The sequence below is a fragment of the Amblyraja radiata genome, chromosome 27 (genome assembly GCF_010909765.2).
Source record: "Amblyraja radiata isolate CabotCenter1 chromosome 27, sAmbRad1.1.pri, whole genome shotgun sequence".
In the NCBI taxonomy this organism is placed as follows: domain Eukaryota; kingdom Metazoa; phylum Chordata; class Chondrichthyes; order Rajiformes; family Rajidae; genus Amblyraja; species Amblyraja radiata.
Genome location: NC_045982.1, coordinates 16226822 through 16281557, shown reverse-complemented (window position 1 = coordinate 16281557; position 54736 = coordinate 16226822). Strand labels below are relative to the sequence as shown.

The window sequence follows — 54736 nt, the reverse complement described above, 5'->3', positions numbered from 1 at the left end:
TGGAGCTGCTGTGAAGCAGATGAAGTTCAGTTTGAATTTTATGGAACTCGTAAAACAAACTAAACAGCCAAATTGCAAACATCCAAAACTTAAACACGGCATAAAAACTCTGGGAAATTGACTATCTAAATGAAAAATGAGCACAAACAAAGTAAATAAATGAAAGAGTTAAGCCCGTTTTAAATGACGGGCTGCATTGGAGCAGTAGCTTGTGCACTGTGTAACCTCAAGATTCGGAATATGCTGTGATTAGTCTATATATAGATGGCAAGGCTCAAGTCTGGAGTATGCGGATACTGTGGTGTTTGAATGGCCTAGGGTTGTACCTATCATCCCACAACAGCCAAACCAGTCAGATAGTAATGTACCCTGGGGAATCAGCTGAGTCATTTCAACAGCTTCAGACTCGATAAATACAGGCTCTGCAGGCTCAGCAGCCGAATGTGGAAGTCTGCAATTGTAGGCAACTTATTTGCTGAAGAAATGACAACTCATGGATCCATTTAAGCTTTGACTGGTAGCCATAACTATCAAAGAGCGGCACTAAACTTCTAGCACGTTTTATTTTCAACATCTCTGCAACTCTTTTCACTTGTGAGATTTTTATTTTCATTGCAGCGGACATTTGGCATCTTCAGAAACTTTATTCATATTTACGTGCTTGTGAAGAATTCTCGAGGAATTTTTCGATATTTTCAATACGGAGATTTCTATCAGCTCTCTGATAAAATAAAAAGAAAAAAAAGGTTATTGATGATGGCTGGGATGCAGAGATGTGACAAGATGGTTTTTCTTCTGATGTCTTTGCTGGCACTGTTTGTGGAGTTGGTGACTGAGAGCTTGGTGAAGCAGCATTCCCATTCGAGCTTTATCCATCGGAGACTGAACAACAGGGAGAAGCGTGAGATGCAAAAAGAGATCTTGTCTATTCTGGGCCTACCTCGCCGACCCAAACCTCTGCTCTCCATCAAACAATTGGCTTCTGCCCCAGTCTTCATGCTGGATCTTTATCGTACTGTGGCCACTGAAGAGTCAGACCAGTGGCAGGGGGCTTTGTTGCCTTTCCAGGTGTTCCAGACCACACACAGAGCCCTGGAACAGACATTCCTCCGTCAAGCAGATACTGTTATGAGCTTTGTTAATGTAGGTAAGTGTGTGCAAAAACAAATGCACTTTTAGACTTGTCACACAACATATTTGGTTTCTTGTTGATGTACAGCCTGTGGTATAATTTGACCAAATAGTTACCATTTTAGCAAATAATGGAAGATGAAATCATATTTTGGTTTCTCAGTAGTTCTGGTGTAACTTCTAATTGAACAGATTACACAAAGACGTTGCCTTAGTGAGATTATGTGAAATTGAATCAATGTCGATTTATTTGAATTGCTTGATGTTCACGGTAGATGGATATTGATGTGCAGCTGACCCATTTCATTCAGTGCTAAAATCATCTAAAATCTCAGGTGCACCTTAATGACGAGCTGTGGATTCTCATGTATGAGTTTGCTGCTATATTGGGAAATATCTTAAACAAAAGTCAAGGTTAGCTCCTTTAACAAGATGTTTATCTTCTGAGTTTGCAGAGATTAATTAATTGAGTACCAAGCCGTTTAATAACTAATGACTTTATTAGACCTGTTTCCAATATGGATAGATATTGATATTGATACAAAAGATTGGTACTTTGTTTAATTTCCTCTTGATTCTATAAATACATGTTATGAGAATGGCATTGTTTGCTGAATTACTAACAATATGTAGTTTTCAAAGTTTTGCAGTGTCCCAAAATTGGAAACATAAAATCAAGTTTCATCTGTTGAATGGTTATGAGATTTAGTTGCACCTTGTTCTTGAATCTAATGCTGCTTAACACTAAATTGAGAAACCTCTGCTGGAATTACAGAATTACAGAATAATTAACTCGACTGAGCAGCTGTTTGCTGAGCTGTTTTTTAAAAATCCAGTCACTACCATAGCAATTTCCTAACCATGGACGACAACTGAATGATAAATGGAAAATTCTCTATTGTAGCTTCTATGTGATACTATCATCCTCATTGAATAAATGTACCCACCTGAGTCCATAATTTAGTGTTGCTGTATAGTTTTAAAAAGTCCCAGAAAATTTGGAAGTTCGCTATAAATTGCTTTGGTTCCAAAGAGTCTCCCATCCTAAAGAAACGTATTACTTTTGTATTTTTCCGTCTGCATGACAAGAAGCTGAGTTTCACGCCATGCATACAACAATGATGGTAACACATAATCTCACGCCGGTAGAACATCTGGAGGTAACTGCCTTTAGTTAGAATTCCCTCTGCATTTTTAGACTTTAACATTTTTTGTGTGGCACGCTGCTGAAATGATAGGTAGGTAAACAGGCCATCTGGAGTTTACTATTTCATTCACAGAATTTGGCTAATGCAGGCAAGTCCTTTATTTCTTCTCTATGCTTAATTGCCTTTGACTGGGCCATTTCAGAAGGCAGGTAAGAATCAACCACTTTGTTAGCAGTTCAAACTCCAATGTTATCCAGGCATATTGTCCAGGATAATTGAAGCAGATTTTGTAAGGATTTTGGTGATAATACGTGTTTCTGCCTCCCCAGCTCATTATTGTCAACTCCAGATTTATTTCATTACCTGAGTTTAACTTCCCCAGATGAGAGTAAGATTTAAACTCCTGTCATTGTAAACCTCTTTAATCCAGGCCTCTGGATTGTCAGTCCAGAAACACTACCCTGAACTATACCACATTATTCTAGGCTACCAGGGCTGGTATTTGTTCTTTAATCATTCATAATGAAGGATTGTAAAATAGTGGAAGGATTGAGATCTAAATGTAAACCAGAGTTGGCGAATTTAAAATAAAATCAGATATAGCCATGGAAAATAAAGAGAGGGAAATTGAGTTTGAATTAAGAAAGAGAAAAAATAAAATTCTCATTGCACAACTCGCAGGTCAGAAACTTTTGGATATTTTGATTTGAACTGAACCAGTGCTTCTGTTTATATTTACCGTGACATTTGATAACAAGTATTGCCTTATTCTCCTGAGGCCCACAGTTCATATAGTCCCAAAAATAGTATAGATCAAAAGACTTTAATTGGAAAAAATTACAGTGTAATCAATTTTACGAGAAGGTGACTGTGGGTAGCTGAAGATAATTGGTTAAAATGGTTCTTTCAGAGTTTAGGGCTTGGGTAACCGGAGGCACGGCTCCAAATGTTGAGGCAAAGATGATTGACTCTTTCAACAATGCTTGCTTTCACTTTGGTTCGCTCTGGTTGGGCTATTCCTTCCTTACAATCTTTCTTCCTTACCTGCATACATATTTGTTTTGTGAGTTTATTCAAATACCATAAACAGTGCCTTCACAAATGCACAGGATAAACAAACCAAACCAACATCCTCTTCCATCTCCAATATTGAGGCTCATGCTCAATCAGCTCCCGCTGAGGAATCGCATCGTTCACTTGGCTGAAACCAGATCCACAAAATAACTAAGGAAAGACACAAAATGTCAGAGTAACTCAGTGGCTCAGGCAGCATCCTTGGAAAACATGGATAGGTGATTATTCAGGTTGGGATCTCATCTTCCATCATCTTTTAGTCTTAATACTGGATCTCATATTTGCATTGGAAAAGGGCCTGTTCTCCTGTGGGCCATTCATCTGTAATATAGGTTCTGGGTTTTTCCCCCCTCTCCATTTGCACAGCCCGACCTGTGAACTGTTCCTAAAACCACATTTTACAGGTTTTAATTCCTTTCTTTGTGTTCTTTCTCTCTAACTGCACTCATTTCTGAGCTAATATGCTCCCTGATTTCTCTCTTACTTCCCTCATTAACCTGGCAAGGGGATGATTTCATCTGTGGATGGGCCCCATGGCAACGCTGGCCTCATTCTATCAGGGATATTCTCTTTGTCCTATCCATCCCTCCCCCACCCTCTCGGCAACGTAAAACTATCTCTCTCAATACCAGTTCTCTCAAAGGGTCTTTGACTTGAAACATTAACCGTGTTTTGTGTTCCATTGATTTTTCCTGATATGCTTGAGTGTTTCCAGCATTTTCTGCTTTTATTACGTGAACTATGCATTTTAGGCCAAACTGAAAAAAGCATTTGTCGTATAATATATATTTCATTAGGAGAAAAATAAATGACTAACAGTGCATCCACAAAAAATGGTGGATATATTCCTCAACTCGGGCATCATTGGAGAAAGTGAATACTTCAACTTTTAACACCACAAGTCTCCACACAAGCTGAACCAGGCACAGTAGTCCTGAAAGTTGTACTTAAGTTTGTGACTTCAACCACACAGCAGGAACACATAAAAATGGTTCAGCCACAGAAATGTTCCTTGGAGTTGGCATTGAAAATAAATAAAAGCCAACCACTGCCTTGTGTTCCAATCCCACCCTCCTATTTCAAATCCACATCCTTGGCTTTCCCCATGTTCAATTACTTGACATGTTTCTGAAGCCGAACATAGTATCCTAGCATTCATCACGCATTAGGAAAGACACAGCTGGAATACTTTTTTTTTTGTACAGCACGCCGGCACCTCTAAACAGTTTAGAAACGTCATCAATGTACAGCACCCTACAGTGTCGCATGAACTGTTATAGGCGTATCGGCATCTTTCTGTTCAAAAAAGTACTGTCTCAGACTATAGCTGGAGACCAGCTTTGATCCTCATCAGCTCTTAGTCTGCTTTAGTTAAGGAGTGGTAGTGGAGCAATGGCTTACATGTTCCACTACTCATAAAGCTGAAAGCATTTGATACAAAGTTATTGTTTTCTTTCCGTCTGTGATCACGTTCCCTTGCGAGGGTTGAAGAGGGATTGCGGTGAAAGGAGATGTTGGAGGTGAGAGAGAGGGGTGACAGGATAGAACCAGTGCTCTTTTTTGAAGCCATATTGGCTCCTCTAAAACGTTCAACAGCATTTTTCTTGTATTCTGGCGACATGACATGAATATTTATTAGTCATATGCACCGGCAGATTTTGTGTACAAAAAAATACCACTGGACAGAACCGTAGTTGAGAGTTGGAAACATGGGAGTGGGAAGAGAAGCAGATGTCATCCCTTTGTCTGGAACTGGGAGTTAGCAGTACGCTAACAGTACAATTCAGTCCAACTCCGCTCCGCAGGAGGTGTCAGAGCAAGATTATACCATCAATCACTACGGCTGCAGGCAGATGAAGATGATTAAGGAGGGTTGATGCACAAAATCACAGACACAAAGGATGATGTTGATGACTGTTAGGGCTGATTCAGAGAGAAGTTCAAACATTCAAGCTGCTGGACATAGATGTGACAACATTACAACTCGGGGAGTAAAGGAAGATGAGGTCGGTGTTTGCAATGATGTGCACATTTCAAAGCAGAGTTGAATAGAAGCATGAGAATAGCGCTTATGATATCACCCAGTGTATATTCAAGATAAATGACAGGGAGATCAGAGGTTAATGGGAAAATATATTTTTCACCCAGAGCTTGGTAGGAGTCTGGAATTTACAGTTGAATAGGGTGGTCGAGGTAGAAACCCTTACCCTGTTTAGAAATATGCCCAAATGTGTATTTCAAGAGTTATAACCTATAGCTCTACTGATTAAAAGCTCCTTCTTTGACTTATAACATCATGTTCCACAGCAATTCCTCACCAGGTTATGAGGTTAATCTTCTTCCTGTACTCTGTCTCATCATTATTTGATATCCGGACCACTGCGATGATGTCTGCAAACTTGTAAATTGAATTGGATTGGTATTTGGTTGCATAGTCATGAGTGTATAGGAGTATAGTAGGGGGCTGAGAACGCATCCTTGCTGGGCACCAGTGTTGAGCATTATTTTAGAGGATGATTTGTCATCTATCCTCACTGTTTGTGGTCTGTTGGTCGGTAAGTCGAGGATCCAGTAACAGAGGGGAGTGCTGACGCCAAGTTCCATGAGTTTGGAGATGAGCTTGGTTGGATAGAGTCATAGAGCGTAGAAACATTGGCCCAACATGCCCACACCAAACAACATGTCCCATAAACACTATTCCACCTGCCTGCGATTGGCCCTATCCCTCTCAACCTCTCCTATCCATGTACCTGTCTAAATGCTTCTTAAACATTGCGATAGTACCTGCCTCAACTAATGCTCCAGCAGCTTGTTCCATACACCCACCATCCTTTGTGTGAAAAGTTAAGGGCCTGTCCCCATTTCACGAGTTATTCACAAATTCTCCCGAGTTTTCCCCTTGATTCAAACTCGCAGAATGTTCGTAACGAGTCCGTAGGAGGTCGTAGATATATCGTAGCATTTCGTTATGCCAGCCGTAGGTACTTGTGGCATCAGGTAAGTCGGGACGTTTTTTCCAGCCCGATAAAAAATGTCCACGAGTAAAAAAATGGTTGGGAATTCGTAGACATACTCGTAGGAGTTCGTGAACATAGTTGGGGACACCATGACCTTGATTTTTTTTTAGGTCCTTTAAACTCGGCAGAGGTTCTGAATTAAGTCGTGAAAGGCCCTTTTCCCTTCAGGTTCCTATTAAATCTTTCCAAACTCGCTCATCTTGAACCTATGTCATCTGGTTCACGATTCCCCTATTCTGGTCAAGAGACTCTGTGCGCCTGTCTACCTGATCTATTCCTCTCATGATTTTGCACACCTCTAATGGTATTGATGGCTTCGGAGTCACACAAATGAAATATTAAAAGGCAGGTTGGAATGCTTTCTGCCGTGTTTCATTAATTGCAGCCAGAGGGCTGGGCAGGATGGGGTCGAACAAAGACAGCTCATTAAGGCTGGGGAAAGCAGTTCCCAATGAGAGCTGCCATGCTGTCATCCACCTGCTATGCTGTTATTGTATCCAAGCATCCAATCTACATACAGCTGCAATGGATTGAATCAGACAAGTGTTACAGTTTCATATGCAAAACAGCTCAAGTCATTGAGACTCAAACTCCTAACTACAGTTGATGCACAACTCCAACCAATAACAATCTTGCAATCTGTTAAGCATTCTCCCAGCAATCTTGGTGTTAATGTACGGAATAAAATTAAGTGGCCCATCCCCTACAAAAAAAGTATTCCTGTGAGACAGATAACCTTCTGTTTACCATATTACTGAGAGAAGGGAGACCATTCACTGCTCAGTTTGGGCCACACACAGATTGTAAGCTGTTTAATGGGGTGGCGCCATCTGTATTAATGGACATGAAAATCACCCTCAGATTTTAACGGCAACAGTTAACCCGTGTTTCAGTGTTCATAATTAGGCTTCCTATTTCCATGGGAAAGGCTGGCTGATTAATTCAGTCTCTCTCAGACAACGAGAATCATCAGATCTCTAGTGGCAAATCCTCCTTCATTTCTCCGCCTGCCCATTTCAAGATGAGTGCAAAATCTGATGACAATAGAATTGGTGACTTACCAGAGCATCTAATTTAATCATGTGCAGCACGGAACTGTAGATTGTTTAAGAAGGAACTGCAGATGCTGGAAAATCGAAGGTACACAAAAAAGCTGGAGAAATTCAGCGGGTGCAGCAGCATCTATGGAGCGAAGGAAATAGGCAGCGTTTCGGGCCGAAACCCTTCTGAAGATTTCCTTCGCTCCATAGATGCTGCTGCACCCGCTGCGTTTCTCCAGCTTTTTTGTGTACGGACCTGCAGATGCTGGTTTACACCGAAGATAGACACAAAATGGTAGAGTAACTCAGTGGGACAGGCAGCATCTCTGGAGAGAAGATGCTGCCTGTCCCACGGAGTTACTCCAGCATTTTGTATCAATCTAATTTAATCAATTGATTTACAGACAACCCAGAGTGACACAAGGATGATCATGTTGATTGAAAGTTTTGGAGCTGCAGATCTAGTCATCTGTTCCTCACTATAAAGGGAACAAAAATGATTCACTCTGCTGAAACTCACTAGGTAATGCACAGCTAAAGAATAAGGTTTCTTTTATTTCAGGGGCGGTACGGTGGCACAGCAGTAGAGCTGCTGCATCACAGTGCCACGGACCCGGGTTTGATCTTGACCACGGGTGCTGTGCTGAGTTTGTATGTTGTTTCCGTGACCCTGTGAGTTTTCTCCCGGTACTCTGGTCTCCTCCCACACTCCAAAGACGTGCAGGTTTGTAGCCTAATGTGCTTCTGTAAATTTCCCCCAGTGTGTAGGATGCGGAAGTGGGATAACATAGAACTAGTGTGCAGGTGACAGATAGTCGACGTGGACTCGGTGGGCCGAAGGACCTGTTTCTGTAAAACTTAACTCGTATCAGGGTCAAAGTTGCAAATTAAATTAATTTTGCAGCGAGCACTTGTTAACCATTCATTGCAGCCTGAGCATGACGCTGGGGACTCGCAAATCTTGACCTGATTACATAAAATGCTGCACATTCAGTTTGGCAACCTGCCATCCCCCTCATGAACCTGCAGTCTGGTCAAGTTCCTTTTCTTAAAAGACCGCATTAGACCATTAGTTCACGCGGACATTTTCAGCTTCTAATCCACCCAAATGTTTTTTATCTTAACTTTTTAAACTATTGCTAGAACTTTCAGGAAGTGAAGACTGAATCAAATATCTTTCTAGACACTGCCAATTGACAAGACATTGTATTTTGGCAGCCTGCCATAAATGGAACTGAGATGCTGTTCAAGAAAAATAAAAGACCAAGTTCTTTTGTTAAAAATAAAGGCAAAGTATTGGAGTAACTCAGTGGGTCAGGCATCTCTGGAGGACATGGATAGGTGACATTTCCGGTCGAGACCTTTCTTCAGACTTGTTAAACCTTTACGTGGTGTTTCTTAGTTTTACAATAGACTCCCAGTAGTTATTATACAATATGTGATCCCCTCACAAGCTGCATCTTCCAATCAGTGCCACAACACATGATATGTTAATTTCAGATGTAGAATCTGGAGAAAGTGGTGAGCAGACAAAAGGTTCCTCTCCACAAAGAAACAAGTATTGGTGCCAGACACTTTCCTCGCCTCTTCGTCATAGCATGAAGCAGAGGGGTTAAGATGAAGGAGATTAGTTTAAAATATTTTAACATTGGCTAATGTGCCTTCATAAATGTATTTTTGCTCCCTTAATTGGTTTCAAGCGTCTTGCTGCAACAAACATCATTGGAGTGGCCTGACTCTGAGTGTTATGAAGCCAGTTGCTGAGAAACTGCTCTTGCTAACTTGGTCTTTTCTCTCTAGGTCACTCACTTTTCTCAGTTTTCGCTCCTTGCTTTGGGGAATGACTTTGTCTCCACTGAAAGACTATTCTATACCGACATTGCAATTCAATGAGTAGTAGCCTCAGATACCAGACCATGTCACACCACTCAGTTATGCTGGGTGTCCCAGTTAGCTGAAAGAACATGCAAAATGTTTGTAGACACAAAGTGCTGGAGTAACTCAGCGGTACAGGCAGCATCTCTGGAGAGAAGGAATGATTACATTTCGAGTCGAGTCTCTTCTCCAAAGTGTTGTGCTCTTCCCATGTTAGTTTTGTTTTGTCAGATTTTGCTGCTGTAACAAACACACATTTTAAACATCATATAATATAATTTATAGTTTAAAATTAATATTTTACTTTGTACATTGACTGAGCACTTTCGCTGATCAGGCTTCTACTTTTTATAGTGGGAGTCTATTGTAAAACTAAGAAACACCAAAAAAGTTTAACATCAATCTGAAGAAGGGTCCAGACTCGAAACGTCGCCTATCCATGTTCTCTAGAGATGTTACCTGACCCGCTGAGTTACTCCGGCACTTTGTGTCTATCTTTGGTATAAACCAGCATCTGTAGTTAAAGAACAATAGGTTTCAACCTATTCCCTGTCAAGCTTTGTCCTGCCTTACCTCTCTTCCAGCTTCCTTTCATCCCCCCCCCACAATCAGTCTGAAAAAGGGTCCTGACCCAAAACATCATCTATCCATGTTCTCCAGAGATGCTTCCTGACCCATTGCGTTATTTGAGCACTTTGCGTGCTTTTCAAACTGAACACCTTCTGAATTTCCAGGATGTTATTGTGGATTTTGTCAAGGAATATTATTGTGGAAAGGATGCAGGTTAGTAGACGACCTGTATCTGGCAGATGTTTATTCTGAGCATCATTGCAGCTTTACCAGGTTACGATGATTCAGGGAGAGTATCAAAGCCTCTTTGGACAAAGCATAACACCACCACGATTCACCGTTTTATTCAAAATGGAGAAGGAGCATTTGGGAGGCTTGTTCAGAGTGTGCAAAAGCTGAGAGTGAATAGCAGAATGAACACACTACCCACCCAGTGCCTCCTGCCCAGCTGTGGCTCGGTGTACAACGCATCACCAAGTCAACACACAAAACTGGAATGAAACCAATTCTGAGGAACTGCTGAAGGAACAGAAAAGATGCAAATCAATAAATTGCAGATGATGTTTGCCATATTTTTTCTGTTATTTCTAAAGGCAGAAAATAGGTCATTATAAAACCAATGCATACACACTAAAACAACTCAATTAAATTTGACCTACTGTGTCTAATATAATGAGCCATTGTGTGTTCAATGTTAGTACTGTACTACAGTACTTTTCCCACAGATGTAATACCGGTGGTCCTATATAGGATCTCTGGGGAAGAGGGTAGCTTTCCTTTTAACTTTGTGTGAAATAGAGACCCAGGCACTGGAGTTTGTCTAGCTTTGTATTGTAACTTCTGTGTGGGAACAGCTGAATACTCTGGAGGAAGAGAGTAAATGTGTGTTGTAACTGCTGACATCAGTTGCCTGGGACTTTTCCCATTTCTAGCAAACTCAGGGCAGAAAACTGGCAACAATCACTAGAAATTTAATACCAGGGGCTTTTTCATTTATGATTTTAAAAAGTCGTGTCTGAAGTATTCAATCTTTCTCATTCTAAGTGATCTGTGTGGACTCCTTTTCTGTCTCATTTAGCATGAACTAATATTTTGCATGTTTTTAATTAATTGTGTAGATGTGAAAGTGGGAGATACTGAGGTAAAGTTAAGCTGCAACAATATGCATTCTGTTACAACCCCAGTAATAACCATTTATCCCAACCTGCCAGCAATTTAAGGAAAACAACATCAAAAGTAATTTTTAAGTGAACGTGTAATTCATTACATAAACTACACTTTGAATTTATTCAAAATGTTATTTTGTTACATGAGAGGCAAATAATAATTTGGATTTATATGTTAACATATTTAAAGGTGTTTGGATAAAAACAACATGAACAGGTGAAATTGGTTCAGGAAATTACAATTGTCCTGTAAAACAATAATTACATGGAATTGAAGTAAGTACATCGTGACGTTCCCCATGATTTCAATTATAATCTGCTCCTCCTTTTAATATGAGTTCAGTTTAGTTTAGAGATGAAGCACGGAAACTAGCTCTTTGGCCCACTTTGGCCCACTAGCTCTTTGGCCCACTTTGGCCCACTGAGTTCATGCCGACCATTGATCACCTGCACACTAGTCCTATATTATCCCACTTTCACATCCTACACACTAGGGGTAATTTACAGAAGCCAATTTACAACAATCCTGTGTGTATTTGGAGTATGGGAGGAAAGCAGAGCACCCAGAGATAATTCATGCAGTCACAGGAAAATGTACAAACTCAGCAAAGACAGTGGCCATAGTCGGGATCGAACCCAGGTTGTTGGCGCAGTAAGACATCAGTTCTACTGCAGCGCCACTGTCCCACCCTAATATTAATACTAAGATTTGCAAATGTTTAGCAATGAAGTTGATAGTCACAGATGTAGCCAGGCTGCTGACATGGGTAGATGCAACAGAAATATGAAATGATGTACTTTAATGGGAATAAAAAAGCTGAGTGAAATGATATAGTTTTAAAGGGAGTACTAGAACATATAGTAGATCTGAGGGTATATGTACATGGATATTTGAATGTAGCAGGAAAAGTTGAGATTTCTCATTAAAAATATATACTTTATTGGAATCCTTGGCTACGTTGACAGAGATTAGAGTGCAAAAGTGCAGAAGTTCTGCAAAACCATGACCAAGATTTGGTTATATCGCTACTGGAGTATCGAGTTTAGAAAAGGTGCAGAAAAGATTTATTGGGATGTTATCAGACATAAAGGACTTTAGTAGTGAGGAGAGGCAGGAATTGTTGTCCTCTGAGCACAGAAAGTGCAAGGAGATTTGATGCAAGTGTAAAAAATTGAAAACATTATGATAGAGTTTTAAAAAAATACTTTTTCAGTAGCAGTGAGGTAAGTCATCAAAGGAAACACGGTTAAAGTGAGAGGCACTAAAACTAAAGGCAGCAGTAAGTTGTTGTGATCTGGAATGCACTGTGGAAAGTTAAGGGAAGCTGATTTATTGGGAACCTACAAAAATGAATTAAACAAAGCTTGAAGAAGTGTTATTTAAAACATACAAGGTTCTTGGTGCTGAGCCGGAAAATAGGACAAATTGGAGAGCTAAACACAAAGTGCTGGAGTAACTCAGCTGGTCAGGCATCATGACCAGCCTGACCATCATCTGGTCAGGCTGGTCATGAAAAAAAGGATAGATAACATTTCTGATATTAATGACGTCTCAGTCTGAAGATGGGTCCCGACCCAAAACGTCACCTATCCTTTTCCTCCAGAGATGCAACCTAATCTGCTGATTCCTCCAGCACTTTGTGTCTATCGTGTATAAACCAGCATCTGCAGTTCATTGTTTCTACAAATCAGAGAGCTGTCAGGGTGCCTGCAGGAGAGCAGAATGATCTGCTTTCGTGCTGCATTTAAGAATGAATTGCAAATCTATTTATGTCACACTTAACACAATCTTAAATAGCTTCAGATAAAGGGAAGCAATTTATTGCCAGCACAGAAATAGACAGGGGGCTGTTAACATTGCCCATTTTAGAAACATTCAGCAAATTATAAAAAAAATCTTTAAGAACTTCAGGAAACCTCAACTCACCACCAACCTATGATGTGTGGTCGCTGTAATAAAGGAGGAAAATGGGCATAAAGCAAACTACAAGACAAACTCAACGGATCAGACAGCATCTGTGGAAGGAAATGGACTGACGATGTTTCGGATGGGACCCCTCTTCAATCTAAAGCAGGATCCCGACCCGAAGGGTCCCGGTCCCGCCCATTACCCTCCTCAGATGCTGCCAGACCAACGGAATTCCTCCTGCAATTTGTTTTTTACTCAAAATTCAAGATTCTCTGGGCAGTCACTTTACACGTATCAAGTGCGCATAAATACCAATAACATAGTTACAGCACAATCTTTTTTTATGATGAATATGGAATTAAAATAGTTCAGGACATCTTTATGGTGCCATGAGATATTTTATGTCCATCCAAGTGCCGGCAGAACTTCAGATTAACTTCTCATCCAAATGTTGGCACCTCTGATGGTGAAACACTCCACTGATGCCGCACTTGGTATAAGCGAGATTAGGCTCAATACAGACTCAGGGTGATCACAAAACTCTTGAATTGTTGTAAACCCCTATCAAATGCCTTCCAAGGAAGGAGATTTACCTGGTCTTTACTGCATGTGGCTGCACACAAGTGGTTGACTTTTAACTGCCATCTGAAAATGACCCAGCAAGCCATTCAGTTGTGCCCTTGCACGATGGTTCAATGGGTCTTTGTTGTCACATATGCAATGCACAGTGAGATTATTTTTGCATAGTTCACACATGCACGTGTCACCATATTTTGGCGCCATTTACAAAAGTCCAAAGACCACGTGCTCAATGTATTTCCCATTATGGCGGTTCATCATGATCTTTCGAAGGACATTTAGGGATGGACATTTAGGGATAGCCAGCAACATCCATATCTGTAAAAATGAATAAATTTAAAACCTCCTTTATTCCACTTGAATTTGCTCTGACTTTAATACGGTCTCGTCTGTTTTTGTTCACCTCCCGTTTAAATGTCAAAGAATTACAAAAGCAAATCAATGTAAAGGTAAAATTCCTCTTACAGGTGCTGCAAAGATGTAGGGTGTTGGATAATAATCCTCTGCTGATCATAGAATAAATCTTCCTTCACTGTGTCTCAATGTGGTGGTACAACGTTGAGGGTTATTAAACAAAAGAATGGTTCATTCCCCAGCATCCGCTGCTTTGAGAAGTTAATAAATACATCCCGAATAAACAAATAAAGCAATGTGGGCAGTCCCAGAGCTCTCCTGGGAGTGGAAATTTCCTGTCTTGAAGCAACCTACATAATTGCGCAGTTGATGACATGGCCACTGAAAGTGACCTTCCCACGAGTAATCTGAAAGGGGAGAAGAAAAGGGGCAATGATAAAATGTTGGGGCAGAAATACAGCATATTTCCCAAAAATTATATTGCTACAATTCACTGCCCAATATTCAGCTCAATGTGACCAACTTTTAGGGATGGAATATAAAAGCGGATCCATGTGAAACTGCCTTGACTAGCTCACTCTTAGTAATAATCTATATCTTGTATTGATGAAAATACACCACGTTTTATTTTGTATGCAGAGAAACATTTGGACAAGCTTTGCCTTGTACAACACTGATTAATTCACGCTGTGGTTTATCAGTTTATAGAACACATCTGCTGTGGTCCCTGCACTGAAATGGTGAGGGTGCCAGATGACCAGCTTCATACGTGGCTTCCTCCCATTGACAAAAACATTTATATTTAATGTTCCGTTGATTTAAGACTCACACTCTGACCACATGATGACACCTGTTCCTGTGACTCCTCACCAACTAAACAAGTCTGTTTTCGTGGTAGAGAAATCATTAGCCCTTTGGGCAAAACCAAGTTACAAGAATTATCAGTTCAATGTTGAAGTAGAATTAATTGAAAATATCTACTGAGTGACAACAATATTGTCCTGAAATTGGACCAGTTTGTCCATGGCTTTTCATGTGCATCTGACAGTTTCTTGGTGTCAGATGCATTCCTAATGATTTCATCAATGTCCGTAGTGCACAGTATTGAATTGCTCTTGGAAGGTCTCTTTTGAGTCCAACAGATCCCCTTGATGTCCCACAAAAAGCCATTGCCCAGATAGGTTTACCTCATGAATGCACCCCAGCTATTGCTGGCTGTAAGGCATGGGTGAGTGAACTTCCATAGAGTTCATTGTGGGAGTGAATTAATGCTCCTGCAAAAGGGTTAGCAATGGTCTGCACTTCCACACGAGATAACATTACAATTATGAATTGCAATTTGCTAAGGCATTTTATAAGTAGTGGAACATATATTTTTTTTAAATAGGCCATTCCACCCATTGTGTCCATGCTGTCCAAAAATAGTTAAAATGTTATTCTGGTTTCCACCTCTTGGTTCCCACCCAGACAGACTCATTTGGAACCATCTTGGACTAGAAATGCAATTGTTCTGCTGCACTCTATGTTATCGATTACTTTAGTCTGGTTTAAGGTTTTTTTTGCATGCAATTTGCATTTAGCTCTAAAACTGTGGATGAAATATAAAATGTCGACATACAGCATGTATGGAAAGCACAAGAGCAGCTTCCATTTCCATTCTGTACTGAATACTCACTCTTCAAGTTTTCTTTCATGATTCACTATGTTTATGATTTGTTTATGAAGCAAATCTTCATGGATGACATAACTTACAAAGAAATTGCGGATATATTCATCACTTGATGTTAGAATGGATTACAGGTCTGAATTGACAATAAATCCTAGATTTGGATATATATGAAAATAATTTATTAGGAACATACATCACCATCTAAGGAAAACCATCTTAGCATTCACATTCTTTCTGTAGAAAAAATATCATCTTAGTTCAAAGATTTGTACTTGGTTGACATCTGCAATGATCACACTCAGGGTTTAGTTTCAGAGACTCCAATGACAATCAGCATCTTTTCAATCCTGTTACTAAAAAAAGGACTAGGTGCTGATTGCGAGGCGTTAAAGACATGGAGATTTGGAACCTGTCTGATAATGCTAATATGGGCACAAAGTGCTGGAGTAACTCAGTGGGTCATGCAGTATCTCTGGTGAACATGGATAGGTGGTGTTTTGGGTCAGGAACCTTCTACAATCTGATATTGCTAATGGCTCTTCTGAGCAGCTCCTTGGAGAATTTGAGGCCCCATTGAGTGGGATAGATGACTGCTAACTTATTTCATATGAACAAAGTAATTATTTTTACTTAAGTGTGCAAAATTAATTCAGGCAAGAAATGCTGAAGCAAAAAGTAAATCAAAGTCTATGAAATTCAGTTCTTCCCTACAACCTACTTTCTGTGTGGCATCTCCCTCTTTAGATGCTATTCTGTGCCTCATTTCCAACAAAGAGCTAAATCCTTGTACGTTTCTCCCAGCTTGGGCAGGGGATTTTTAAATAAAAGCTAGACGCAGCTTGTCTGATTTTCAAAATAGAGGTCCACTTTTGGATTTAATTACACAGTGCAATTATTGTCATTATTGAAGTTTTCGTTTTTGACCGAACTGCAGTTCCAATCCAACTTCCTTTCATACGTCTTTTCTATTCCCTACAACATTGGACTTTGTAAACATATTAGTCGTGGCTCATATAGAAATGTGTGTTTGATTCACACTGAATTTTCCTCATTTCTTCCGAAAGGCATATTTTTTAATCAGAAGACATGGGATGACTCACTGTGACGATATGTGGAATTGCGGAAGAAAATTAGCGTCAGAGTAATGTTTAGTGCCCTGTAGCTCCACTGTTGAATTCATCTTCAATACATGTTTATTTTGTGAATTTCTAGAATGGCAGAAAAAGCTAAATTAAATAATTTGCCGAAAACTAGAATTATCAGAAGCTCAGTGGATCTAAAATTCACCCACAATTCTCTAATGTATCAATAAACATGAAAGATGTAAATGACTGCCAATTCCCTGTCACTTATATAGCACTTTTTTTTCTCCAAAAATAAACTTTATTTAGCATTAAAAATGTATACAAAATCTTTACACGTTCTCAGTGTCTACATTCAAAAGTGTCAGACTCAGAAGTGTTCACATCTATCTTTTAAACATAACACCATTGCCACCCTGGGCTGATATCCCTTCCCTTGTTTGAGGGGTGAACCGACTGGTCTCTGGCCCTCAATGTTCAGTAGCAGATGGACTATAGACTGTAGTCCTCCCCTACAGAACCTAGGCGTTGCATGCACCAAGCTTCTATGAGTCACTCAGCACGTTCACCTGCAGTGTGGAGTGGACCAGTCCGCAACATTCCCTGACGGACAACTCACACTGTGCTGGGAGACCAGCTAGTTTCGCGCAGACCAAAGAGTGTCTTTCACCAGGTTGGTGATTTTCCAACAGTACTTGATATCCATCTCCGAATGTATCACTGGGAACAGCCCGTAAATCAGTCATTTATTATGGAGCTGTTCGGGATGAACCGTGACAAGGAACCTAATCACACTGGAGACCCTCTTGGCAAATCCATACTCTGTGAAGAGGTGGGCAACTGTCTCCTCTGTGTAGCAGCCATCCCGAGGGCAGCATGCATCAGTGGTAAGATTCCAAGGTCTTGGTGCTTGTTGGTGAGTTCTGGCTATGAGGCCTTTCGCCAGACTAACTGGGCAGTGTGCCCAGGGAACCACACCACAGGATCCATCGAGTCCTTGTCCTGCAGTGCCGACAGGATTTTCCGTGCTGACTACTGCCCGATGGACTGTGGTCAAAGGTGTTGGTCTGAATGAACATTTCCACAAAGGACAGGTGGTGCAGCAATGTCCAGCGCACTGGCACATTGCGAGGCCTCCGTGCCAGGCCCATCATCCACAACACCGGAGACGTATAGCACCTCAGCAGGTAGTGTCAATCGCTGCCCACGTGCTTTGGCTCTACATGCAGCTACACACAAAGGTGGCTGTCAGGATGAGGGTGACTTTGGGCACGGACTCGTGCTTGACACAGCTTCCCACTCCCTTGACGTAACGAGCCAGGAAGCTGATGACACCCACAACTAGCACATGTGGGTTAAACATGTGCACCGTAATCACATGTTCCTTCTGGGTGGGAAGGGTGACGAGTGGCTGCACCTTCAGCAGTGACAACAGACTCCCCTCTCCCGGAAGTCTTGGAGCAGTTTCTGCCATTGCACGGAGTAAGGTCAGTGTATCCATTACCCAGGAAGTCCCGAAGGCAGTAGATGTCTAGTAAGAGTTTGAAAAGTAGATGGCAGGAAGAGTATGAAAAGAGGTCAGCCAATGGTTGGCTTGTAAAACAGAGAGAACAAGGAGAGCGTAAAATAAGAACTAACTTGCAACATTTTGACCTCCGGTGCTCGAATCCGATCCAAAACCACACACGGAGAAGGATAAGGGTGAGGCAAGAGATTTGTTCTGGCACAAAATACATCAACACATCACAAAGTTCTCTGAACACTGTGAACAACAGACATGGTTGGCTTAAATAATCTTGTTATACAAAACTAAGTTGGCGATGGAGTCAGCACATTTAATGGAAAGGTTCTGTAGCTGAACAGCTGAGAACTGCACATGGGAGAATTAGGGGAGGTAGGGCCAGTGACTACATGACAGTAACTACAGTAACTCACTTACCTGGCTTCCAGTTTGACATCAGTAGTTTAATTATTTTACTTGTATGACGTGGCTGTCCCTTTATTGCCTATCCCTGGGTAACTGAGCAATTACTGTATGCAGCTGGGGTGTGGACTCTCACGGTGTGGTTAAATAAGGAAATCTAAGGCCTTTAATCCAGAAATTATGATGTTATATTACTGAGTCACAATGGGATGTATCTTGGAAGGGAATTTCCTCCTGTCCTCAGTGTTTTTGGTGGTAGTCTGGGAGGATCTGGGGAAGTAGTGATTGGGAGTAAAAGTAGCTCATTGTGTAAACGGAACGCACTCTACAGCTGTTTGTGCATGAATGTGGTCCAGGTCTTGCTGTATGTAAACGAGGACTACTTCATTGTCTGTGTGTTCGCAACTATTGGCAACTGTAAAGCCTTGGCTCCACAATAGTGTACAATATGTGCTAATGGCTTGGAAGGGGGAAAATAAATGTAGAGGGTGGTCAAAGATGCTGATGACACTAAAATAGGCGGGAAGGTATGACGTGAGGAGAATACAAACAGTTTACAAAAAATTGAGAACATTGGTGAGTGGTGATAAAAGTTGGCAAATGGAGCATAATGTGGGACAATGCGAAGTTGTTTATTTTGGAGGGAAGAACAAAAAAAAACTAATATTTAATTGGAGAATTAGTTCAGAAAACTGCGGCACAAAGAGACTTAGTGAACCCTTATGCATGAAAAGCTCGTACATGTACTGCCGATAACAGGGAAGGCTACTGGAATATTGGCCTTTATTTCAAATGGGCTGGAGTATTACAGAGAGGAAGTCTGACTCCAACTAGTGAAACCATGTAGAGCACTGTCAACATTTCTAGTCTCCCTATTTAGGAAATATATTATTTCAATGGAGACAGTTGAGAGAAAGTTCACCAAGTGATACATCAGATCATTGCACGGATACCGGGCCCAGTATGGAGGGGTTGGTGTGTGCAGAATAGTTTTAATAGGTAGGACTTGACTTATTGGAGTTTGGAAAAATGGGTGGTGATCCTATTGAGACCTATCAGTTTCTAAAGATGCAAGATTGGGTAATTGCTGTGTGAAGATGTTTCTTATATAGCCAGAAGGCAAGGTCTGTGACTAAGGGTGTGTCCATTTAACACAAAGATGTGGAAACATTTCTTATTTTGTTTGAGGGTTAGGAATGTTTGGAACTCTGGGCTGCAGAGGGCAGTAAGAGTGAAGTGGGTATATTTAAGACAGAGATAGATAGATTTTTAATCAGGAAGGAAATTAAGGATTATGGAGAAATAGCTGGAAAGTGGACTTAAATGTCGGATAGTCCAGGAACCTAAAGAATGGCAGAGCATTTGTGAGTGGCTGAATGACCCACCAACTCATCCTACACCTTTTGGCCAAAATCGAGTCAACTGCTTGAAATCCACCATTTTTTATATTTTAGTCACTGCTTGCCATGTCATCTGCTGAAAAACTGCCTGGGATGGCTAGTTATATCCAATAGAAAATAACCTCTAAATCAACTATTTCATTTACAGATAACTGTTATATTTTCCCTGTGTTTTATACTCCTTTTGATTATAATTAAAGTCTTAAGTATGAACAAAATCTTGCACAAGGAAAGGAAGCTGTGCCAATGATTTCCGGATGGTCTGCTCCTCTGGGGCAGCAGCCCAGCCCAGTGCGTGTGATCATCATACTCTTCAGATTAGATGATCTCAGAAGATACTTTAAGTAGGATAAGAAGCATTGTAATTGTAAGTTTGTTCCTTTTAATGTGGTGAGCCTTCTCAGTAAGTCCCTGAAGATGAGAGGCTCTCACGCAGATGGCAAACGGTTTTAGTCCGTCTGCCTGTGAATAGCCTTTCCACAGTTGTGAGTGGACTGAGTCCTAGACTCACATCTTCCATGGAGCTTTTTCAGTGCATACCTCCAGGAATCTTCCTCTCAATGTACTTTTATGCTCAGCTAGATGACCCATGGACCTGTTGGGTCCCCGTTATGATGCCAGTCAAGTACACATGGAAGTATTAAATCAAAATGGCGATCTGAAAATGGCGCTGGGATCGGCAACCCTCCCCCAACTGCGCACACACAGATACCGGGTCCAGCAACCCTCCCCCAACTGCGCAGGCATGACTGATGGGCCCTGCAAGTGGGAGCGCACTGTGCAGGCGCGCTGCCGCCGGGCTCGGCAACCCTCCCCCAACAGCGCATGCACGGATACCGGGTCCAGCAACCCTCCCCAACTGCGCAGGTGTGGCTGACGGGCCTGGCAAGTGGGAGCAGCTGCCATGCTTGAAACCTGTCCCATTCACAGTATAAAGTTCATTAAAGTTTATAACGTGATTTAATTTATTAAATATAACGAAACTTGATATTCCACACCGCAGGTAAATAGTGAGTAAGGCGCCCCTAAAACTGTTGCGCTATCGTGTGCCACTTAGGTGGTACTTAGGGAAGATACATACATACAAGATGAGACTTTTAGTTATATATATATATATATATATATATATATACAATAGACCAAGTGGGACCCGTTTGGCCCCGTCTCCCAACGCAATAATCCACCACTCACCCGTTCCCCCAACACAACCCATTTCCACCACTCACCCGTTCCCCCAACGTAACCCGTTCCCCCAATGCAATAATCCAACACTCACCCGTTGGATCCCTAACACACAGGAGGCCTGGTCCCCAACACAACCCATTCCCAACGTAAGATTCCACCACACCCGTTCCTCCAACGCAACCTAGTCCCCAATTAAATATTACACCACTCACCCAAAGCCCCCCAATTGTGCAGGTCATTTAAAACTTTTTTAAAAATTGAATTGCACTAAGATTTAATGTGATGTAGGTGCCACCAACAAGGCTATCTTTTGTTATCCAAATTTAATCATTAAACTTTGCTGTGCTGGGTTAGGCTGGCAGATTCTTTACCTGAAGTACATTTGCTGTGAAGGACTCAGTGTAGGATAGAAACATCGTAGCTGGTAGGGCATTGTGACCTAACTGCCAGTGAAGATTTGAAGAAATCCAACTTTTAAATGTCACTTTAAAACTTTTAAATCTCCCCAACTACGTCTCTCTCCTTACAACAATGTAAAAACAGTCTCATAGTTTGTGCATTGGCAGCAGCGATCACATTGTGATGTCATTTTCGGTTTTCAGAATCTTCACAGCAGCTTGTGTAAATGAGATCCCATTGTGATTGGACAACTGTGAGATGCCATTGTGACATCATCACTGGAAGCTGCTGGAAGAATCTTCCACTCAAAGGCAGTTATTATCCTCAAAGTTGATTTTTTTAAACTTTAAATATCAATAACTTGTGAAATATAACATCAAATCTGAAGGAAACATTACACCGACGACAGGAAAAAGCTGTGTAAGGTTCTGCAAAAATGTTTGTGCTATTGTGTACCATTTTGGCGAAAATACAATCACGCATATACACACACACACACACACTCACACTCATAGAAACAAGACGAGACATTTATAAGTATACTAGACTAAGTGGGACCTGTTGGGTCCCATGTTCACATGGGAGGGCTGGTCCCCTGACGCTATATTCCACCTCTCCACCAATTCCAATATTGGTGGCCAGTGGGGGGGCTTTCTGGATCGCTGGTATGGGTTCTTGGGGTGGCAGCTAAGTCCCTCAAGCCTGATCTGCTGGCAGCTCACTCACAGCTGGTGGGCTGACAGTTGACTCATGGCTATTCCTTGAAATTCCATTTCAAGCAGGGTGCAAGGCCACCAAATTCAAATCCATTTTCCTACCATTTCAAGCAGGGTGCAAGGCCTCCAAATTCAAGAGCAGTTTCTTACCACTTCAAGCAGGGTGCAAGGCCACCGAATTCGTGCAGATTCCAACCACTTCAAGCAGGGTGCAAGGCCACCAAATTCAAGTGCAGTTTCATACCACTTCAAGCAGGGTGCAAGGCCACCAAATTCCAGTGCAGTTTCATTCCATTTCAAGCAGGGTGCAAAGCCACCAAATTCAAATGCAGCTTCATACCATTTCATGCAGGGTGAAACCACCATAAAACCACACAAAACACCAAACTCACAGTTCGGTAGCCATTCAGTGTGTTCAGTTGATTCACAGCTCAGAGTCGTGACCTCTCCCTCCCCCATCATGCAGAGACTGAGCCACACCCACACTTCCGGGTTTATAACCCCTCCCCCTCCCACCGGAAAAGGTGTGGCCTTCATGGCGTGATTGACAGGAGAGAGATTCTCAACATTTTTTAAACACTAATAACACTTTTATTTTTCATTGATGGGAAGAATTCTCTGCACCTGCTGAGCAGAGGGGGACTGAGTAAGATGGCCAAAAATCACAGCCGCAAGTGGTAGCGTTTTATCTTAAATCAATATACAATGCAAACAGGAAGTAAGTGCATTTGCAGTAGTGCCTTTTAACTTCAAGCCAAAGCACCCAAACCGCCATTTGCAGTAAGTAGTGCCTTTCAACTTCAAGCCAAAGCACCCAAGCCACCATTTGCAGTAAGTAGTGCCTTTCAACTTCAAGCCAAAGCACTCAAGCCACCATTTGCAGTAAGTAGTGCCTTTCAACTTCAAGCCAAAGCACCCGCCACCGTTTGCAGTAAGTAGTGTCTTTCAACTTCAAGCCAAAGCACCCAAGCCACCATTTGCAGTAAGTAGTGCCTTTCAACTTCAAGCAAAAGGCACCCACGCCACCATTTGCAGTACGTAGTGCCTTTCAACTTCAAGCTATAGCACCCGAGCCACCATTTGCAGTAAGTAGTGCTTTTAACTTCAAGCCAAAGCACCCAAGCGACCATTTGCAGTAAGTAGTGCCTTTTAACTTTGCCAAAGCACCCAAACAACCATTTGCAGGCAGTGCCTTTTTACTTCAAACAAACCATATTTTCATTTTCAAACCACATTAAAAGGACTCACAGTTGAGTAGACATGTGTTCAGTGTTACTCAGAGCTCAGAGAGACGTGACCCTTTGGCTTCATCCATCTTGCAGAGACTGAGTGAGGCACACCACTTCCTGGTTTTATAGTCCCCCCCCTCCCCTCTCTCCAGCAGGGGCAGCAGAGAGAATGGTGAATTTTAAAAAAACATTAATATCTCTCTGATTTGTCATCAATGGGAAAAATCCTCTGGTCCATGAAGGCAGAGGAGGGCTCTGAGCGAGGTGGACAAAAATGACGGCCATAGGTGGCGGCGTTCTCGCGGAAATCGCAGCACAGTGGGCCAAAAGTGGTCAAGATCAGACTTTTAGTAATATAGATAGATATACTAGATAACCTGTGGACCCGTTGGGTCCCCATTGTGACGCCAGTCAAGTACCCCGTTGTGACGCCAGTCAAGTAGCTCAAAATAGCAACCTGCACGTCTTTGGAATGTGGGAGGAAACTGGAGGAAACCCATACATTCATTGGAAGAACATGCAAACTCCACACAAACTGTACCAGAAGTCAGGATCGAACCCGGGTCTCTGGTGCTTTGAGGCAACAACTCCACCAGCTGCACTACCCTTTTTATCGGGTACATGGATAGGAAAGGTTTAGAGGTAGATGGATCTAAATCTTGCAAATGGAACTAGCTTAGATGGGCATCTTGGCCAGCTGGATGAGGGTCTGTTTCCATGTTGTATGACTCTATGACTCTGTGGGGCAATACATGGGCAGGAATGAACAGCCACTTGTCACAAACCCTTCCAGATTCGACTTTCCATTGACCTTTGCAAAAGGGTGGTAAATGCATTAGGAATGATTTGACTGGTGCTGTTCATCTTCAAATGATAATTATAAATGACCCAGATTTCATATAAAAACTATTAGTTAAAACACCTAGTAGATTCATGGTGCAAATGCGTCAAAGGCTACAAGCCATATTTCTGGTTTTAGAAGTATTGTCAAAGAAGAGTTAAAAACAAATGGATTAGTGGAGGATGTTTGTTAACGCTTCAGTGAAAGACAACTTAGTGGCCTTTTTAAACCTTTAAAATGCAGACTAAATAAATATAATTGGCAAACTCACACTAAACAAATGCAAAAACAATAAGTGCCACATCTACTCAATGGGTCAGGTCATGTCTGTGGATGGGACAGAAAAGATTGAATGTTTCTGATCAATGGGAGAAAACAAGTGTGATTTATATTTCAGAGGGAAAGGGATGAAGAGGAATTGTATTTCCACAGCTGCTGCCTGATCTGCTAGGTGGTTCAAGCATTTTCTGCTTCATTTTTTGATACTTTCAGTAAATGTGTTCCTCAATTCCTCAACTAATTGAACATGGAATAAATTCACAAAGTTAAGAGTGAAACGCCCTCCACAAATTATTCAACATGAAAGATAGGAAGGGATAGTCGGGATGAATACAAGATCTCAGGGAAAGACGTAAATGGTGGTTAAAAGGGCTCACAGGGAAAGAATAATGTAGCTCGCCACTTTGCTCTGCTTAAGTGCCACCAAAATCAGAATTCTCTTGTAAGAGCAAGAGCCCCAAACTTAACACGGCTTTTTTCCTCCTCAAGGCTACCCTCTAATGCTGTGTAAAGATGAAGAATTCCCCAGCACTTACACTGGGAATCTACCTGCTGCAATTGCACTTTGACAAATGACACAAAAACCCACTGATAGAAAGGATGATAGAGGCAGGAACAGCCATCCCATTTAAAGAGTACTTGGATTGTTAGTGAAGAGTCATGATCTGCTATGAGCCTGGTGTTGGATGATGCGATTAAGCTGAATTGCTCTTTTATAACTGTCCCAGACTCGATGGGCTGAATATTTCTCTTCCACAGTTTCTATTAATATTTTGAGGAATTGGGTAAATACTGAATGATTCACATCTCTTGGAATTAATTTACATTTACCTGAAATGTTTTTAAATGTCCATAATTATTTTAAGCATTTTACTTTTTAATCATTTCTGATATATTTATTTATTTGCTTATTTAAAGCTTTTTTTCCTCGCTTCTGAATGGATTTTGTATGTAGCAGACAGTTAGAATGCTCAGATATTTTGACAGGTTTAACCACTGCACAGCCGCAGTGTAGTTGAGCCAGAGGTCAAAGTTTTCCCAGCTGGTTCTTGGACAGGGTTGGTTCTGCATCTGGAGGGCCCGAGGTACGAAGGACTGAATCAGCTTTGAGTGCAAGTTGACAACAGCAGAAGCCCAAAGGCAGATTCATACTGACCATGTGTACTCAACTATGAGTGCATGTAACCTGCTGCTGGAAGTTAATCGGGTTAATACTACAACCACCAGACTACTGTCATAAAAGAGGCAAAACAATTTCAAGACACCAGCAGTGAAGCCAAGTAAGCATTCTAATTAATCACCAATAATCCAGCTTCTTTTGCACTTGGTGGTGGTGGATTAACAAATTTTCTTTCTTCTGGGAAAGGGACCCAACACGAAATGCCACCTATTCCTTTTGTCCAGAGATGCTGCCTGACCCCCTGAGTTGCTCCAACACTTTGTGACTATTTTCTTTGTAAATCAGCATCTGCAATTCCTTGCTTCCACATTTCACCACTACACTGCAAAATCCCCTCAAGCTGTGCCTACTTTGAAGTAGTTCTCCTCCTCTCTCCAAAGGCAGTTCTGTGAGCCCCTCTCTCGCTGCTCCCCATCTGTGAGCCCTGCAGCTGAGTCAGCATTAATGTCACCTAGCTGAGTTGCTCCAGCATTTGTGCCTTTATTTGGTAAACCAGCATGTGCAGTTCCTTGTTTCTAGATTTTCTGGATTATTGAAAATGACTCCAATTAATACCTGAACACGTTTTTATGTCACCTTTCCTACATGTTATACATTAATACAGTAAATTTTGCAGTGAGGCCGATGAATAAAAGGGAACAGGAAATATATAGACACAGGCTCTGACCACACACCCTGGTTGCACTCTGGAGCCCAGGCTCATATTCCAACTAATGGTTGGGCTAAAGGCCAGATTATTGGAGTTTTCCTGTACTTTTTTCAGTAAATATAAGGATGTTGAACAAGACTGATGTGGAGAAAATACATCAACATAGACACAAAATGCAGGAATAACTCAGCGGGACAGGCAGCATCTCTGGCGAGAAGGAATGGATGACATTTCAGATCGAGAACCTTCTTCAGTCTGAAGCAGGGTATCGACCCGAAAAGTCACCTATTCCTTCTCTCCAGATGCTGCCTGTCCCGCTGAGTTAATCCAGCATTTTGTGTCTATCCGGTTTAAACCAGCATCTGCAGTTCCTTCCTTCACAAACACAGGATCTATTTGAGCTAAAACACTGTGCCTGCAACATACATTCTACTCTAAATTCTGACGGGTCAAATGCTTTTCCTTATCCCTGGCTTTTTATTCCTCAGGTCCTCAGAGAGCCAAAATGTATTTATTATAAGGAAGCCTTGATAATCAGGAAATACCTTAGTGCCAGGAATGTGTATTTTTCTTTCCTCCCTCCAAGCTGAGGTTGTGAATTCTGTCCAAACTGTGACAAATCTGCATTCCTGGTTTCAACGGTTTGAAGTTGCTATTTATTCCCATTTTATGACAAGTTTGTCAGAATATAATACTGTTTGGATAAAAATCTATCAATGAGAAGCAATATATAGACTCCAACAGCATCTGCCAAGCCACAATTTTCTATTTCAACATATTTCACTGTGTGTTTGAGGCTGAAAAGCATTTTTGACCCTTTCCATCTCCACTTGCACGTTCTATAATGTTTAATGAATAAAACAGTGGCCTCTTGCTATTAAAGCCCTCATGCTGATGTAAAAATTAAAAGGTGAGGAAGGTAATGATTTCCACAACTACTGTTAATATTCTTATTTACAATGATTTAAATAATCATGTAGAGGCCCGGTTTAAAATTTTATTAAGCATGTTAAATCTGCCATATTTCTGAATTTTATTAACCATTTCATTATGTTATAGCAATAGAAAGTTATTCTTCAGTGTCATACATTATAAGCAAAAACTATAGCCTGTGACTACAGAAGCAATTCTAGTTACATATGTAAATATTCAGTATATAGCATATCATATAGAAAATCTAAATATCGCACGTTAATTAATTGACTGAAACAAGATTGATTTAGCTAACCATGCTGATTTAGTGAAATATCTAGAGACATTCGGGCGGCCACGGTAGAGTTGCTGCCTTACAGCGCTTGCAGCGCCGGAGACCGGGGTTAAATCCCAACTATGGGTGCTGTCTGTACGGAGTTTGTACGTTCTCCCCATGACAGCGTGGGTTTTCTCCAAGATCTTCGGTTTCCTCCCACACACCAAAGATGCACCAGTTTGTAGGTTAATTGGCTTGGTGTATGTGTAAATTATCCGTAGTGTGTGTAGGATAGTGTTAATGTGCGGGGATCGCTGCTCGGTGCGGACTCGGTGGGCCTGTTTCCGCGCTGTAACTCTAAACTAAACGAATAAACTAAAGAGCAAGAGAATTCCACCCATACCCACCACTCTTTTGCCTTCATATTCAGCCATTATAAAGCTATATATTTTTAAGTGTTATCAGCTGCCTTTGGGATTTCTGAAGAAACGGTTCATAAATGATATTTAGAACATTGTAACTAACTGGAAAGAAATGATAAGCTCCTTTACTGGGTTATTCATGTTGCATGACAGACGACTTCAAAAGGTTATCCACCACATGAAGCATGTGATCTCTGAGATTAAGGGCATGAAGTCTCTGGATTTTTCCAGTTTGTGGTATTTTTCCCCGATCAAAATGTTTCAGGGACGATGGTTCCCAGTAATCAATTTGTCATCTCCCATCCAGTCAGGGCATCTTGCAACAGGACATTATGGAGTACACAAAATGACCAGTCATTCAGAAAATATGGGGGGTTTTAAGAATTGCAGGGGTATAAGAACACAATTATGTAAAAGTTATACCTATTTAGAGTCTTCTAATTTGAAATCAGATTAAGGATTTTTTTTAATTCTCTGAGATTGTGTTACGAAAATAAAATTGAAGCCAAGCAGACCACACAGCATCAACCTCAATACAGGACATGACAATGACACACCCGTGCTAATAACCTTGCTATGTACTTATCTGAGGGCTGGGCCCAAAATAGGGGGGAGGTGTCCCACAGAGCAGTCAACTATGAAACAGCTGTACTCACAGAAACAGACCTGAATCCTTCGCCATCCTTGGGTATGTCTTGTCCCAACAGCAGAAAAGAACCACTGGAGAGCCAATGCTATTTGGGTGGCACGGTGTCGCTGCCTTACAACACGAGAGAACCAGATTCAATCCTGACTACAGGTGCTTGTCTGTACGGAGTTTGTACATTCTCCCCGTGTCCTGCGTAGGTTTTCTCCGGGATCTCCGGTTTCCTCTCACACGCCAGAAACTTATAGGTTTGTAGGTTCATTGGCTTTGATCATATTGTAAATTGTCCCTAGTATGTGTAGGATAGTGTAAGTGTGCGGGGATAGCTGGTCGGCGCGGACTCGGTGGGCTGAAGGGCCTGTTTCCGCACTGCATCTCTAAGCTAAACTATACACTCTAAAGGAAGTGATCCTTCTAGTTCCAGATTCCTTGAAAATTCATGGCTTTGGGCTAAACATGAACAATGAAACCTTGTGTTGATTGTTACCGAGCTCAGCTGATGAATAAAACCTTCAACATGTTTAGCACCACCTGAAAGAAGCACTAAGAATAGGAGGCTAGAGAATGCACTACGAGAGAAGATTCATTTCTATCACCAACATCAGTTGAGTAACAACGATATCAGCAAAGCTGAGTCCTGAGGGTCTGAGTTGCTAGACTGGGTATAAAGAAATCACAATTAGAACAATCCCTTCCCACAAAACAGTAAAACCTTTACAGCCACCTAAGCCATGTGCCACGGAGCAGTCATAACATTGATTTCCAAAAAAATTAATGAACTATTCTAGCTTTTAAAATGCAAATGAATTATAATTCCTAAAGGCATTTTAATGTATTCAATTTTTTTAAATCTATATTACCTAGCAAAACCAATCGAAGCACTTTGTGCCTGAATTTGAGTCCCGTGTCAGAGCCTTGCCTCGAAAGCAACCATGAAGAAACCCACCACATCTGGTGACATGTGCATGAAAAATATCCAGATGTTAGTTGCACTGAGTAACACTTGCGGTTTCACTAAGATTTCCCTTCAAAATTCTTGTGATCATAGCCACTGGGTAAATGCAATGGTTTCTGGATTATGATATTGTGTCCAAAGCAGCCGGAACTTAGCAAGGGGGTAGCTCAAGGCAGGGAGAAAGCCCAGGCCCTCTCTTCCACCTGTCCCCTTTTTGCAGCATAAGCACCTGATCTCAAACTGTTGGAGTTAAACAACATTTTGGGGGAAATTTAATTAATAAAAATCTTTAATTTGTGAAAATAAATGATTATTTGCTAGAACTAGATGTCACTGTTTGGAATCAACTCCATCCCTTCCCAGGGACCTACTGCATGTTAACAGGGCCTCCTATCCTTTTACGTCATCACATGGATGGTGATGATTATGGTTCTGCCCACAAAAGCTTGCCAGGTCTCCCAATCCTACACCCTACACACCATCCCTTACCCATTTCATTGTTTCTCCACATCCTCCACACTTGAGTCCCTTCCCACCAGACTCTTCCTACATTGAGTTGTGCTGGGGATGTGGAAGACACTCTATGGCTTGTGACAATTCCCCTGGTTTTCTTGACTGACTGTTATCTTTGTGATGAAGTTAGTCTCACATTGATGAAAATTGACCCCGCAGCACTAACGGAACTGCAAGAACAACCTAAATCAATTTGGTGCGTGACTGGAGATGTACTTTCAGGTATTGGCATTCCCACAACAATTCTGCCTGCATCCTACATGTTGGTAAGGATGACAAGGAGCTGATGTTTTATCAAAGGGTCATTTGTTGTAAAGTTGCCCAAGTGTCCCTGCCGCTAGTCTCTTCCATACCTGGCACTTTCCTGTATGTTCTGCCTAAGTGCCAAGTTGTCTTGTGCTGTGCTGTGTGGTGCTTGCTATTCGTTGTGTTCTTCTGTAGGACTGAACAAGGTTGGACATTGCAACCCAGCTTAATCACAAACACACATTCTGCCCGAGCCGGATGCCTGCCCCTTTTCCGGGATTACGTCTGCGCCCGGGTGGTACTAGAAAGGGACTACGCGCTGTCCACGGGTGCCCTGGGGATTTCCGGGACCGCTGGGTACCACGGGAGGGGGGCGGGTGAATGTATCCTCAATAAGGATAATAATAATAATAATAAATTTTATTTTCGGGCACCTTTCAAAGTCTCAAGGACACCTTACAGAAATTAACAGAAGAGAAAAAACATATAGTCGGAGAAAAATAAATAATAAGGACATCACCAGTACACAAATTAAAGACAGAAATCGCTCCAAAGACAAAAAATCAAAAAACACAATGTGAAGAGAGAGCAGCGGCAGCTAAAGCGCGCCAGCGTCCACTCTCCCTTCCGACAGCCATCTTAGACACAGACTAACATATTAACTTACACACAAAAATAAAAAAATAAATCATCCTCCCACAGTGGATGCCACTGTGGGGGAAGGCACAATTTCCAGTCCCCATCCCCAGTTCACCCAAAGTCAGGCCTATTGAGGCCACCGCAATTGCCTCCACGGAGGCCCGATGTTTCTGGCCGTTCTGGCCGGGTGGTGTTGCCCCGGCGTCGGGAGAGTCCTCACAGCGGCTGGGCCACCTGGAACGGCCGCTTCCTAGCTGGGGACCTCGGCTTCCGAAGCCGACAAGGCCGCGCCGGTTTGGAGCTCCCAGGCTCCCGATGTTAGAGTCGGCGCCGCCCGCTCCGCTCCGCAGACCCGCAGCCCGGAGGTGTTGATCTCGGCGGTCACAGCTCACCGGAGCTCCAGCGCGTCGATCCAGCGCGGCGACCCAGGCAAGGCATCACCCGCTCCGCTCCATGATAGCGCTCCAGCGCTGTGCCGCCAACTAAGCCGAGGTGCTGGGCAGTCCCCGCCAGGAAACGGCGCTCCACGCCCGCTGGTAGGCCGCGAGGACGGGTCGACGGGGCAGCCTGGAGAAAAAGCTGCCTCACCGACCAGGTAGGGACCTAGAAGTATAATTACCCCCTACCCCCCACATTAAAAAGTCCATTTCTCCAACAGACGAAGCTCAGGACTTACTAAAAACTTTTTTTTAAATGAATTGAACGGACGGCTGCTGGTTAGCAGCCGTTCCCCAAGATGGCTCCTCCTCGGATGTGAATGGGGAAATAGAGATTTAATATTTAAGAATATTTGCTTTATTTTGTATTATGGTGGTGGGTTTGTTTGCATTTTTGTGTGTATTTAGGGATATTGTTGATTTAAATTATTTTTGTTTAAAAAGACACACAAAAATTCTGCCTCATGAACTATCACCAGCAGACTTGCTTTTGAACTTTACAGGAAGCACTGAAATGATATGACAAGAAGTCCATTCAATCCATTGAGTGTCTGCTTGTTGAGAAAGTGTGACCCAATGTAATCTTGCTTGATTATTTTTGTTCTGCTAGTCGCAGATCTTCAAATTCATCCAGACCTTTTTAAAATCTGGTGAGGGTTTCAGATTCTGCTCGGCTGGGAATTCCAGCCCCCCCCTCTTCCCCTCATCCTTCTCCCATTTACTTGACATTCGTGTCGTCTAATTTTGGGCCTTTCAGCTAAAGGAAATACCTATAATCATTACATTGCATAAAGTTACATTGCCCGCGAAACTACTCTGTTTGAAGGAAAACAACCCAATGTTTCATCATGCTAAAATGTTCCACACCTGGTGACATTCTTGTAAATCTCCCCTGCATCCTGTACAGAATTATCATTCCTCTTATGAAGTGGTGAGAATTGTACACAGTAATTAAATTGTGGCCAAGCAAGCATTTTGTGCAATCCTCAAGAGTCAAGAGTGTTTAATTGTCCTGTGTACTGACAATGAAACATCGATGTTCCTCTTGCAACAGCCTAGCAGCCTAACCTGTAAACACAAGACACGAGGATAAATATAATAATCAAAGATTCAATAAATTGGGCAGCACGGTGGCGCAGCGCTAGAGCCAGAGACCCAGGTTTGATCCTGACTGTCTGTATGGAGTTTGTACGTTCTCCCTGTGACCTGTGTGGGTTTTCTCCTGGTGCTCCAGTTTCCTCCCACAATCTAAAGACGTACAGATTTGTAGGCTAATTGGCTTAGTAAATTTGTAAATTGTCCCTAGTGTGTGGAGGATAGTGTTAGTGTATGGGGATCGTTGGTCAGCGTGGACCAGGTGGGCTGAAGGCCCTGTTTCCGTGCTGTGTCTCTAAACTAAAAATTAATAACCGTCATACTGGTGCAGAAAAAAAAGAAGTCCATAGTGCAACAAAAAACACCGTCCATAGCAGTTTATACTCACCGAGTTGTTGAAGTGGTATTGTGTAATGTTCAAGTCTGGTGGTTGCTGGGAAGGCGCTATTCATTATTATTATTATTATTATTATTATTATTATTATTGCTTTATTTATATAGCACATTTTAAGTCAACTTGCATTGACACCAAAGTGCTTTACATAAATTAAATAATAAATTTACATACAAACCATAGAAAAAGGTTAAAAATAAAGAAAGAAAGAAAATGGACACAACACATTATAGAGTTCAACACAAACATCCCCCCACAACAGAATCTAAAATGTCCACTGTGGGGAAAGGCAGCAGAAAGTTAAGTCCTCTTCCTCTGAAACACCAGAGGTCGGGCCCCATTTGTGGCCTTGCAGCCAGTCCGATGTTTTCAGGGCCCTCTTGCCGTGAAGATGGAACACTGGCGTCGGGTGAAACAATTCCTCAAGCGGCTTGCAAAGTCTGGAGCGGCTGCCTCCTCCCCGGAGACCGGGGCACTCGTAGACCTCAGGCCGCGCCGGTTGGAGCTCCAACCCCGGCGAACTCGATCCCTGGCTCCGCGGCGCTCCAAATCCAGCGCCGCCCGCGGCCGGACGCCCGCAGCCACAGCTCCGTGATGTTTGGTTCGACGGCCACAGCGCTCCGGAGCTTACCGCACGGCGACCCGGCAAGGCATCGCCCGCTCCGTGGCTCCGCTCCGTGATGGTGTCCTTGCGCTGCGCCGCCGCCGAAGCGGTAGTCCCGGCCGGTCCCGACAGGAAACGCCGCTCCATTCTCGATGGTAGGCCGCGAGGACGGGGCGAAGAAGCAGCTCGGAGGGATGCTGCCTCTCCGACCAGGTAGGGGACTAAGAATTAAAGTTTCCCCCTTCCCCCCCCCCACCCACCACATAAAAGACCTCCACTAACATTTTGGACAGGACTTAAAATAAAAAAAAGGTGAAGAGACGGACTTCGGGCAGGCTGCCATACACAGACGGCGCCCACTCCCGCACATCCGCCAGTGTTTATGAACCGGGTAATCGCAATTTTCAGGCTCCTACACCTTCTTCCCGATGGTAAGAATGGAATGATAAGCTGGGACTCGGAGCTGGGGCAGCGGGACTCGGAGCTGTTGCAGCGGGACTCGGAGCTGATGCAGCGGGGCTCGGAGCTGAGGCTGCGGGACTCGGAGCTGTTGCAGCGGGACTCGGAGCTGAGGCTGCGGGACTCGGAGCTGATGCAGCGGGACTCGGAGCTGAGGCTGTGGCGGGCCGACTCGGAGCGGAGACGGCGTTCTGGCTTTCGGCAGCGGTGACATCACCACGGAGGTCCGTTGGACTGGAGGGCGGCATCTTTGGCCTGGATCGCCTCAGCGCAGAGGGAGAACAAGGAGGGAAGAGACAGAGACTAAGACTTTTGCCTCCATCACAGTGAGGAGGTGCTTGGTGAACTCACTGTGGTGGATGTTAATTTGTGTTTATTGTATGTTTTGTTATTTATTGTTACTGTGTATGACTGCAGGCAACGTAATTTCGTTCAGACCGAAAGGTCTGAATGACAATAAAGGAATCAAATTCAAATTCAAATTCAAATAATGTGTGATAATGGCGTAGGTCTTTGATGATATAGGCTGCCTTTTTGAGGCAGCGCTTGCTGTAGATCCCTTCGATGGTGGGTAGGTCTGTGGTGTCTATGTATCTGTGATGAACCGGGCAGTGTCCACCACTTTCTGTCAGCTCCTTCATTCCTGGGCATTCGAGATGATGAACCAGGCCAGTCATGGTACTCCCTACTGTACACCTGTAGAAATATGAGAGAGTATTTGTCGACAGACTGAAACTCCTTAATCTTCTGAGGAAATAGAGATGCTGATTAATGCCCCTGTCCCACTTAGGAAACCTGAACGGAAACCTCTGGAGACTTTGCGCCCCACCCAAGGTTTCCTTGCAGTTCCCAGAGGTTTTTGTCAGTCTCCCTACCTGCTTCCACTACCTGCAACCTCCGGCAACTACCTGCAACCTCCGGGAACCGCACGGAAACCTTGGGTGGGGCGCAAAGTCTCCAGAGGTGTCCGTTCAGGTTTCCTAAGTGGGACAGGGGCATTACTTTCTTTGTGATTGCAATGCCAGCATAATCTGCCTGGTTTTATATTCATTGCTGTGTCTAATAAAGGTGAGCATCTTATATGCTTTTAAACCACCTTCCTACCTCTATGCTACCTTAAAGGGTCTGTGGACAGACTACAAGACCCCACTGGTCCTCCACACGTCTCAATTTCCTCTCATAATCAGATATTCTTTCGGTATCAACACCTCAGGTGGCACCGTGGTAGAGCTGCTGCCTCATAGCGCCAGAGACCTGAATTTGATCCTGACCTCAGAGTGCAGAGTTTATACGTTCTCCCTGTGACTGCGTGGATTTTCTCCAAATGCCCCGATTTTCTCCCACATTCAGAAAACGTGCAGGTTAGTAGGTTAATTGGTTTCGAGTTTAGAGGTTCAGTATGGAAACAGGACCTTCGCTCACTGAATCTACACCAACCAACACACTAGTTCCATGTTATCTCATCCGCTCCAGACACTCTAGAGGCAATTTACAACGTCCAATTAACCAACAAACTCACACGTTTTTTGGGATGTGCGAGGAAACCAGAACACCCAGAGGAACCCACATGGTCACATGGAGAATGTGAAAACACCACACAGACAACACCCAAGGTCAGGATTGAACCCAGGCTCTGGTGTTGTGAGGCACATGCACCACTGTCTACCAGATGCACCACTGTGCGACCCCTTGCGCCATTGTGCTGGCCATGCATTTTCTGTAAATTTCTCCTAGTGTGTAGGACACGAAAGTGAGATATCATAGAACTAGTGTATGGGCGATATTTGGTGGGCATTGACTCGGTGGGCCGAAGGGCTTGTTTCCACGTTGTATTTCTAAACTCGAAACTTCCCCAAATGCGTTTTCATCTCTGTTACTTTAAAATTATTCTTTATTATTTTTAAGAGTGGTAAATGGGTCTAATTTTATCAATGCAACTTATAATTGTTTAACCACAAAAACATTTTTATTATGTTGAGTAGACTGCATTTGTGAGTAACATGATTTTAAATCCAGAAAATGCCAATATAGCATCATTTGTCGGTTTCATTATTGCACTTTTTTTTAGCAAATTGATTTAGTTAAATATTTTTTAAACTTTAAAAAGTTACCGTTGTATCCTTGCATGTTTAGTTTAGTTTAGTTTAGAGATATAGCGCGGAAATATATAGCTTTGTTTAGTTTAGTTTAGAGATATAGTTTCCTCCCACCGAGTCCGCACCGACCAGCGATCCCTGCACATTAACACTATCCTACACATACAAGGGACACTTTACATTTATACCAAGCCAATTAACCTACAAGCCTATACTTCTTTGGAGTGTGGGAGGAAACCGAAAATCTTGGAGAAAACCCACGCGGTCACAGGGAGAACGTACAAACTCCGTGCAGACAGCACCCGTAGTCGAGATTGAACCCGCTTCTCTGGCACTGAGAGCGCTGTAAGGCAGCAACTCTACCGCTGCGCCACCGTGCCACCCCAAATGTTAAAAGTCCCTATCTTAATTTTAAAAGCCTGAATGAAGGAGAACAAACAGGTATAATTAACAGATAATCACCAGGCTGGTTAGTTGTCTTTGAGGCAGGACCAGTTTTATGGTCGGGGTTGGATACTATTTCAGTCAATGCAAATGAATGCAAAACTCCATTCGTGTTTGTAAATTCTCAATCCTCACCAATATCAAGTGTCAGAGCCTCACTGAAACTCCATGCCAATTAAGTTTCTGGGAGGTCAATCCAAAAACAGTGAGATCAAATAACATCTTGCCTGTAGAGTGAGGTCAATTTTTAAAATATCCAAGAGCTACAGTATGGAGCACGTGGTTTTGAAAATCATGAAATCAATAACCTTTTTATTTCTGAAACACACCCTGTTCTTTTGCCCTTTAATTAATTCCTTCTTTTTAGGAGTTTATTTTTAAATGTTGACCATTCCTATAATTATGCCTCTGGGTTTCGTTCTGGTTTGTGAATTTTCACTACCCTGCCTTTGGTTTCTTATGTGAAGAAAATAAGATCAGTGGAAGGTGAGGTTACCACACTGTGGAGCATGACGGTTGCAGTAAATCAAAGTACAACTAATAAAGAATTGTATCCTTCCATTATCAGCTTATTCACCGTTCCACGTCGCTGCAATAGCGAGACTGTGGGCTGCAGTAAATCTAGTAAGACAAAATAAATCTACGTAAAACTTCATCTAAATGTCAGGAGTGACACTGTTAGATTACATATTACTTGACAATAGACATTTATTATGTTTTAAGTTCCTTTTTAAGGTTAATTGAAATACACTTATCAGGTATTATTTAGACTTTGTCTAAACATTTAATTGATTAATGGCTAATTAGTTATAGAGTCATACAACATGAAAACAGACCCTTCGGCCCAACTCATCCATGCCGACAAAGATACCCCATCTAAACTAGTCCCATTTGCCCACGTTTGGCTCATATCCCTCTAACCTTTTCAATCCATGTGACCGTCCAAGTGCCTATTAAATGCTGTTACAGGACATTTATGGTTTAATTTTAAAGATTCTGCGTGGAAACAGGCCCTTCGGCCCACCTAGTCCGCACCGACCAGCGATCCCTGTACACTAGTACTATCCAACACACTAGGGATAATTTACAATCTTTACTGAAGCCAATTAACCTACAAACCTGTATGTCTTTGGAATTTGGGAGGAAACCGGGACACTCGGGGATAACCCACATGGTCATGGGGAGATCGTACAAACTCCGTACAGTCAGCACCTGTAGTCAGGGTTGAACCCAGGTCTCTGGCACTGCAAGGCAGCTACAATACCACTGCGCCATCATGCCACACAACTGCCTCAACGACCTTCCCTGGCAGCTCATTCCATGTGCCCACTACCTTTTCAATGAAAACGAATTGGATGCAGATCTTTCCAGAAATTGGGAATACAAGTCTGGAACCAATTCTCTATTGTGATTTAGGTTATAGCATGGTCTAAACATTACCCTCCAAAATAAACCTACAGTTCAACCAACGACAGCACCACATTCCAGGCTGAGTGCCTTCACCTGACTAACATTACAGCAGGATACTCTGAATATGTTTTGTCAGAGAGTTTCCCTTAAACTTCCATTGTTTGAGGAACATTTAATGGACTGATCAATCTCTCTATGGCATTTGGATGAATTTGTGAATAACCCTGCAGAGTTGGAGTTAATATATTGCAAATTGTGTACTCTGCATGTAAATCAAAACCCTGACAAGATTAGAAATCTTTCCATTTCAAGGGTCAATAGTATTTAATTTTTTTATGCACTGAGACCGGAACAATTAATATAGTACTCGCTGCAGCCTTGCAGGCACATTAAATGCAACAACGCAACAAATCAAATATAATTCTGGTAGAAATATGCATTAATTCTAAATGGTGGATTCTGTGCGATTTTGCATAGGTGTTGATGACAGATTGTCCTCAGTAATGTTCGGTGTACATAATTGTGATATAGGACCTATATTGCCAACAATAGGAGTAGATTCCAACTGGAAACACTCCCATCTGGCGATTATGGGACATCATTGATAAGGAATTGCAAGCCAACCATATGTAATCAATGGTTGACAAAAATTCTGGAGAAACGCAGCAGGTGAGGCAGCAGCTATGGGGAGAAGGAATAGGTGAGGTCTCGGCTCGAGATCCTTCGAAACCCGAAAAGTCACCTAATCCTTCTCTCCATAGATGCTGCCTCACCCGCTGAGTTTCACCAGCATTTTTGTCTGCCTTTGATTTTTCCAGCATCTGCAGTTCTTGCTTAAACATATGTAATCAATGATTCTTTTTGTTGTTGTTTTGACAGTGGAGCACAATGAAGATGCCTTTCACAATGAGGCACAGTGGAAGGAATTTAAGTTTGATTTAACTCAGATTCCTCAAGGTGAAATGGTAACTGCAGCAGAGTTTAGGATCTACAAAGGAATAAATCAGAGTTTTCATGGAAACATGACTCTTCACATCACAATTTACCAAGTGCTGCAGGAGTTCAAGGACAGGTTAGTGTATATTATTGATACCAACACAGTCATGCAATCCATTGTTCACATATGGGAAATGCGTCCTCTGTCAATCCGCCTCACTCCATTCTCAATGCACCACCAAAAAAAACTGCTTTACCCGATATTTTTTTCAGAACACGTTTCTTTTTATTTCTCCATAAGCCTTTGGCCTCTGCAGAGAAAGTTTCTACATTTGCTCAGACTCTTCGTGTCAGTCTAGTCAATCTAGGCAGTAGCTGGTGGTTTTGTTATCATTATTCCACAGTGTAAAGCAACTAATAATTAACTGCCTACCTTTCTGCACACTATGCAAGAATTAAAGTAAATATCTGGAGAGATGGCAATGGGCTGACTATTCTGTATCTTCAAGTTCATTAAGACACAGTTCGAAGTGACTTCCTCTGGGCTGCCACATTGGTACAGCGCATACACTTGCTGCCTCACAACTCAAAAGACCTGGGGTTCAATCCTGACTTACACTGCTGTCCATGTGGCGTTTGCATGTTTTAGTTATGTCCACATGGGTTTACCTGGGCCTCTGGTTTCCTCCCATGTGCAAGAGATGTGCTGGTGAGTTATTTGGTTATACAAATTGCCCCTGGTGTAGGTGGGTGATCAAATTTAGGGGAATGTGGGGAGAATTGGGTGCCACTGGTATCAAGGGCTATGTGGAGAAGGCAGGAGAATGGGGTTAGGAGGGAGAGATAGATCATCCATGATTGAATGGTGGAGTAGACTTGATGGGCTGAATGGCCTAATTCTGCTCCTATCACTTATGACCTTAATAGGTTATGGAGAAAAGTTGTGGGAGGATAAGATTGCTCTGCGAACCGTCATGGACCTGATGGGCCGTATGGCTCCTTCTATGTTATAAGAAAATATGGTGACGTGAATTGTAAGCAGGCTATTTAACCACCTGTAGCGTCACAGTTGAGCTGGATCTTGTCCTAACCTGGCATACAGACCCATTTCTAGGTGGTACTCTGGATTTATCACCTACCCATCAGCCCAAGAAACTAAACCATTCTCCCCATCAGCCTGTTCAAAAAGCTGCATGAAGTCAGTTTGTTGCAGTTAAGCCATTAGGTATCCCATTTCAGAATCTCACTCAGTGAATAAGTTTTACAAAGTGATATACTGCCTCATTACCAAGTGTTCCCATGGGCCAAATCATGCTGAATATGTTATGTAGCCTGCAGCCTAGAAATGGGACCTGCATTACCTGCCTTCCCTGCCAGCCTGGACCAGATACTGAGGACTGATCTCTCTGCCCTTCCATACCTGGGAGCCAGGCAGAGTGAAGCCTCAACAGTGAGTAGGCCTCAGGGGCGTAACACTGAGCCCTGGCACCCTTTTACAAAAGATAAAGCTCCGGTAAGAGTTTGCCTTCTGTAAAAACCTCTGAGGCTTTTCTACAGTTTTAAAATATCTTTTATATTCATAGATATTTTGTACAATAACAGAAGTACTACTTTTTTTTAAATAAAGAAACTATAAAGTCATTAAAATATTGTAGGCTTTACCTTGCACTAAACGTTATTCCCTTACCATGTATCTATACACTGCAAATGGCTTGATTGTAATCATGTTTTGTTTTTCTGCTGACTGGTTAGCATACAATAAAAGCTTTTCACTGTACCTCGGTACACGTGACAATAAACTAAACTGAACTGAATAAAAAGCGAACACTAACCTTGCTACATATCCCTGACTGAGACTCCCAATTTAATTGAATGGGGTTTCTAAACCGATGGCAGGTGTGTTTGGCTTTTGTTTGGGGGGGTGGATTCCCTTAATAACACTGGGGAGTCCTAGCAAACCTGAACTTCACCATGACTCCATGTGGAATCCAGTGACAAAACAACATTTATCACTCTGCAACTCCCAGACCTACTCAGTTAAAAATGGCTGACTACGGGTGGTTGCCATTGGAAACATTGTCTGTAACCAGCACAACTTGGCCCCATAATTTTTAATATTAACTCGCATGAGTTGCTGGCCACCCCACTGCATCAGAACAACCAAACTATGAAGTGGCAGGCAGGCAGTGCATGTTCTCCAGAGACGCTGAGTTACTCCAGCACTTTGGGTCTTTTTTTAAGGAGTGGTAGAACGTGAATCACTGGAAGGTTATGATGTGCAGGGGAAGTACAGCTTACTCATATGTGAAGAATCAAAATGAAATGAAATTAGCACAGTTCAGTAGTGATCATGTCCTGAGGTCAATGATACAAGGAATCAAAACTGAATATATTTGGCAAAAACAAATAGGATGAAAAGTCACAGTAGTATATTGACTTTGATTTGGACATCGCTCATATTTCAAAAATAAAAGTACTGAATGCTAGAATTATGTGGTCAGCAGTTAGGAAATACGTTTTATTAGTATTTAGGGTGGGGCTATTCATCAGAGCTGTTATTTGGATTTTTGTTTCTTTTTATGACTGTTTTCAGTGAAGTGGTTCCTGTGAACTGGTTTCCCATCCCTCGAGACCCAACAAACCATTAATTGAAAATAACACTCCCTGGGTAGTGTTAGGAGCTGAGATAACATCATAAGATCAAAGGACCTTATATGAGGCAGTCTAGTCATTCCTGCTGACTGGCTTGTCTGGCAAGCCAATACTTTGAGTCACAAAGATACCTAACCCGCGATGCACTGTCAGGATTTTCCTTCAGTGCTCCTGCTGCTCAATTAACCTGCAAATGTGCAGGTTCCATCTCAAAGTGAGGGCAGTTTAGGCTAATGGTCCAAAAAAATTGATAGGAATCGGCTGCACATTGGAAGAGTTTGAGTGATGGATGCCCTATGGTCTCAAATTCAGATATAGAAAATTAAAACCATTTTTCTGCCTTCCCTCCATTTATATGTGTCAGCTGTTGCTCGATTAGAGGTATTCATAGTTCAGAGTCAGAGGATTCTAATTTAACACCCCTTCAGATACTTAACGGCAGAGGGAGTTGAGGGAGTGCTGTGCTGTTTGTGGTGCTGCCTGATGAATGAGATATCAGATCTGGCAATGTCTTCTTACAGCTGGTATAAAAGATCTCACACCACAATTTTGAAGAACAAGGCAGTTTTCCTGGCTGTTTGACCACTGTGGGCGGCACAGTGGCGCAGCTGGCCGAGCTGCTGCTCCACAGCGCCAGAGACCATCATAACATTGGCTGCTGTCTGTCTGTGTGGAGTTTGCCCATTCTTCTTATGACCACGTGGGTTACTTTAAATTGCCTTTGTACTTTCAATATTCTAAAACTCGACCAATTTTGACATTTTACTTACTGATAGCATCCCATCCTCATTTACAGTATTTTGTTTGGGTTCTTTTTTGAAATCTTACAAATGAGAAACTGAACTCACAGACTTAAGAACTCGCAAAGCCAGGCCATTTATTCCAAAGGCATCTCCATCGGATTCAGCAGGCCTCTGAAGACAAATGCTACAACCAAAGGAGCAATCAATCTTGAGTTTATACTTAACAAGGTAGCAGCTAATTTACAATAAGGGGTATTATTTCAGTGTATATTTTCTACATTGTGTATCCATCACAGCCTGATCCAAATCCAGCAAACCTTGTTAAGGTTGAAAAAAAGACGCAATGTGATTAGATTAGATTAGATTAGATCCTTTATTTGTCATTCAGACCTTTCGGTCTGAACGAAATGTCGTTGCCTGCAGCCATACATATAATAGTAAACAACAAAACACACAATAAACACAAATTAACATCCACCACAGTGAGTTCACCAGGCACCTCCTCACTGTGATGGAGGCAAAAGACTTAAAGTTACTGTCTCTTCCCTCCTCATTCTCCCTCTGCGCTGAGGCGATATGTTGTTACCCCACCGGGCGATGGTAGTCAGTCCCGCGGCTCAACCGAGCTCTGCGAACGGGCCGGTTCAAGCTCCGCGGCCCAGGGTGGTCGAAGCTGCCGCCCTCCAGTCCAGCGGACGCAGCTGTTGCCGCGGGAGCTCCGGAAAACAGGCACCAGCCTGTGACCTGCGAGCTCCCAACGATGTCGTCCACTGGCCCGCGGCCGAGCCCCGGATTCAGGTTGCCGCCGCCGGAATGCCGCCTCAGCCACCGGAGCACCGTCTCAGCCCCGCGCCGATCCGCCCTCACCGGAGCGTCGTCTCAGCCCCGCGCCGGTCCGCCCTCACCGGAGCGTCGTCGCAGCCCCAAGCCGGGCCGCCCTCACCGGAGCGCCGTCTCAGCCCCGCGCTGGGCCGCCCTCACCGGAGCGCCCGAGCGCCGCCACAGCTCCGAATTCGGCCAGCCTCGCGTTGGTGAGTCCTGGCTGTCTCTGCCTCCGGAGCCTCGAGGTCGGTCACAATTGGAGACCGCCAGCTCCGCCATTAGGCCTCAGCGCAGACGGAGGCAGAGAAGGGGGGATACGACAGAAAGAGTCGCATTCCCCCAAAGGGAGAGAAAGAAAACCATGTTTCAGCCCCCCCCCCACACATAACACAACCTAATAACCAAAATTTAACTAAAACAAGACAAGAAAAACAACAACAAAAAGTAAAGACAGACGGACTGCAGGCGAGCTGCAGCCGTTCAACAGTGCCGCCACTTCCAGAAGACGGAGTAACTCAGCGGATCAGGCAGCACCTCTGGAGAACATGGATAAGTGATGTTTCGGGCTGGGACCCTTCTTCAGAATGATTGTGGGGTGGAGGGGGGAAGGAAACCAGAAGAGATGAGGGGCATGAAAACCCTGGCAGGTGATAGGTAGATACCAATGAGGGGGGTGGGGGGGGGGGGGGGGGGGGGGGAGGGGGGGGGTTGTTAGATGCAGTGGAAGGATTATATGTGGAAGGGGAGGGAGATGGGAGAAATTGTTACTGTGCATCCAGGTGGGACACAGGGAAGAGAAAGAGGGAAGGACAAGTTCTGGTCACCCCATTTCAGGAAAGGTGTGGAGCTTTGGATAGGATGCAGAGGAGGTTTACCAGAATGTTCCATGGATTAGAGGGTTTCAGCTATAGGGAGAGGTTGGATGGACTTTAATTGTTTTTTTAGGAACGTTGAGGGAAGGTATAACGTTGATAGAGTTATGTAAAATTTTGAGAGGCGTAGATAGGGTAGACAGTCAGAACCTTTTTCCCGGGGTGGAAATGTCCAACTCTGGAGGGCATACAGTAGCTATAAGGTGAGAGGGGAAGTTTAATGGAGAAGTGCGGGGCAAATGTTTTGCACAGAGGGTGGTGGGGGCTTGTAACACATTACCCGGGGTAGTGGTGGAGGCAGACATGATAGTGATGTTTAAGAGACTTTTAGATAGGCACATGGAAGTGCAGGGAATAGCGGGATATGGATCATGTGCAGGCAGATGAGATTAGTTCAGCTAGGCATGATGTTCCGCACAAATATTGTGGGCCGAAGGGCCCGGTACTGTGCTCTAATATTGGAGCTATGGTCCTTGAGGCCATGAGGAAAAAAATCCATCTTTTCATCCAGGTGCAAAGGCATGCTCACTGGAAGTACATAATAGGAAATTACAAACAGCCTCTGGTTGCCAATTAACAGATACTCAGAGCTGCTTGTCGCCAGTTTCCTGATATGCATTTTGAAAGGAAAGAAATGTTGCACTGAGAAACATATCCTCCTTTTCCGGAATGGTCATTCTTTTGAGTACTTTCCAGCAGCTCAGCTAATGTTTTTTTTTTAGAATTTCATGAAAGATGAGCCTTTTGAAACAAAATGACGGTGGGGTTACATTGAAAGTATAGTGAGCACTGTAAATGTATGGAGTTTCTGACAAAGTGATAATTCTCAGTAAAGTTAATGGAGCTGGAAGATAAAATTGGTTAAATTTGGGGGATTTTAATTGTGATGTGTGCTTCCTTAGTTAAATAAATAAACAAATTGAAAATGCAGCCTTACTATAATATTATTGCACATGGAAATGCTGCTACAGTTCTCTGGTGGTTAATGAAAAATGAAAACGGTGTGCCTGAAGTATATTACAGTGGATTGTGTTGAATGTAAAACGTGGTGTGTTTAAAAATGGCTTGAAGGAAATAGTTGGCTCAAATGCCAGAAATTGTCAATTACTGGACTAGAGATAGGTGGAGGATTGAGAATGGAGATTAGACAGAATGGAAATGAATGAGGGAGGCAAGAGGCCTCGGAGTTGAGATTGTTAGAATGGAGAAAATGAACAGGTTTGCGACAAGAGTAGACATCAGTATTCAGGAGGGTTGAGTACATTTGGCTCTCTTCAAGAAAATCACATTTTTATTCCACTGAAGGTTAACCACAGCTGACAGAAGAAGGTGAAACCTTGGCTTCCTCCGTTCCCTGCCTCAAAGCTTTGATAGTTAGTTAGCATGTTTCATGAAGCTCTTCAGTCGTAAAGGGATCACACTGAAGCAGTATAGTTGCACGTATTGTATGCAAAGCTTTAGCCTGAGTTTGTGACTGAAAGTGCCTCTGCAACACTGTTGGATTCATCTGATTCCTCAATTGACAGCTTCTGTTAACTGTGCGAGAGATTCCATTCATCTGCCATTCTTCTTCCACACAAGGACAGAGCCTCCTTTAATCTGAGACACTACACTCAGTGCATATGCTGCCTTACCATGTCAGTACCTGACCCTGGAATGCTACAGATAAATTCTACCAAAGTGCACAGTTGTTCACAGTTCTTCTAAAAAAAAATTGGTAAAATAATATTAAATTCTGATTACTGCTTCAATAGCGCAACAGAATGATAAAGGAAATTATTAGAGTCATGCTTATAATTCCAATTCATATATTTTCCTTTAATATAGAATGGTCAAAGGCTTGCCATTGTAAGTTTGCTTTTGAAGTCTGCCATGATCATCCTTTCGAAGCACTTCACGATGGTGCATGTTAGAACAACCAGACAGTAGTCAATTTGTCACTCTACCTAGCTTTTTCTTGGCACTGAGGTGATAGCGGTCTTTCTTAAGCAGGTGGGAATGCCAAGATGCGGTAGGGGAAGGTTAATGTTGTCCGTGAATCCTCCTGTCAGATGTTCCGCCAGCTCGTAAGCGCACCTTTAGGGACTCCATCTGAGCCAGTTACTTCCCACAGGTTCACTCTCGGGAAGGTCACTGGGAAATCTACGGCAGTGCCCGTGGATCGAGATGCACTCAAAGCCGTCGGGCCGGTAACATCATTCCACTGTGCTTCTGCTCAAAACAACCATTGAATGCATTGAGTTCACCGGGGAAGGATGCTTTGTTGCCAGCGATTCTGTTTTGTAGCCCATTACAGCATGCAAACCTTTCCACAGTCAACCATAATTTAGTGATATTTTGTAGTGTAACAAAGAAGGAAAATAGAATATACCCTCCTGAGATCGGAGTCACAAATTTTTTTTTTGACCTTCTTCCATACTCTAACTTGATGGGCACCAGATATGAAGAGATGTGGCACCCTTTAGATTTAGACTAAGGGAAATTATATAAAGTAATGTTTCCAAAGTCCCACACAAATATGATCTCCTTGGTGATTCTCTCCCTCAAACACTCCCTCACCCTCAGACTGGTGCTCTTTGGCCTTTAAAGATGGTAGACTAGCCAAGCTTCTTCTTCAAAATATTTCCTGTCAGTGGAACCAGCCAAAAAGCGGTGTCAGATTTAAATTGTTATTTATTCCCTAAGAGTCAAAGTAACAGGAATTCTCTGAGGTATTCTATGACAAACTTCATTCCTTTTATGCTTGTAGTGATGCCCATAGCTACCACAACCAAGCTTTAATCACTTTCTTTCATCACCATAACCTCTAGCTCACCCTGGGCAATGTCACAGACAACCTTCCAGTTCAGTAAATCTGATATATTGACTCAGCATTGAATGCAGCACTAACACATTAAGAGAACATTCCCTTTTGCGGTCACAAGGCTGGGTATGACTCAAATTCCTGCATGTCTCCCTGATGTTGAATTTATTTTTTCCATTGATAGAGAACCAGAGCTCCTCCTATTGGACTATCAAGAAGTGTGGCCTTCGGAAGAAGGGTGGCTTGAGTTTGACATCACAGCAACGAGTAATCACTGGCTAATGAACCCTCGTTATAATCTTGGCCTGCGCCTCTGTGTGCAGACTGATGAAGGTACTATATTTACCAGCCTCTCAGAATATGTTGCAAGGTCAAAATGACACAATCCCGGATGTCACTTGACAATTACATTGCTGTCCTGGAGTATTTGCTGTCAACGTTACTGCTAATGGCCAATTTCCTTATCATTCCAGGGCCTTATCCGAAAATATTTACACAATGGAAAAGCAAAAAGGAATCTTTTAATCTGATGTTGATTTGATATCCATAATTTCCAATGTAAAAGCCTTTTGCTCTATGTGAAGATTTAGAATGCTCATAATCTTTAAGCAACCATACAAGTGGTTTATTACAGAAATAGTTGCTGCAATCTCACTTGCCTCACTGACACTATCACTTTGAATACCTAGGAGCACTAACTGCAGAATCTGTCGTACTCACACCGCAGATTCAAGAATCAAAGGACCACAGTATGGCCTGTTCTGCCTTTGGCACCTCCTCTTCTTTATTTATTTTAACTCCCTCTCTGTAATTCTGAGTGTTACTTGGGTTCCGTGGAAGTGGCAGCAATACTTTTATTGAATTCAATGATGGCCACAAATCGTACCCACTAACGATCATTTATTCCTGGGATCCATTTTTGGAACCCTAATGGGGTTTTTTTTCATTGGCATTCCAAGCCATACCAGATAGTTGCTTTATAGAATAAGCAAATAGATTTCTGCTAAGTGGCTGAAAGTATGGTTCTGACACCTTCCACATGTAAAGTAGCTCTTTTAAGGTTCCTGCTCATTTTATAGGAAGGTATGTAATGCACCTGTGGGGACTAGCAATTCAATACGCAGTAAAGTAGATGAGAGATCCTACCACCCTGTGGCATAGGTTGTAGCTGGCCCCATATGTTATGCAGCTATGAATTCAAGTTTTATATTTGTTTATGGCCATGCATTAGGAATTTCTGATGTGTGGAAACTTAACAATCTCAAAGTTCATGATATGAAAGAACTTACATTGCAATGATATTAAAGATTGGTGATGACAAATCCAGTTCATTGATAGTGGGAAACTCAGAGAACCATTGGCAAGAATATCTTGGGCCACCTCTTTACAAATGGTTTCAGAGTGGCATTGCAAGGCCGAGCAGCAACTGACCTGATACTTGAACCAGCTTAGAAATGTGGCTTGAATTGATAGGGAGCTTAAGAAACAATTAGGGTAATAAGACAAATTATTTTAAAAAAGTAAAATCTGTCCCAAATTGCATTTAATGTTGTGGACATATCAAGCTGGTTTATTTATTGAATATGTGTTTTGTTTTAAGCTCCAGGGCACAGTCTCAACCCCGATTTTATTGGTCTGGTCGGACGACGAGGGATCCGATCCAAACAGCCTTTCATGGTGACTTTCTTCAGAGCAAGTGAGGCACCTGTTCGTACAACACGGGCTACAAAACCACGCAGAGGTCGTAAGAAATATAGTCAATCGCAGGAATCTTGCGAAAGACTGCCCAGTGTGTCAGGTAATGTAGCGAGCATAGAAATAATCATGCCCAGAGACAATTAGAGCTAAGCAGCTAAATTTACACACATGGTCCCCTCTTATGCCATGTATTTGCCTTACCACAACGCAATGCAAAACCAATGTAAAATAATTTTTTTAAGGTATAGTTTCTCTTTCAATTTGTGAGGAATTTTTTTTCAATTGTTAAGGACCAAGTTTAGGTTCGAATTTCTGAAGTGAATAAGCAAAATGGAGTCGTGAAAGAGTTTTTAGTTTGCAAGGTAATGTGGTAAGAATGATAAGCTCAACCAGAAGTGGTAATTAGCAGTAAAAATAAGTCTTGTCTTAATAATAAAACGCACTGTGTGAAATCTACAGACATCACCATCTCCCCACATGGTCACCCAGAGGGAGAAGCTACTTGTGGCACAAGGTCCCCAAATAAACATTCAGCATGTTAAGTTCCTGCCCATATTAGGAGTATGCAGTGGCATGCAACCGAGGGTCAGAGTGGGGAGTGGCAGTAGTGCCAGCGAGGTACTGGAACCCCAACAGCGAGGTACTGGAACCCCAATAAGTGTTAAGCACATTAATGACGTGCATTTGTATGTTGAATGGGATCATCCAAAGGCAGTCAAATTTGATTTCTGCCTATCGCCACCCATGCAAAGGTAGTGCAGATATCACCAAAATCTGACACTAACTTCCATAATAAAAATTTAACCAAAATGTCAGTTGGGTACAAAAATAATATTTATCTTTTTCTGTTCTGTATAAGGAGCCCATAATTCTGGAGATCAGAGGCAAGTATGCAAGAGGCATGAAATGTATGTTAGCTTCCGAGATCTTGGCTGGCAGGTAAGCTGACTCATGGGAAGGTATGGGAATGCTTAGAGAGTGGAAACATTGGCTACCATTGACCTTTATTTCTAAAAGTTTATTTTATAGAAATTGAATTTTACTTTAGTGGGCTGACCACTTAGTTTGCAGTTAGCCAATGAATGTTTTGTACTGAACACTCCTTACGTGACAAGAGGACTTTCTTTCTTCCAATGTAGGACTGGATAATTGCTCCAGATGGCTATGCAGCGTTTTATTGTGAGGGAGAATGTTCATTTCCCCTTGACTCCCACATGAATGCAACCAACCATGCGATTGTGCAGACACTGGTAAGGATGCAGATCCCTAGTCAGGATCACATTGTTACACGGATTGTATTTTATCCTAAATAATAGTTCACTCAATGGAGGAACACAAATCAAAATTCACTCAATAGTGAAACATGCATCAATGTTTCTAACTACGTTTCTGGCATTATAAAGAAATGCATCCTACTTTTAGATCCAGTATATTTCTGTGAATATCCAAAGTTTTCTGGAAGTAAGAGAATTGCACTGGGGAGCAGGTGGCATTCGCAATTTAATGTTAAGCCCAAAAGATATGTTGAAATGGCATTGACTCTGGATCTCAGATTTTGCATAGATCAACAAATGTATAAACTGCAGCCATTTCCATACAGAAGCTTTACGAGAATAGCAATAGGGTGCATAAGAATATTTAGTCCAAGGTACAGCTCTTCCCAATGTTATTTCAACATTACAATGAAGAATCAAATCACCGAGGTTACACACTAAAATCCCGGGATGGGAGTGAATGCATTCCCATATAAGCGAAACCAGCAGGTGAATTCTAGTTCTTTTGCCAGGCTGCTGTGCCACCAGATATGTGAGGTGGACCTACTTTCTGCCTTGAGGTTGACTTTGTTCCAAATCAGAGTGGTTTTACATTGCTTGCACTTGCATAAAGCAACAAGCAGAGACTGAAAGACCGTCCTGGTCAATTGTTTGAACTATTTTAAAGTAATTAATAAGTTGTAGAAATGTAACTTCTGGAGGGATTATGTATTTGAGACTGGAGGGGAAAAGAAAAGCTGAAATCAGCAGATTTAAACTATTTTCTTCCTTTGACAGGCTCACCTGTTGAAGCCAGACACGGTTCCAAAGCCATGCTGTGCACCAACCAAACTCAGTGCTACATCAGTGCTCTACTTTGATGAGAAATATAATGTGATATTAAAAAAGTACCGGAATATGGTGGCAAAGTCCTGCGGCTGTCAGTGAAAAATCTCCACATATGGTGCAAGTATTTAATGTATGAGGCAGCTGGAATAATAAATGGATGCAATGAAGACAACACTGCCAGTCCCCATTTGTCAATCTAATTACATGGTATTTAATATATGATTCAACATAAGGATCCAAGCACTCTGAAAACTGACACAGTTCAACAGCATTGAAGACAATAACGAACTTCTAAAATTATAGTTATGATAATTTTTTATTTAATTATCAACTATTTTTGTCCATGTGTAAACAAAATGGGCACCGAAGACAAGACTGAGAAAGGGATTTTAGCAAAAGTGGGGATGTGGAATTAGATGTGTTTAATTGGGAAAATGGTGGGAAATTCCAAGTATATCAAGAACTCAGAGTTCCGAGATCACATCCATCGCAAACATCTTCCCCCAACCCACAGCTTCACAGGGCCTCATTAATCTAACCTCCTTGGTTGCTCCTCTGACATCTTGAGTGCCTTATTAGAAGCCAAGCTGGTCAACAGGCTAACTGTGTGTGATAAACCTGCCAATGGCAAAAGATCAAAACTTTGGAATTAAAATTACACAACATGTGAATAAACCCAAGTTTCCTGTCCATAAATTAATCCAGCAACATATCCAGGCCAATAAGTATCAAGACCTGAGAATCTATAAGCCATTGATGCGGGATCCTGTTCCACATTCTGTTATTCTCTCACTACAATTTTAAAAATATGTATTACACTGATTGAAACAGTACTGCTGATTGAAAAAAACATATATTAAACTTTATAATAAATGTAACTGTTGATACTGCATTTCTATTATTTCCTGCAAGTAAGAATTTTATTGTTCTGTCTGGGACATATGACAATAACACACTCTTGACTTTAGACTCTTGATTATAAATAGCCCTGATGGAACTCATGTATGATATGATTTGACTGGATAGCACACAAACCAACGTTTTTCATTGTATCTCAGTATTTGTGACAATTATAAACCAATACCAATACCAAATAGGATGAACTGTGAAATACCATTGAGATACCACTGGGAGCTTTGCCACTTATAAGTTAGGAGATCTTTATTGCTGTTTCTGATTTAAATACTTCTATTCTCCATTGCTTTTGGGTCTCTGATTGCTGTCATACCAACTATTAGATTTCACAGGGTTAACTTTAAATATGTTGAAGAAGAAACTGCAAATGCTGGAAAATCGATGGTAGACAAAAGGTCGACCCGAAACGTTGCCTATTTCCTTCGCTCCATAGATGCTGCCTCACCCACTGAGTTTCTCCAGCATTTTTGTCTAACTTTAAAATATAATAGCTTTTCCTGAGATGATATTCAAAAACATCTCAATAAACATTGAGAAGAAAACAACAAAATGGCTTGGGGTGAATTACCCTGTACATTTTCTCTGTCCAGTACAACCATGTGAATGGGAGGTTGATGGTCGGTGTGGACTCAGAGACCCAAAGGCCCTGTTTCCAGGCTGTATCTTTCAATCAATTCAATGGATCAAAGCACTTTGAAGCCCAGCTAACACTCTGATGATGAGTCTACATTGCACTTTAGATTACATTCGACATAAGAAGTACTGCATATTGCACAACGATTATTGAGCATAATTTTACATTATTCCAATACATGATACATATATACTCTTTCTCTTCTCTTCCTCTCAAAATATAGCTAATTTATATAGAGCATAAATGTAGGATCCTAGCCTAAAACTCATTTCACTTTCTGCTAATTCACAAATATTTAGTATATTCCAATCTTTTGATTTTATTTATTGGTTGATTTGCCTTAAATTTGGTGTCCAGTGTGTCAGTTAAAGTCATGCCTGTCCTTATCATATTGCTTTTAAATGATTGTACAACATTACTTAATCCTCCTTTATTGACTATCTCGAAGATTGACAAAAAATGCTGAATAGTTAAACATGTGTGACCTTTTATAAAACTATGCTGAATCAGTCAAACATCTCCCGATTTCATCACTTGCCTAATTTGTTCTTATTTATTAAAATAACTGTTAAAAACAAATAATATTTTCTAATATAATGTTTAACTGCAGATCCTATTAACTTGTTTCACAACGACTGCAGTGGCCCAATTTTGCACTTGATACCACTGAATGATGTACAAAGGTAAATATCAGCACCTAGTGGCTGAAATAAGAGACTAAATATTTTGGATCTTTCAACACTTGACCAACACATTCAAGAATGATTTTTAAAAAGTTAGTCCACTTTCAAAAGAATGTGAGTTATTATGTTTGATCATTCTGTTCATCCTGCAGATTCCATGCACACCTTCGTGCTACGTGGCTTCATGTCTACTTCACCTTCTTTGACGAAGGGTCTTGACCCGAAACGTCACCCATTCCTTTTTTCCACAGATGCAGTCTGACCCGCTGAGTTACTCCAGCTTTTTGTGTCTATTTTCACCTTTTCCTTTGCTGAGTTCTCACTTTCACATCCACTCCCTACACACTTGGGTGAAATTTCCAATTAACCTATAAACCTGCCTGGATATGGCAGGAAACTGGAGCATCAGGAGGAAACCCACGTGGTCACAGGGAGAACATACAAACGCCACACAAAATCAGCACCCACGGCCAGGATCAAACATGGGTTTCTGCCACCGCGAGACCACATCTCCACCAGCTGCACCACTGTCCATTGAGCCTTTCCAAATAGCTGCTTGCCAATTTCACCTCAGAACAACTTCTTTGTCTCTTATTTGCTGGTTTGGATACAGATGGGGGGAAAAAAACTCCTGCAACTGTTGAAAATAGTTAATACTCTTCTTCAGGTTGAAAGCGGAACAATTTATTTAATTGTCAACCCTAGGCAGCTGCACACAGAATTATGCAAAGCGTTGATTTTATATACTGTTTAGAAAATCGCAAGGCTTTTATTAGGAAGGCCCATCAAATGATATCCTTCTTTCTTTTTATAATAAAGAAACATCTATTTTTGGCATGAGTGTAATATCCTAGGCTTGGGTCTTTATTCTGGAAAAGTGAGTCAGACAATCAAGTGTCTGAATTGTAGAGGTAAAATAATATCCTAATATTTTGGTGGTCACTTTGCTGGCCTGTACAAGTTAATTAAGCCCCAAGATCCCATTTAACTAGGTACCTGTTGGATTCTTTTGCATTCTCTTCTTTGGCTGCATTGGGAAACCATTTGCAATAATTAATCCACTTTGAAGATAGTCTTGCTCATAGGTATACTTCTAATGAATGCTACTATTTAATTATTAGCTGTCAAAGTAGAGTTGTGCATCCCCAATGCCATGGTAATATCTGATTCCCCATTGCAATAATCTTACTTTCAATCCATTTTGTATTATTATTGTACCTTATATGCTAGTTCATTTCCGGCAACAAAAGTGATAACATTAATAAATTCCTACATTTACAAAAGGAAAACTATTGTTGAGTAAAATACAGAAACACGCTTCATACATTCTGTATGCACACCCAAGAACTATCACTTATTTTTCCTTAGTGGGTGACATCTGGCTTTAGCTACTCCATTTTCCAGTTAGACCCCCCTTGACATGTGAGAGTTAATAATAAGCAAACTATTTATACCTAAGGGGCGGCTCTCCCATGGGCATGTATTCAGCATTCTTAGCATCAAATTATTCCAGCCTTCCACAGACCACAGATGCATCAGGCAAGTAAAAGAATCTTTGCTTTCAATGAGAAGGCATTCTCTTCTACTTGCGACAAGACATTCCTGTGGAAAGCGTCAGCTAAATTGACACATCCATTTCCTGCAATTGTTAAAGAGCCCGTATAGTTTTAATTCATGTACAATGCTGCATAGTCCATGAAACAAGCCGTCATCTATTCGTAGGCAAGGAGTCACAGTCTCCTTTTGATTATTGTTTCAATTCTTCAGTCACTTTCTCCCTTTGCCCCCTAATCTCTCTCCTGCCTGATTCCCTGTTGCCCATTCTTTTTCAGCCCCCTCTTCCCATACTTCCCACAATTCCAGCTGCAGTGAGAAATCTGAAATATGAAGATGTGACTAGATGCAACACAC

At 42.1% G+C, this 54736-nt stretch overlaps 1 protein-coding gene and 1 long non-coding RNA gene across 2 annotated transcripts; one reads left to right on the top strand and one right to left on the bottom strand.

Annotated features, from left to right (window-relative positions):
* The first annotated feature begins 378 nt into the window (after positions 1–378).
* Positions 379–50765, top strand: LOC116988504 (bone morphogenetic protein 7-like). The gene is made up of 7 exons (XM_033045269.1): positions 379–1147; positions 38845–39037; positions 46978–47126; positions 48394–48591; positions 49351–49430; positions 49631–49741; positions 50543–50765. Exons 1-7 carry the CDS (start codon positions 754–756, stop codon positions 50690–50692), a joined length of 1275 nt encoding a protein of 424 aa, XP_032901160.1. The 5' UTR covers positions 379–753; the 3' UTR covers positions 50693–50765.
* LOC116988505 lies at positions 26862–51165 on the bottom strand. The gene is made up of 3 exons (XR_004415966.1): positions 51058–51165; positions 43692–43695; positions 26862–26872 (listed from the first exon to the last, which is right to left on the bottom strand). It is a non-coding gene; the product is annotated as an uncharacterized LOC116988505 (long non-coding RNA).
* Positions 51166–54736: the final 3571 nt, after the last annotated feature.

Excerpts from the sequence above, each read along its gene's own strand:
- LOC116988504 (XM_033045269.1), top strand. The coding sequence starts at position 754 with ATGATGGCTGGGATGCAGAGATGTGACAAGATGGTTTTTCTTCTGATG. Across the intron at positions 47,127-48,393 it reads CTGTGTGCAGACTGATGAAG|CTCCAGGGCACAGTCTCAAC; the intron begins GTACTATATTTA and ends TTTTGTTTTAAG. Across the intron at positions 49,742-50,542 it reads ATGCGATTGTGCAGACACTG|GCTCACCTGTTGAAGCCAGA; the intron begins GTAAGGATGCAG and ends TTCCTTTGACAG.